Source organism: Vigna unguiculata, chromosome 9 (assembly GCF_004118075.2).
Source record: "Vigna unguiculata cultivar IT97K-499-35 chromosome 9, ASM411807v1, whole genome shotgun sequence".
Taxonomy (NCBI): Eukaryota; Viridiplantae; Streptophyta; class Magnoliopsida; order Fabales; family Fabaceae; genus Vigna; species Vigna unguiculata.
In genome coordinates, this window is record NC_040287.1 from 3153972 (window position 1) to 3225023 (window position 71052).

Genomic DNA, 71052 nt, shown 5'->3' on the forward strand with positions numbered 1-71052 from the left:
TATAATTCTCTTTCTGTTTTAGTTTTTCACCCAAAATCCATCGGTTCATAATTTTTTTCTCCCTCTACTTTAGGATTTTGGATTTTCCACCCCATGTCACTAGAAACTCTTTACATTGTCATTTAGTGTTTACCTTTAGTATTCATATCAATGTGTTGTTTAGGATTATCGTTTACAATTATTATTTTGTACAATGTATTAAAATATTATAGTCCGAGTTATGATGTGAATGCAAGTTTGAGTTATGATATCAGGTAAAAAGAAAGGCAAGAATGAAATAACTAATCATAACTCCATTACTCTGTACAAAATCTCACACTAACAAACAATACATGTATGATATATGTATCTATTTTGAACATTAGAGTCTGATTTTTGGTATAGAAAGCTATGATATATACAAAATCTGTGTCCACCATGAAATGAGGAGCAGATGCTAAGGAGAAAACCCTCATTAGCAGAGACAGTGAAATGGATGAAGCATCAAGATTCCAACATGTTGAAAGAGAATTTTGACAGAAGCTGTGGAACCCCTGATATTATTTGCCCATATGTCTGCAAAATGCAAAGGTAAAGAAGTTAAACTCCAACAATTATCCAAAACCATGTCTGAGGAGCAAAAAATGTCTTGATTTTCTTAGTCTGTACCCTGAGGTTTTCATGAACTTGGCACAATGGAACTGCAAGCAACCTCATGTTCTTGGGTACAATGAACTTCCTACTTGCAGGCAACTTCACAAGGAACACTTTTGTGCACTCCTACACCAGGAACCAAGGCTATGAAACTAGCACATCCCTTATCAGAACTTTTGTATAAACAAGCCAATGAAATTATGTACCTTTGGTTGTTTTACATTTGGTGGCAAGAAAGGGTACAATAATGTTTCAAAATCAGGTCTCCACCACATTCCAAGGCATTCACCAACCTGAACCAAGCAAATTATGGTTCAGCTGCTCTATATGATGATGTGAGGTTTTAATGATAAATGAAAATGCACAAGCACAAGTGTAATACAATACCTCCCATTCTGAACCATCTCCATCTTCATCAACAGAAAGCTTCCTTGTCAGCTTACGCTTCAATCCATCAGTATCTACAGATTCACAAATTTCATCTTCAGTAAAAAAGCATCACAAAAAAATATTCTCAAAGCTTTTCATTTCAGTGTTTGAGCTTCCTCTAGTACCTGATTCGTCTGGCCTTAATCTACCACCGGGAAGTTTATAGATGGAATTTCTTACTTGCAAAAGCAACAAGTGTGGATGTTTGAACAGTTCAACCTGATACAACATCGTGTACTCACTTCAGAATTATATTGAAAAACTCTGACCCATTTGTACCATTTGTTGAAATCAAATGCCCAATAGCTAAGATGAAGATTATCAAACAGGATCTCTTTGGGTAAATAAATGAAAAAATAAAGCACTTCTAATAGTTTATGTATAATTTAAAAAAAAAAATGAATATAAAAAGGCTGATATGAGAACATCTATATTCACAGAAACAGACCCATAAACTAGAATGAAAGCTAAGTGAATCAGGCCTTCCCAAATCTCAATCCTTTAATAAAAAGTTTCAAACTTTACTTGCAAAAGAAAGTTTGGAACAGAATATAGACCTCACATGACAAAGTAAGAATATTCAGAAGAGAATCCACAATATTGCAAAATAATACATCACCAGTTGCTAAATATTCTTAAGAAATTGATAAGAGGAAAGTGATAAAAGGAAGAAGCAACGAACCAGTAAGACAGCCTCCACAGAAGTTCGTAATCCACGAGCAGCATAGCTAATAAAAGAATATAAAAAAAAAATGATAAGAGAAGAGAAGAAAGAGAATGAATGAAAGAAGTAAAAGAGAGAGGGTAAGGGAGAAAGAAGAGGAACTTGGATTGAATCCTGAGAAGGTGATTATGTAGAGAGAGGTCTTTGAAGGGAATTGCGTCTTTGGATCCAAAATAGTAACTACTCAAAGGATAAATGTCGAATTCCATGTTCTGATCTTCGTTTCCACCGTTTTCATTACGCAAATTGGTTACACTCGCCTCTTCCCCCATATTTGCATAAAGTAAAAAAAAGAATGAACAAGAAAAGAGTAGACAGGCACTGAATTAAAGAGGGGCAGAGAGAAGAATTTAGTGTTTTCGAGAGAGAAAGAAGAAGAAGAAAGAGTGTTCTTCTCTGTTCTGTTCTGCTCTGTTCTGAAACGTGGCACACCACAAAGCTCTCTAAGGTGAAATGCTTTTTTGTTTTGGTGGAGTGGATTAAGTTAAACTCACGTAACTGTTTTCTATTTATTAAAGTATTGTTTTCATACAATCTTGGTTTTCGTTAAAAAGTTTACTAGAATACCAACAACAACTCGGTTAGCATGCGATATGGGAAACTCAAGTATGAACCTTTTAGAATCTTGAGAAAAATATTTTAGTAAAAAAAAACCTCCTTTTTTTGTGTTTTATCTCTTCTACAATAACGTTATAGCTAAATCTTATAAGAGTGATAAAAAACCACATATTCAATAATCTTATCCCTAATGTTCTTGATTTTTGAAATCATTAGGTGGTGCCATATGGCATGGAGTGTGTTTAAAAATATATGAGAGCTTGTCTTGATGTCAATGGAAAAACCATTCATCCAATCCAATTTGTTTCTTTTTTAACGCTTTTTAGTGGTAAGACTTGATGATGCCAAATACGAGTCTCCCCTACGTTTTAGACTCTTTAACATCAACATTGAAATTTTCAAAACTGCTTTCTTTTAACATTTTTCTTACTAACTAACCACACTAGTACTATTTTCTAGGTATAATTACTTATCTGATGTCTCAACTTTTTGGATTTGTTCAATTTGATACCTAAACTTTTGAAATGTTCAATTTGATATCCCAATTTTTTAAAGAGATTCATTTTAGTACAATCCGTTAAATACCAGTTAACATAGTTTGTGTTGTATTGAGGTGACACTGTATATCAAAAACGTGGCAGAAATGTGGGTTGTGCACGTGGATTTATTGTAAAAAGAAATTCTGAAGTAAAAAAAAAAGTTATTACAATAATTGGAAAACAAAATTTAAGCAAAGAGAATTTAAATCTGAAGGTGGATTTGGGAATTAGGGTTCGTGGTAAAGAAGGGGACGACAAGTTCGAGACATTGCGGTGGAAATTAGGGTACGTAGTGGAATTAGAAGCACATTTATCAAGTAGATTATATAGGTAGAAGGTGGAAGGTGTGAGGGTCGTTCATTGCAGTGGAAGAAGAAGCTTTCTCTTCCTCTTACTAAAGCTATGACATGAAGCCAAGCTTGGAATGCACCCCTGCACAAATTTAACAACTTCTTCTCTAAGGGATACATGATCACCATTCATTGTTCTTTCACTTCTTTCATTTCACTGTCAAAATTGTTGTTACCATCTTCACTTCGGTTTTCTCTCACAATTTTGTAAAAAAGATCCGATAACCTTTTTTTTGTGTTGTTGGGGATGGTTCAGGAACAGAACCAAGCTCAGAAAAAAGGGGTTTTGTTGAGAAAAATGTGGTGCAATGGAGTGCTGCCATGAGATGGAGTAAACTCTGGATATAAATAAAGGAATAATTTGAAGGAAAAGAGTAAAACATTGAGAAGAGAGAAACTATAGGAATAGGGAAAAGTTTTCAACTTGTCATACAATAAATCATGAACCTTTCATCCATGATAATTTTGTTTCATTCTAATTATTTGATAAATACATGTTTTGGATGGACAATGCCATTTCAACACAACACAATCGGTGTTAATTAGTATTTAATGGAAGGTACTAAAATGAACCCCTTTAAAAAATTGGGATACCAAATTGAACATTTTAAAAGTTCGGGTACCAAATTGAACAAAACAAAAAAATTGGGGTACCAAATCAATAATTATATCTATTTTCTAATATGTGATGAAGTGTTTGCCTTAATAGATATTTTCTTTTATTGAATATTTCTGCTGATGCATTCAAAATGCAAGTACCTCTATTATTATTATTCGTTAGTTTGAATTTTCTGTTAAGTTTTTTATGTTATTATTATGTTGATCCTTCAAAATATTAATAAGCATTGGTTTTTATTTCTTAAAACACATTTTCTTTAATATACAATATCAATGTATTGTGTAAGGCTCAGTAAAGAAATAGTAAAAGAAAAATTCAATAAATAATCTGAACTCGTTACTGATATTAATTTTAAACCATTCTAATTTCTAATTAGTGTTTACATCAATAAAGAAAATATTGTAAAGTTGAAAAAAAAACTATGATCAAATAATCATACACTATAAATTTTTAAATTCATGAAAGTACTTTATTTGAAAATAAATGTTTACTACATTTTAGCTAGTAGCCATGCACTAACTAATTTGATACACAACAAGTTATTTTATAAAAAAGAAAGAAGAAAAAACTTTCTAAATATAACAAAAAGATTTGCCAATTTATATTGAAAATTTGTGTGCAAAGTTAACATATTTGTATCTGTATTGATTATTCATTTCGTTCCTAATATTCGAGGAAAATATGAAATTTATGTTTTATTTTCCTTAACAAAACAAAGGAATACATAAATCAATAACAAAAGAAATGTAGTTTCTCTCTTTAAAATCAGGTACCCCGATAGAAAGAAATTATAATAACAAATGAAATAACCATATTAAAATCAATATAGAAACACTCATATATATATATATATATATATATATATATATATATATATATATATATATATATATATATATATATATATTGTATTGTTAAAAAGTTAGATATGAATCTTATTTCTAACCTACTCCATCAATTTCAATATCTTTTTGTCACAATAAAAACGAATATACTCACAAAAAGTATTTTTCATCTCTATGTATACCTGATTCAATTTCAAAACAAATGCTTGACTTTTGAGACTTCTAAAATATCTTTTCACCAAACACAAATGCAAAGACAAATCACATATTTTTGCTAAAAACAATTATTCAAATGTTTATTGTTATTAAATTATTCATATAAAAACCCGTACCAATATATTGTAAAAAAAATATTCCACCACCTAGCACTGTCCAGAGCTGACCATTGACCAATCAAAAGACACTTTTGTGAAGAATACAAGAGCTGGGTCAATCAAGACTATTAAATAATAGGCAATTACAATTTGGTTCCATTGATTTTTATTTGCAACCAAATAATAGAGATATCTTCTAACAATTTTTAAAAAATATATTCTTTACTATTTACTTAAATTTATTCAAAATTATGAAATTCAGACAAGTTTTTGGGTTTTTTTTTTTCTAAAAATAATCAATACTGAAAATACATATTAAAAAATTGTATGAAAAATGTGTTATTTAGGAGGAAATTAGGCAGAAGAATGTGAAAGCAAGGCAAGGAGGCTGCGTAAATAAACTGTGATGTAGCACAATTGACTATGTGATAAAGACAACTTATATATCACACAAAGAAACACATAACTTTTATTTATTATTCAAATTGGTGCATTAAACTAAGGTTCTTATGATTTAGGAACACAAAGACATTTTCAATTCTCTTCAGCTTCAAGCTGTTTCAACTTTTGTTATGTTCAGATGCGATTATATCACAAAGGAGAAATGGGGTAACACCAATCTTATCATGTTTCAACACCATCTCTTCGATACAAACCAGTTATCTTTTTTCAAATAATTTTCTGTCCCTTTCTCTCTTCTCATCACTGCAACTTCTTGTTGCTCTTTCAAGGCAAGTGTTTCTTTCATCTTCTTCTGTTTTTGGTGTTTGCCCAATTCTGTTTTTTGTTTTTTCTCTTAAAGGGTATTTTTTCTGATGCATAAAAACCTTTTCTTTTCTTTTTTTCTCATCATCATCATCATAATTGATATCTGTTCCTATATGTGTTGTTATATAAAGTATGTGTGGTTTTTGTTCTGATAACTGTTGCAGCACAATGGATGATTAGTTCCTTAATCTGACACTCCAGATTTTAATTCTGTGAAACAGGGATTTTAATTGTTGTTCTGAACAAGCTCAGCAACAACAACAAATGGATAAAGGTACTCAAAAGTCAAAGCTTTTCTTATTAATTTATCAAGAAAATCTTTCCTGTATCAGCAATTGATAAGCATATCAGATGTTGTGATAAGGAAACAGCTTAATGAGACTTGATTATCTATATAGCTTTCCCAGTATTGATCCTTAATGGAAACAGCATATGTTAATGTTGTCTTGTCTTTACTTGGAATGTTCATGTTCTTGTTCTTGATATCTCACTATTAATATATAACTGCATTTGGAACTGAAAGCACTTACATGAAATGTGATTTGGTTTGAAACAGGTTGTGGTATGGAAGAGAGTGTTGATTTGAGAAATGGTGTGGAATTGGCAACTTCTGTCTCTGATAAGCATCTTGATCTTCTAAGGCCATCTGCAAGAAATTATTCAATTTTTAGAGGTATTCACTCATACCTCAGTTAAAGTGGAAAGCAAGAATTATGTGCAGAAATGTGTCTCTTGTGTTCATATTCATCACTAAAACTGTCTAAACAAGTTTGGTCTAACATTAGGTCAAGCAATGGAAGGTGGAGACCCCGAAAAGGGCACCTATACCTTAATTAGAGGGCCTGAGGACTTCCAAACAGGACTTTATGACAGACCCCTTCCATGTTATGGTTGTGGAATTGGATGGTTCTCGTAAGTAACTGATATACTCTCTTCTCAAATTTCTTCTTCTTCTTGTGTTGTGATTTTCTGTGTTTAATTTCAGATTTCTTCTGGGATTTCTATGTCCACCTCTGTGGTACTATGCCACAATCCTTTACTTTGGAAATTATTACAGAAAGGATCCTAGGGAAAGGGCAGGGTTAGGAGCTTCTGCAATTGCTGTAACATTTCTCTGCTTTCTCTATCTCTTGTTTAATTTTCTGTGCTGAAGCTTGCATTTTTCATTGTCAACATAGAGCATTAGAATATCATTAAATATGATTACACTTTTAAGAATTTAAGTGTGAGTCTAAATTCCACATTGACTAAAAATAAGAAAGTAGAATACTATATAAGGATAAAGACCTATACACTTATTATCTTAAGATTTTAAGTTGAAAATGGTATCAATGCCTTATGTGATCGGGCTGAGGTCTCGTTGGTGTTTATTCTCTCGAGTAAAACTCTCTGTGAACCTAACACACACAATTAGTTGGACGAAAATGATTACTTTCATGCCATTGCATTTCTTAAGTATAGAAAGCTAATAAGATTCAAAGTATTATTGTAGTTCACTAGGTATCTTCTTTTTCTGAATGCACTGGTGAAATTGCAGGCACTAATATTCACAGTAGCATTGCTGATCATAGGAACTATTCTTCATTTACGCTCACCCTGATACCAGTTACAGTGATAAAGTTGGAATGGAGAGGTGATTAAAATACATATCAGAAACAATTGCATGTGTATATAACAAGGTATGCAGAAAAAATATGCTTCAAGATGCTGCATACTCTGTGTATCATTAGAGAAGGATGAAAAGTCACCCTTGTTAAATTTGTGTATTAAGAGTATACAAAAAGAAATCTTGTCTTTGTTCTTACGAATTTTACACAGTTTTCACCTTTCATATTATGAGAATTTTGCTTCTGATTTTGCTATGATGTTATTTTGAATAAGAGCACATGTTAAAGAATATCTTTATTATCTCCCAAACACTGTATTCTGGCAGAACCAGGATGTTTGTAAGTGAGGGGCAAATTTTTATGCATTTATTGTTAATTTTTTTATTTTTGTTAACCTTATTTTTTCAAAAATCCTGATTAATTAAACTCGAAAAATCAACTGATTGTATTATTCAGTAAAATAAATTGTTTAAGATAATTGAAAAATAGAAGATAAATCTTGTACTTTCTTTTTAATCGGCATAAATCTTGCATCTTAATCAATGTTACAGCAACTCTATAAACAAATTATAGTAAACATTTTACATCTAATTTATTTTCCTCGTACTTACGTAACATATATACGAGCCTAACTTGTGCATTTAAAACAGAAAATGTAATGAAATTCATAATGACAAAATAAAAACAACACAAGAAAATAAAGAGAATACAAAAAAAGATGGGATAAGTATTCGTTGAAAATTTAAGTTGCCAATTACACATATAATATTTATAAATTTGTAATTCTCAAATCAATATATAAATATTAATAGGGTCACTTTTGAAACAACAATTAATTAGTTATAATATTTGAATAATGATTATAACACTGTAAGAAAATATTTGAAAGCTAAACAAATTATACTCATTTTTATCCAGAAATGATAAAAGAATATTTTTTTTCTATAAAAAAGAAAACTGTAATATTACGTTCAACTAAGTTGTAATTAAATAATATTGTTTATACGTGTGTGGCTTTGAACTGGGCTTTATATGTATTTTATATGTATGCTTTAAACAAGTGAGAAAAGTCACGTATGGACGATAATGGAAATTTCTTCTTGCATCCCATGTTTTCTTTCTACACCTCATCCTTTCTAAAATTTTAATCATATCCTAATGAAATTAATAGAAAAGGATAGTGTACGATGTCTTTTCATGTTTTAATCATAATTCTTAATACAAATTTAGAAGACAACTCGAAAATGTAAATTACATTTTGAATTATATAATTTTGTAACTTTACAATTAAGATCGTACAATTCATAATACAAATTTAATAAATAATATAAAGTGTAAATTATGTTTTAGATCGTACAATTTATAATATAAATTTATATTATGAATTATTCAATCCGTAATATAAATTTAGAAAAAAATTCAGAACAAAAAATACATTTTGAATCATACAATTCATAATACAAATTTATATTTCACCATAATACAAATTTATAAGACAATTGAAAATGCAAAATACATTATAAATTAAATAATTTGTGATATAAATTTATATTTCAAATTATACGATTTCTAATTCAAATTTACATTTCAGACGGTATAATTTGTATGAAACATGGAAGTGAAAGCAATTTCATTATTACTACGAGAATGGAGGGGGAAATCCCGCAATATTAATGTCACACTCAAATATACTTCCAAAAGTTATAAGAAAGAGAAAAAAATCTCAAATCTGAAGTGCAATTTCAATTTCTGTGAATAACCAGCTTACCCATAATCCAATCTAGTAGTTTTTAATGGTCAAAATTTGAATATAAAAGAAAAATATTTTAATAAGAAATTATCACAAGACATAGACATAACAAACATTCAAATAATATATATGTTTTTAGTGAGATCGTTATAATAAAATGTTACATCTGTCCCACAGATAAAAGTATTCTTATTTTATGTCACTTGCGTGGGATTTTATTTTGGTATTATATTAGGTTTGAAATCATGTATTTTATATTTCAAGTCAATATTTTTTAATAGCACGAGGATTAATTTTAATAATCGACCGACCATTATTGTTTCTGAATTGAACACCTGCTTAGAAAACCTTGTAAAACGATATACTATTTATTTATTTATTTATATCAAAGAAAGTCTATATATCCGTGAATTTCTCTTGAGTTCCATACAAGATAGATACACTAGATGAAAATAAAATAAAAATAAATAGAAATATATATTAATCCTATTTTTTATTTAGTGTTTTTTTTTATCTAAGAACGATGGTGAGATTAGATATCGTTGCAGGTAGCATCAATTGTCCTGTAACAATGCCCAAATAGACCGAGTCAAAATTGGATTGTGGCATTTGGTTGGTACACTGTTAAATAAAAATAGATGTACCCTGACTATTGGTTATAGTTTTTTGTCTAGTAGTAAGCGTTCGATCCTAACAGATATTAATAAGTGATTTGATAATTATTAAGATAGATTTTAGTTTGTGATTTTATAATACCATATTGAAAAATAGATTTTAAACCTAATTCAACCATACATAACCAACTTATAAAATAAAGTTTACAATTATTTATATATTATAAATTAATAAGACTTTATTTCTAATTGATACGAGAGTTTTATAAATATATATTTTATCATCTGTATCTCGTCAGAATTAATATAATAAACTAATACAATAGTCAGTTTAATCCAAAAATTAAGATGAAAAATGAGTTTAATAAACTAACACAATAGTCAACTTAGTTAGTTTAATTCAAAAATTAAGATGAAAAATTAGTTTTTTATTTCTTCTTTTGATCCTTAAAATATGTATTGTTTCTTAACTTAAAATTTTGTTACAGTTTTATTTTTGAAAAAGGTTTTAAAAATTTGAAGAAGAAAAGATAGGAGACTACTAAATATACGAAAAAAAAAAGTCATATTATCCTGAGATTTGAAGCATATGGTGAAGGAGTTAAATTCCATTTTAGCATATAGCCATGAAAGAATGGTTTGGTGATGAAAAAGAAAGAATGTAAGATGGGGTGTGAAATGGAAAGTAGGAGTGACAGATGAGAGTGAGAGAGGGTGAGTTTGTAGGTAAGCCTTCCCTTCCAAACCTAAAATTTTAAATAATATCGATATTTTTACTTATTTTTTTTACTATTTTTAATTCATTATTTTAATCATTTTTAAATCATCACATTACACTATTATAAAAAATTAAAATAAAAAGTTAAAATAACAATAGTTGAAGATGAATAGTGGTTGTTTGGATGAGTGGGGGAGAAGATGATGAAAGTGAAATATATAATAATAATGGTGCATGTCAAAATATTATCCCTACCCTATCAACAACATATTTGACAATATGCTATATTTCTATCTGTCATGCACTATCATTTTTCTTTTATATATTTCCATAAAACACTTTAATTACACTCCATTTTATAGCATGTCAGTCAAAATTAATTGTTTCTTCACATTTTTTTTTCATTTATGTTTAAATTAATAGCTGAAATTTGTAAAATAACTTCTTTTATGAATTTAAGAATTTGTAGGTTAGGGTTATTTTATAACATGTATTTCTTTTTCCTTTCAATTTCCTTAGTACGTAACTTGAGTACAAAAGTTAATTTTGGTGTGTTTAAATAAAATTTGCTATTTTAAATAAATTTTTATTATGATCTTAATCAATTAGCAACAAAAAAAAATTAAAATTTATTGAGAATTTATAATTTCACCAAAGAGATGTTTCCAATTCAAGAACTGTGACAAGTATAGATAGGGATTAACTAGTACTTTTTTTCTATTTATATTCATATATATATATATATATATATATATATATATATATATATTATAATATTATATTGTTGTGATAAAGAGATTGGTAGTTAAAAGATTTCTATCCAAAGTGGTGTCCCTTTGTTTAATTCTTAAAATAATATTCTTTTCCTACTTCTGGGCCATCTCTTTTTATTTTATTTATTTATTTGATTAAGATTCAGTCACTCTTCATTGAACCAAGAAAAAGTGAAAAAGAAAAGAAAAACTCGATTTGATGGCAAATTGCATGCATGGTGATTTTACATGTTTTAATTAATATCACGAGTTTCAGCCAAAAAAGAGAACACAATAAAAAGTTAAAAATGTGGTTCAGGCAATAAATATGGATGCAAACGGCACAAAATGCACTTTTTTTTAGAAAGTACAAGAAATAGGACAACCTTTACATAATACAAAATCAAATACTATTTTTTTTTTTCGCAAATTTAAATACTTAATTATATGAAATTCTTTTCGTGGATTAAATTCAAATAGTTTAGCTAAAATGATTTCACGTTCACGATGAGTATAATATAGATTTTATTGAGATAAAACAAGTTCTAAAAAATTAAATTGAAAATGGATATCTTAATGAAACTGAAGAATTTTAATTGACTTGAATTGTTTTTACAGGACAAAAACTACAGTATTTTTTTTTTATTTACAATTCTGTAATAATTTCTTTTAATTATGAAAATGAATTCTAAATATTTAATACATAGACCTAAATTGCAAATAATTTTATCCAACCACATCTATTCAACTAAAATTTGACTGTTAGGAAATTTCTATAAAATTAGTTGTCAAGCAAAGAAGGTTTGAATTATTTGATTGATAATCAAACTCATTTTGAATTACTTAATTGATAATCAAACGCATGTTTATAAAAAATGATATTGTTGTTAGAAAAGTTGAAATAATCAATTTAAGATTGAGACGTGTTCTTTTTTATATATATTTGTGAGATTTTTTTTTTTTTTAGTGTAAAGGGGAGAAGTAAGTGCTTTGTTTTATTTGAATTAAGGAGAATGTGTATTTGTAAAGACATTATAAATAAATGGTATATACGATATTCTTATCAACTTATATTATTCTTAATAAACTCTTTAACTTTTGATTGGTTATCTAAAACTCTTAATAACAATCTAAGCTCTCTTATTAGTACTTAATTAAAATATTAATGTTTTACAAGTTTTATTAGAAATGATTTTGAATATCTTGATATTAATGTTCTCACACTTATCCTAAATAGGAAACAAGTAAGGTAAATCATAAAGAAAAAAAAAAAATATATATATATATATATATATATATAAATTCACATTTAAGATTAATTACTTAAATAATGTTATGATATTAAGCATAAGATTATATAGAAGACACTAATCAATTATTCTTCAGAGTTCATCCACATAAAAATACGTTAAAATATTATAAACAGATTAATATTTATGATACAGATACTATTTAGTATCACTCATTTGTTATACATCCATTACGTGTTATTAATTTCAATTGCAGAAGTATTTTTACATATACATTATCTTATTATATCTTGATTTTTGTTAGCCAACAAAATATTTAGGATAATTATACCACTTCATTCATTTTCAAACAATAATTTTTTATATTATAAGAAGCTCGAGACTCAACAAGAAATTTTCTTTAAAAAACAAGTGTATTTGCTAATTAGAGAATGAAGTATAATCTCAATGAGCCATTAGAAGCTTAACAACAAAAGATTAGGAATATGCATGATATCAAATGTCTACTTCATTACGGTGGAAAGGAAATCAAAGTATAAGCACTAGCACATCTACACCATAAGAATTCTTATATCAACGAACTCATTGTACCTAAGTTCCGTCTTTTATTAAACAATTGCTTTGAACTTGAATTAGTGAACATAATAATGTTGATCAACTCGATTGATAAACAAAAGAAACCTTAGTTTGTAGGACAATTACGAAGGTTTCTAGATTTTTTATTTTCTTTACTAAATAAACAATACTTATACATAAATTGTAAAGAGTTTCGACATCCAAAATATTCTATTAAATATTTTTATCTTCTGCTGATAATATATATATTCAAAATCTCTTGCACCATTGTCATTCCTTGGAGCTTGGTAATGATTAAACCAAACTAGAGTTGACCATAGATCTCGTAACTGTTTGTATCAGTGAATAGGTTTCTTTTTCTTTTTTTTGAAGTGGAGCTAAGAAAGAAGTGTGTTTGGTGAAATGATGTTTTTTTAGACAAAAGTAGAGGCAGATGAGTATTGAGAAGAGAGGACATAAGGCTAGAAAGAAGAATGAATGGATAGGGTGGGTTGGCAACACTTGTGCCAACAATGACTCACACAGTAAAAATTTCGAAGAAAAAATAAAATTAAAGTGTCGTTTGGGTTTTCATCTTTTAAAAAAGTGCGCTCCCGAAAAGCCAGTTTTAGCGTTCTCTTGTTGGAAAGGAAGTGCGTTTCAATCATTGCTTCCACACTCCAATCATTCAGGCGCAACCAACCAAACACGTATCACTACAAATTCATACTACTTCTTTCTCCTCCACGTCACCTTAACTTAACCCTTTTTTTTTTATTTGCGAGAGAAGAAAAAAATACATGAAAAACATAGATTAGGTGACTAGGTACCATGGGTTTGTTTATGGACACAATTGGGACAAAATAAGAGATTGTTGAAACAATGTAAGTTTTGTTTTTTCAATTTCTTTTTGTTTGTCTATATCTCAAATATTTTTATTCTTCCCCTTCTTTGTTACTTTTTTTAATACGTGTAGATTCAATTGGGGGATAAAGACAACGTGGTTTATTTCAAGAATGAACTTAAAAATTGGATTGGGATTGGAACAAGTAAAGGGGTTTGTTTGGTTTATCATGTTATATACGAAATGTCACTAATTGAATTTGCATTTGCTTGGTATCGACATTGTTTGGCCCACAAGTTGCAATGATCGAAAAAAAATTGTATCGTGTTTGGAAAGATGTTTTTTCAACAGATATTTTGAATATTTCTTACAAAGTGATAGTCTTCTTCTTTTTTTCAATGGTAAATTAGTTAATCCTTATGTTAGGATAACTTGTTTACGCCATATATGATGTAAGAATTTTCTTTTATTTCTAACTATTTAATATTTTAATTTGTGATTTCAAATGTTAATAAAAGTATATATTTCTTTTTGGGATCGGACACAATTTTATTTCTTCAAAATTTTCAAAGACTTCTATTGGATTGAGTGATCTTCAACACTTTCAATTCAAGACTTCAACTTGAATAGATCTAGTATACCCTTGTTGTCGAATACTAACTTAAAATATGTTATATTGATGGAACTCGATATATTATTACACACACCAAGGCAGAAGCAATGCATAATTATAACAGGTGCTTCAAATGTTCAAATAAGAGAGAGAAAAAAATAGGACAAAATAATGTTAACTTCAAAAGTTTGGGGCCCAAGTGCCCAACCATGGGAATCTCTTTCATAAGTTGTGTTCTTAATTTAAGATTAATGTCATAAGTAACATCTCAATCATTTTCAAAATTTTCTAAAATATATCCAAACCTATCTTAATGAAACTTGTTAAGTTGAAAAACAGTTAAAAATCCTTGTTATCTACATAATAGCAAGGTAAACTCCTAAGTTCGACATAGATTACAACAAATTAGGAACATCTTCTGTTCTATGTTATTTCTTTTAAGATTTTCAATAATCAACTTTTTCATATTAGTTTAAGATGTGTTGTTATGTCAAGCATAACCCTACAAAGGAATTCGACTTCAACACTTAAGTACCAAAATATAGATGCTTGCTCTTCAAGAAAGCTGAAAATGCGACAAATATAAATAGGCTTAAATACCTTTTTAGTCATCATTTTTGTAGTGTTTGTTGTGGATGGTCCTCATTTTCACAGAATATTTAAAATGGTCCTCATTTTTACCGAATGTTTATAATGGTCCTCATTTTCGCAATTCGTGTTTTATTTGGTCCTTTTCTGTAACGTCGTTTAAATCATTAACGGAGCATTATACATGTGGCACGATTTGTATCAGTGTGTATTACGTGTACTGTACATGTGGCTTAATTAGATATTTGGGGATAAATAAGTGAGCTAGGAAAACCAATATTTGGCCATATGCGACACAATTGTCAACGATATAAGTGAAGCTTTTAATAGTGTCATAGTGGATGCAAGAGGCAAACCCATAATCACCATGCTCGAGGAAATCAGAGTTTATTTAATGGAAAGGTGGGTCACCAAGAGAAAAAAATGTTACAACTTTTGAAGGAAACATTTGTCCAAATGTCCTTGACAGACTACATAAGGAAAAAAGAGTTAACCAAAGATTGGATCTCAAGGTTAGGTTTTTGTCTGTTTTTAACACAATCAACTTATTCGTGTACAGTACACGTAATACACCCTAATACAAATCGTGCCTACAATGATCCGTTAATGATTTAAACGGTGTTACACCAAATAAAACACGAATTGCGAAAATGATGACCATTCTAAACATTGGTAAAAATGAGAAGGAAAAAGGAGTTAACCAAAGATTGGATCTCAAGGTTAGGTTTTTGTCTTTTTTTAACACAATCAACTTATTCGTGTACAGTACACGTAATACACCCTAATACAAATCGTGCCTACAATGCTCCGTTAATGATTTAAACGGTGTTACACCAAATAAAACACGAATTGCAAAAATGATGATCATTCTAAACATTCCGTAAAAATGAGGATCATTTTAAACATTATAGTGAGAATGAGAAACATTTGTAACAAACACTACGAAAATGAGGACCAAAAAGTATTTAAGCCATATAAATATAATAATTGTATTTATATATTTGATTAAAAGTCTTGTATCTTCGTCAACTGAAAATAATAACCATATTATTATTCTAAAATCACAATACAATTACTATAATGTAATCTACACTCCATACATTTTTTCCGACTTCATTGGTCCAATAAAAAAACTTCATTTTATTTGTTTCTGAAAGAATAATTGTTGTAAAATGTGATTAAATAAATGAAGCACAGTAGAAGGAGAGTTTGGGGAGTACCTGTTACTCCAAGTATATTATCTGTCCATGGTGGGAATGAAGAGGTTACAAGTTGTTATGTTACGTTGTCGTTCCACTTTAAGAATTTCAATTCACGTTGTCCCCTACCTGTCAAAATATCCATAAACAGAACAACACTTACCTCACACTGCTTTCTCAACACCCTCATCACCACCACCAACCACCATGCCCCACCGTCGCTCCTGGCACTCATCGCCACCCTTACTCAGCCCTCCACTCATAATCATTCTCTTCCCCATCGTCATTCTCACCATCCTCTTCCTCGCTCTGCCGCCGCTCCTCTCCGCCGCCACGCGCCTCATACGCCCGGCCTCCGTCAAGACCAGCTGGGACTCCCTCAACATCCTCCTCGTCGTTTTCGCAATCCTGTGCGGCGTCTTTGCCAGACGAAACGACGACGAACACACCCCAAGAAATAACCACCACGACGCCGTTCCGGATCGAAACGCTGCGTTTCGACAGGTCTCTTCCGTAGGACAACCTCAGTGGCTTGGGTTCACAGGGGAAAGAAAAGAGTATATTAATGATACTCCTCTGAACCGGTTTCAGTCACCTGCAACCGGTGATACGCGGTTGAGGATGAGAAGAAACAGCAGCTCTTATCCAGATCTGCGCCAGTGGGAAACCGGCGATGACCGGTACAAGTTCCGCTTCTTTGATGATTTTGAAATCGACAAGCAGTTCCGCTCTCCGGCCAGGGACCATTTTCCCGCCGTCGACCACCACAAACGGTTTCCGGAATCACCACCATCACTGTCACCACAGCCACAGCATCAGCATCAACACCACCAACAACAAGAAGATGGAGAAAAGGAAATTCCGGTTGATACCTTCGAAACTCGTCCTCCATCACCGCCGGTGAAATCTACTACGCCAACTCCTCCACCACCACCGCCGCCTCCTCCTCCTCCGCAGCCGGAATCGGCACGTCGCAATGCACGACGGTCGCATCGGAAAACAGAGAGAGTCAGTGAGATAACCGTCGAGCTCGACGAGCGCGAGTTCACGACGATCCGCTCTCCACCTCCGGCTCCTCCGACCCCGCCGCCGCCGTCGGCGAAGGAGCGATCGGAGCGTAAGAGCGAGCGAAAGAAGAGCAATGTGAAGAGAGAGATAGCGATGGTTTGGGCTTCAGTTCTCTCCAACCAGCGAAAGAAAAAGAAGAAGCAAAGAGCAAAAGATAACCACGATCAACATTACGAAGAAAATGCCGACGAATTAACGAACACCACGACAGTGCCACCACCAACGCCGCCACCTCCACCACCTCCTCCGCCACCAACTTCAATGTTCCACAGTCTATTCCGAAAAGGACTAGGCAAGAGCAAGAAAATCCACTCAGTGTCACCGCCACCACCCCCGCCACCTCCTCCGCCGTCGAAGCGGTGGTCAAAGCGCAAGAGCCACATCCCTCCCCCGTCTCCTCCATCTCCGCCGTCTCCTCCACGCCGTCGAAACACGGGGCGACCACCGCTGCCGAGCAGAAGCGCCAATTTCCACGACGAGATTCACGAGTCAGTTAACGTCGGGAACCAGTCGCCGCTGATTCCGGTTCCGCCACCGCCTCCGCCGTTCAAGGTGAAGGCGATGAAGTTCGTTGTCCGCGGAGATTTCGTCAGGATACGCAGCAACCATAGCTCGCGGTGTAGCTCTCCAGAAAGGGAAGAAATTATAATGAATGTATCGGAAAGTACAGTGAGCGAGAGCGTTAGGGATGGTAACGGCGTTTTCTGTCCCAGCCCCGATGTGAACCTTAAGGCTGAATCGTTCATCGCTAAGCGCAGGGGAGAGTGGAAGCTCGAAAAACTCAACTCCTTGAAGGAGAAAAGCAATGTCTCGTTGCCTCGTAGGTTGTAGAAAATGAATGAGTGAAAAAGAAAAAACAACAAAACATGGCTCTAATTATGGTATTTTTTAGTTCAGGTATTAGAGCCTGCTACTGAGGAATGCTTCAGCATCTTGGGTATGGGTTTGAGTTTGTTTTATTTCCCTCACATGCTTTCATTGATTCATGCCATTTTTTTTTATTTAACATATTTGTATAGCAGGGTAACTAGGGCTCTGATTCTGTTTTTGATGTGTTATTGGAGCCTCTGGTGGTTTTTCGACAAACCTTGGTCTTGGGAGCAACATCATTGAATTAGTAAATGTGATTTTTGTGTTTCTGGAACATTTTCGTTGGTGACTTTTTTCTTGTTGTGTTCATCAAGAGTTGAAGATCACAAACAAAAGTGTGAATTTTGAAGCACGTACTTAGCTTTCAGGGCTAAAGAGAAGCACTTTCAGTTCCGTTAAGAATCTTTCCTTTCCTTCCTTCTTTTGGGCACCCAAATACCACCCATCTGTGTCCTAATCCATGCAAACAAAACCTTTTATTCTTAAAAAATTAAGCAAATTTATTCAGACGATAATATTTAAATTGACCCGAGCATAAACTTTTGTTATTCCTTTTAAAAAAGCATGTTGATTATTTTTAAAAAAAAGTAAGAACAGTCCTCTGGTTTTAATGATTAAAAAAATAACTTGTCGTCTATGAATGTGTCAACAAATTAGGTCATAAAAGGATCTAAGTTACATGATTATTATATCCGGAGGACTTAATTTACCAGATTATTTCTCAAATAAACAAAATCTAATAATTACAACACAATACTGGTTTCTTGTATTTTTATATCTTATTTATTGTTGTGGATTTAAGGTATTTTAAATATTTCACATCATTAAAGATATAACTATAAATATAGGTTAGTATAAAATCTCATCTACTAAAGTGAAAAGGTTTTGGAAGGTTGAATAAAGTTTTTAAGATTTTGTATCCACAAGAGCTATAGTTAAATGATAGAATGTAAGTAAGTACAATCTTCATTGTATTAAGTTGATTTTGCAAATTTCACTATGCACTTTTTTTGCTTATCTTAAAGAAAGAAAATAATGTTTAGTATTCCCTAAATTAATATTTCGTTCAACATTCACAGATATGTGTTTTTATCTACTCTAGTAATATGTATTAATTGCAGTAAGTTCACTGGCTGAGTATTTGTTGACATCTTAAACAAATTACCGAACAGTATTGAAACCAAACAATGAATACCAATGTTTGATGTTGAATGTTTTCATCTCTTCTGTTGTCTGAATTAATATAGGTGCCCCTTTCTTGGTCCCTAAAGTGTTCACTCAAATATTCCCTCTCATAAATGTTCAACTATTCAGCAACTAATCCAAAATACACAAGTGTACACATGCTATTTCATTTGAGTTTCATTCGTTCATACATTTATTTATTCAAATTTCAACTACATCTTCAAATACACCATGGAATATCATTTTCTTGCCTTGAATTATGAAATTTGCAGCTTAAATTTGCCCTCCAGAATTAAACGCTTAATGGATTTGATCATTTCATTGTTGATTTTTGAGCAACTTTTGAATGTGACAGACACAAAAATGTGGCAAGGACATGTGTACTAAACTTCATCAGAAAGTCTGTGGTAAGGATCAAAGAAATTGTACTTTTATGACTGTTCTACAAAGTGCCCATCAGAACAAAGGCACACGGAATGTGCATTGGTATATTTCACTTCTACATTTTGAGAACCTTAGATCGGTTACACTGTGAGGTCTTCTTGTAATATACACAGCAAGAGTAATATGGATACATATATCATGAAGAATTGTTGAACTACCTAAAATTTTCTAGCACCATCTATCACTGATGATTTTGATTTGGAACATGTTGCATTTCTGATTTCTTTTTCTCCTTGAGAATCACCTGCCTAGGCATTACATCTATCAGGAAGCTTCCCCCATTCCACACTGAAGCAGAAATCTTCAGTATTTGGAAAACCACAGAGAGTTCATAGGACAAGAATATGGGAACAGTTAGTGCTGTGGTTGCCACAGTGAATATCCCTTGAAGAATGATGAACATCAACAACCGATTTTGATCTCCAAGTAAGCCACTTAAACGCCACCACACATTGTTTGCTTTCTGAGCCTTTTTGGAGAGTTCCCTACGAAACAGTTGAGACAACAAAATCAGAAATTTCAGATACCAAAATGGAGTGAAAGTTTAGGAGTGTTCTTTGATTACCTGTAGGAAGTCATGACTTCAGGATCTCTTAAAAACCGTTGTCTGCGCAAGACATTGACAATGAGAAAGTACAGAACCTGCCACAGAATATAAACTGCTAAGGGAACCAAAAACAGCCACATCCAGAGATATGATTTATCTTGAATATAAGGCCATGAAGCTCTTGCAGCAGTTCCCTCTGGACGCATGGCTTCAAAGGTTGCAGGATTCCACCATCGAATAGAAAAGAAAACTAATCCTGAAAAGAAAAGAAAACAATTGCATTAGAAGCATAATGTTTGACAAGTCTATCACAACTCAAAACCAAAACAGAAGCAGAGTAAGAGACATAAAGTTAAGAAGCCTATATCAGAAGTTCCTTCCAATTGTAGCAGCTCTAATGTTGATGTCTATACAGAAATTCAAGTTGAACATGGATAAACAAGTGTTAAAATAACATTTTTATAATATTCAGAATAAAATATATTAATTGAACATACAGATTTAGGGGCATATTCTTAGATGAAGACTCATAAGTGGTTTTATATCTGGCAGATATCACATAATTCAAGCATGGATCAAGAAATCCTTCATATGCACCTATACAAATTCCTTGATAAGGATACATTCTAGCTATCATAGCCGCTTTTTAAATTTCCTTACAGAATTTAATCATGAATTGAGTTCTGTACAGATAGAATATTAAATATTCTACAAAATTATCCCCCTTTATAATTAAAGTTTGTGGCCTTGAAACCATATTTCTGTTATTTCTCAGAAAAAGCTAGCAAAAGTTGTCTACTACAACTAAACTACTGATTTCCATGTCTAGCATGAAGCTATTGAATATTGATGTTACTTCACGCATCATATTATAAGGATCTATCTAGGTGCAGAAAAACTAGTAGTTAAATTAAACCAACCCCAATGCACAATACTATTCCAGAATCTTTTGAAAATTGAATGGAAAAATCATGAAGATAATAGAATTTGAACGCAAAGCCTGTAAAATACGCATTATCAAGATGTTCCATAAAAATTTACTTAGTGCACGCTATGCAATAACACATACAGACCCTTTTTTTTGCAGTCATTCCCAATATTTGACAATGGAAACTTTTCTTTTTATTGTTTAAAAAAGAGGAGTAATTAAAAAATGAAGTTATAACATTACCAGGTAAAAGATGGATAAGAACACTGACAATCTTGTCAAAAGAACTGAAAACCAAACTGCAGCGCCAAACAATCAAAGCCCACGCTAATGGTCCCTGCCACAGTTCTTGAATAAGTCATAAAGTTGACAAATGAACCATTGTTCTATCAAGATATCAAATTATCAAGGAGAACATGCTTACCTCAGCGAATGAAAAGCAAACCATGAAAAGCTTTTCGTTCGTTGGATAACAAAGGAGGTAAACCAAGAAGATTGTATTGGCATAATAGCAAAAATCCTGAAACATATGAGCAATCACTTACCTGCTTTGTTTTCATACATAGTTTTCTACTACTTAACACATGAAATTAATACCTGTATCCTTATAAAAATAAGAACATTAAGACATTGTTCCAATGATTTTAACCAGTAAAGGTATTGAAACAGGGTCTAGCAGTTTCTAACACACTTTCTAAAATACTCTTTATAAGTGGTTAAAATTAGTTAAAAATTGCAAATCATGAGTAAAGCTTATTAAATAAGTAATGAGATTCACACCAATTTATGATTTTCTAACACATTTCAGTCAATAATGAAGAGTAAATTTAAAACAGTATGTCAAAAAGTTGTGTGGTTAGTAAGCACTTCACTGGTTTCTTTCATAGTTGCAGAGAGAGTATGAGATATCATCATTTACCAGGAGATAGTAATGCCATTTCTTGAACCTGTAATATATCCAACGGAGAGGAACAAACACGACATAGAACAAACAATATACCAAGGGAACAGCTTGTGGCCCTGGTAAAAAAAGAGGGTAATAAGAAATGAAAACCAATAAAGAAGGCATTGAATCTTCTCAAAAGAGAAAGAGAGAAAGGAAAACCACTACACTGTTCTATCTGAATCAACTTACTTGCCCCAAAGAGGAAGCAAAACCCACCGAAGCCAAGAACCCCCAAAAGATGAGTCACCTGAACATTCACAGAAATAAATAAATAAAAAATCAAAGCTTGTTGAATATTAGTAATACCCAAATACCCAAATGGCCTTAGATGATGAAAAAGAAATCCATAGCTGAAAAAACATGAACAGAAATTAAGCAAAACAAACCCACCTTGTTGATGAACCTTTCATGCTCTTCAGCTTGTTTGACTATCTTCACTGCTTGTTTGGACAAGACCTCCTTAATTTTCAGCCGAAACAAAACAAACCCATATCATAAAATTAAAAAAACAGATACAACCACGCACAGAAATCAAATTCAAAAAACAAAAAGCACAAAACTTGTCACGCCAACCAACTACAGTTTTTGTATATTATTCTTCTGTCAGCTACAAAATCAAATTCACCAACAACACCAAAAGAACATGCATCTAAGTTTCATAAAAAACAAAAAAACATATGGATTGAAGGCAACAACGTACCTTGGACCTGTCCCTGAACCTACGCCTTGTCTTTTTAGAAGGTTCGTTGTCTGTGTAGTCTGATACAAGATCTTCGTTATCAGACACAGCCATATGTGTTTGAATTGATTCGGACAAAGAAAGATGGCGGTGTATGCAGAAACAGAAAATTCTGGTAGTGAAATATGGCTTCTTTGTTCTCCTAAATCCATCTATATATAAATACATACACACACGTGTATATATATATACGTGTATATGTACAAAACTCCCACTCATATAAAGAAAATTTGAAAACAAACAAAGCGTATTAAGTAATCGACCAGAAGTGTAACTTAATTGAATGGTCTGACACTATTAAAAAACTATTTTCTTTTATATAATTTTAAATTTAATGTCATTGAAATTAATAGTTTTATAATATATTAGATAAAATATATTTGTAATAAGAGGATTTCTTAACTATAAGAATAATGCTAACAATTATAAATAATTAGTAGAAAGCATGTGTACACTTTAACAACTTGTTCTACTTTTAAATTTTTTTTCATAAAATCATTTAAAAATAAATAAATAAACACGCGAAACCTAATAAAATTTTAGGAAGTAAGGACAGTATAAGATGAATAGTATAGTATTATATTAAATATCTAAAATATTTATATTTTTTAATTAAATTTTTATCATTAATTAGAGTGGCGTAATCATTTAATTTTACAAATTAAAAATATAATATCACAAACTTAGACAAGATAAAAACAAATAAAATCTTCGTTATTTTTATAAAAAAAAATACTAATTCCTTTTTTTTGAATTAAACAATAAACAAAAAATCAAATAATATCGAGACATAAAACAAATGTAACAAATGTCATTTGATAACTTTATTTGATAAGTAACAAGATAAGGACTTGATATAAAAGTTTTAGATATTTAATAAATGAAAAAATTCAACACACACTTAATTAAAAATATTATAATTTTTATGAAAACTTAAAACTTAAATATCTCAACTAATAAAAGTAGAACTTTTAAACAATCAATTAAACTAAAATTTTAAATAAAAATCAATTAAAATGTTTAAATTTATCAATGATTAAAGAAATTTATCTTATTTAAGTAACCTAACCTATACCTAAGCCCAATTCTAAGTCACAACATTAAGAAGGGTAATCTTAAAATGTGTTTTTGAAGATACTAATCGAAATGTAAGAGAATATTAAAAATGGTAAGAAGAAGAAGGTTCATTAAGCATCTTGAAAGAGAAGGACACGTGATGTTGATGTGAGAAGGACACGACACCCAAATTTATTAAGGTTGGTGCCTCTTCACAGATTTGTGGAGGTTTCCAGAACTGTCACTTGGAAAATTATTAGGTTCTTACTTACATATTACAAATAAATATATTCAAAAAATGCTTTAATGGCATTATTTAAAAATTGATATGAAAAGTTGTTTGTGATGTGAGTTATTAAGACGAAATTTTAATTTCAATATACAATAACACCTTTTTCTTTATACCGTACGTAATAAGTGAATTTGAATTTGGATTCTCTTTATTTTTTTATTGTTCTTTTGTAATATATTAATTATTATTGATTTTAATATTTTAAAATATATTAAAGTTATATTTAGAATATTAATATAATGAATTTTTAATGTTCTGTAGAGAACAATAAAAAAAAAGTTAATAAAAAATCGGAACTCGTAATAAACAGATATTTTGAGTATTACTGAATGTTAATTTTATAATCATGAATACTACTTTTTAAATTCTTTTATCAGCTTGGCTTGAAATTTACGCATATAATTAATTCTTAAAATTTAACAGTTATCCACTTTTTTAGTGAACATCTTCTATTTACAATATCATTTTTAGTATATAATTACGCATATCACTTTTTTTTAGAAAGCTCATATATTTTTTGTCAAGTTATTTTCTTTGCATAATAGACTTTTGGATCTAAAATACCTAAAGCCTTGGGAGCAGGAGTTAGTGTAGTATGCAAGTTCAAAACGATCTCATAACATATCGGTCCCACACCTAAACCATTTCGAATTCTATAATAAGATTAACAAACTAATTGAGGATTAAATAAACAAACGAGGTAAATAATACCTAGAGATTACCTATAGGTGATATTGACCTAGGTAATCTAAGCTCATCCAAGGAAAACCTCATAATAATCCTCTATACAATATTACGAGGTAATATTTACGCATTCAATTATACATTTGTTATTGATTTACAGATATATTTGACTTGAGCATCAGAATATCATTATTGTCACTGTCTTAGACTTATAGACACTCAAACTAAAAGAGATATCTCAGATACTCATGCACGGAGACCTGATACAACTTAGATCATAGAATAAATTGTAGAATAATGTAATTCTAATTAACATGTATTATGTATTTAGATCCAAAAAAACATATACTCTTGCAAAAACTATCATTTGTGTTTGATAAATTTTGTTCTTAAAATTTCATTCTAGAAGGTTCATTTAAAATAAATTTCATGTATTTTATAAAGTTTTCCAAATAAAATATTTTTGAAATTCTATTTTAAAAACTTTGTTTAGAAAAAATTATTTTAAAGGTCTTCTTCTGAAAATCATGTTCCAAAAATTTCAAAAGACTTGTTCTTCTTTTTTTGGAATACATAATCTTAAAATCACATCTAAGTAATAAAAACATTTATTTTTAAAAGTTATGGTGGTGCGATTAGAAGTTATGTAAGTGCAGGAAGAAAGTACCTACTTCAAATTGAAAGTAATTTGGGTGGCCCAAGAGCGAGCCTAAACCCCAACACCAACTCTCATTGAAAATAATTTCATTCGTCCCACCAATATGACAAATCCTACTTATAAAAACACAATGTATATTACTAAACTTATAATAAAAAATATATTAAATAATAAATTAAGTAATTGTGAACGATCGGTATTTTTATTGCAACAAAGTTCTCTAATCGCTATTTTGCAACTAAATTGGAGGACAATAATCCAATTGTTCATTCATGCTATATGAACGACAAATAAATCTCTCACTCTGTACAAATCTTAATTTGATACATAAGAAAAACATCGCCTGAATCTATCAAACAACTAAATTTTATAGTTAAATATGAATGGTAGTTATTTAGTTATAAAAATTCTCTCATGAATTTTTCCTCGCAAAGTCACTGTTTTTTTTTATAGTGAAAGTGAATGATTGTTAATTTAAGGATTTAAACCATGTTGGATAAAAGTAGCTGGTAACTTATTATATAACAAAATGTTAGATAAAATTAAATGTGAAAATAGATAACCATATGGTGAATTTTTTTCATCTTGGTCAACAAAAAAAAATGTTTAGAAATTAAAAAAATTTGAATTTGGGATAGGAGTGGTTGGTGAAATGTGGTGCTATGTGTTTGTTGATTTTAGATGTCAATGTCACTCACAAATTCACAATTATTCAACGGAGTTTCCGCGCCACCTCAATTTCAAAATTGCAACCATATTTATAATATAATAACATTATTATAACTTTTTTATGAATAAAAATATATGATCATATATAACAAATTTATTTATAATAACTATTTCAAAAATATTATTGAGACAGTATTTTTATTTGTTGATGGTGTAAAAATTTACGTAAAAATTGAGAAACTATAGTTTATCATTACAATTGAGAGTAATTTTTAAAAAAATAACTATATACACACCATCTTCATAGTATATCGTAAGAGATGATTAAAATCCTATCATGTTAAAAAAAATCGCTTAAAATCAAGGTTACAAATCATTTGTATCATTATTATTTCATACTCATTGTTTTTATTTTTCCAACAACAATATTACAATTACATAAAATATTATTTTACTATAATGCTTCATTTACATTTACATTAATACTAATATTTTAATATAATTCGTAATGAATTTTTTCACAAAAGATCATCATAAAAATTTAATGTCACTTAGAAATGAGTTTAACTCACATAAAGAGATCGATATCACTCTCATCTTAAAACTTTAAGATAATAAATTTATAGATCTTTATATTAAATTTTATTATTTTAAGTCAACGTAAACTCTTGCTAAGATTTCTAACGATTTTTTTTAAGAGTGAGTCATTTTCATATTGATACATTTTTTTCTTAAATGAAAACATTTTAATTTTGAACAATCATTTTATACCATCATTCATCTTAACATGATACGTAAATCATTTGTCAATAAGACTTTAATTATAAAAAATTATTGAGATTGTACTGTATTTGAACGTGTACTTAAACGAGCTAATCACTCGTACTAACCATCAACTTTTATTAATATTATTAAGCTTTTATTAATATTGTTAAAAGAAAATGAAAAGTAGATGTTTCTTTAAATGGTGGGTTACATATATTCACTACTCTTTATAAACATTCCATCTAGGGAGAGTATATTGATAAATATTTTATTTTTTTTTTCTTTCCAATTTTCCTTAATCATTCAACAAAAATGTACCGTTTCTTTTATTATGACACTAATCCAATTCTCATTGTCTTATGTTTGGTTTGATACTTAAAAATGATTTTTTCACAATTCCGATGTAACATTTTCAAACTAGTATATAGTTATAGCTTTCATATCTTAGGCAATTCCAGACAGTATTATTCATTGTCTCTATGTTTGTTTGTTATGCTGCTATGTGGTCCCTATTTTATTTAATCATTCTATATCATGCTTCCTAATTGCTTTCTCAAAACATAATTAATGCCTATACTCATATCAGAGTTTTTTTTTTTTGTTTTTTTTCGAGTTTTAATACTTTTGTAAAAAACGATATATATATATATATATATATATATATATATATATATATATATATATATATATATATTATTCCATTTTAGTCTCAGGAAAATCCATGTTTAAAATTTGGTAACGAAATATTTGAGATTTGTCATTTTCATGGAATAAATTATGTGATGAGGTAATGTCCAACTCAATCTCTTCATACTTTCTTTAGAGAAGCATTTCAAATTTAGAATGATTGAGGTTACAACCAACACTAACACATAATAACTGAAGGACAATTAAGAAATATAATAAAAAATGAAAGAGAATTGCTAAAAATATTAAATTGAATGAATAATGTGCATGAGAAGTATAATCTTGTCATGAATTTATATATTTATAGTTATTATATATATATATATATATATATATATATATATATATATATATATATATATATATATAATATTAATCTTATACACCGGTTAGAGTTATTAAGAGATCGTGGTTTCATTCATAAATATTTTCTAATAATAATATGAGTAATAAGAATATGTTTAAATGATATTTTTATAGACAGTTAAAATCAAAAGAAAAAAAGGGTCATAAATTACATAAATTAAAGATAAAAAGTTTCTTTTTTTTTGCACATTATTAAAAGTAAATAAATTTTAATTGTTTATGAAGAAACTTGTAGAGATTGATGATTGTGTGTATGTACATTGATACTCAGAAATGTAGTGTAGATGCAAAGTTAAGTATATTTGCACATTGTTTACTGAAGAGGGAATATCGTAGTCTCTAACCTTTCACTGTAAGATATTCTCTGCATTTTGCATTTTTTTTTTCATGTACAATTTGCATATTTCTTTATCTTCTTGTCTTTTTTTCTTTTAACTTTAGTGAGATTAATTTCACAATTTTGGCTTTTACTTGTTTGTTTTCTTTTCCTTTGGGGTTAGATAAATTAAAAAAAGAAAGATAAATGATTACTTAACAAAAGTGAATTATTTATTCATTATAGTTATAAACATACAATAATATGTTTATTTTAAGTCTTTTATCTAAATTTATAAAATATAGTTCTTATAAGTATACTTATTATTGGTTGAAAACATTAAAAACGTTACTTAAATTGATCAAATATACTAAAATATCTATGTGGATACTTAATTAAAAAGATAAAAGTTAATTTGTTTGAATACAATTTCTGTAAGACTTGCTGTGACAAAACTTTGTTCTATTTAAGAACTGAAATATGCAGAAATAGAAAACAATACCAAATTTCAAGTAATTGGTTAATTAGTTGATGTTCTTAGTGCACTTCTATGAATGTAAAAAAAGAAAAAAATGGATTGTTTAAACTCACTCCCACAATTTCTTTCTAAGGCACGTGAACAAATATATTGCATTTTTTTTTTGTAAAATATTATACTTTAAATTATAATTTAGATTAATACTAAAACTCGATATTAACAAAACCATTAAAATAACACACATAACAGTTCACAATCAGATTTTGTAAACTTGAAGAGATTAATGATGAATAACAAAGAATGTTTAGTACAAAATAAATGCTTGTAAATTGATTTAGACATCATATAACTAACCATAATACACAAAAACAAAGAAAAACAATGATTATGCAAACTTTAGCTAGTTTATTATATCAAGTCTCAGGAATCGTTATTTCATATGATTTTATACATATGATGAAGCTGAATTTTTTACTAACGAAAAAAATATTATGTTGTTTATGTTGGTGTTAGTATATTAAGTTAATGACATCACTTACGAAATTGTCTTAAACATTCGCTTTTAACAAATTTAGTGTTAAATTAAATAATTATATAGTGTCGTGAGTCATGAAGAAAAAAATTATTCATCACCAAAAATAATAAATAGTATTATTATCAGAGATTTTGACTTCATATTAAATTAATATATATTTTTTTGAATCAAATTTATTATTCCATGTTTAAAATAATATAATTAGAAAATTTGAACAATCAGCGATTACCGTCATAAGTACGAAAAGACACAACTAAGATGCACATGCGAAGAGGTGCAGAATCAGAAAGAAAATTTTATTTTTTGACAGAACAGAAAGAATTAAAATTAGTAAATACTAATAATTGGGATTTTCGGGAAGATACGCGCATGGAAAAAGTAAAATAATATATATTAAAATTATATTATATTATTTTTGTTTCTTCAATTTCAACTACAATTCTTTGGTTTTGAAAGAGGTAGCGGCAATTCATAGAGAGAGAAAGAGACAAGAAAAAGAGGTTGGACATGAGAAGATAACAAGCTCTGCTGACAAATTTTGAAACTTTTCGTATGTTTTTTCTTCTTCTTGTTCTTCATCTTCATCTATGGTTAAGTTTCCCCCTTTTTTCACCCGTGACTGAAAAAATGGATTTTTTTTTTCTGGGTTATAGAGTTTCAGTTTTGAATTTGAGAACAAGGGTAGGTGTCCATGGATTGGGTTTGCTGACCTAACTTTTTTGCGGTTGCTTTGGTTTCATCTCCAACACTACCTGGTACTCAATCTATTCATTCTTTTTGTGATTTTGTTATTAAATTTTGCTACGCGGTTTAATAATTTCCTGTGTTTGATTTATATTTTTTCTATAAGAGATTCTGGTCGGGTTCTGTTTCATTTGAATTCACTTTATTTGTTTTGTGGGGTAGAAGAGGATGTTGTCGAGAATGGAGGCTGGGAAGAGGAGTGGTGGGGGTTCTAGTGCCCCGAAGAAATTGTTAAAGGATGTTGAAACCATTAACAAAGCTTTGTACTTGGATAGAGGGTCTTCAAGGAGTTCAATACCTGGTGCAAATTCTCGATCTAAATTCACTGGGAAACCTCAGTTACCTGATCCCAAATCTAAGTCTAAAACCAGTGTTAATAATAACAATGACGATGGTGTTCAAAAGGATAAGAAGTCTATTTGGAATTGGAGGCCTCTAAGGGCACTTTCCCACATCCGAAACAAGAGGTTTAATTGTAGTTTTTATCTGCAAGTTCACCTGATTGAAGGGTTGCCTCAAAGTTTCGATAATGCTAGTCTTGCTGTGTACTGGAAAAGGCGTGATGGGGTTCTTGTGACTGGTCCTGCCAAGGTGATTCAGTCTGTGGCTGAATTTGAAGAGAAGTTGACCTACACTTGCTCAGTGTATGGCAGTAGGAGTGGACCTCACCATTCTGCTAAGTATGAAGCAAAGCATTTTTTGCTCTATGCTTCGCTTCTGAGTGCCCAGGAGATGGATTTGGGAAAGCACCGGGTGGATCTGACAAGGTTGCTTCCTCTCACTCTGGAGGAGCTTGAGGAGGAGAAGAGCTCGGGGAAGTGGACTACTAGTTTTCGATTATCAGGAGTGGCTAAGGGTGCTGTGATGAATGTCAGTTTTGGCTATACGGTGGTTGGTGATAATGCTGGTACTACCAGAGACAGCCATAATGCTTCTAATGTATTGAGTTCCAGGCAGAATGGTTTTGCTCCGATGAAGCAAGATGTTAAACCCCGACAGTTTGATGGAAGCAGCAGGATGAGGCGAACCACGAGTTTGCAGTTATCACCTCGAGCTTCAGATGAGGTAAAGGATCTTCATGAGGTGTTGCCACTGACTAGGTCTGCACTAGCCAGCTCAATAGACATCTTATATAAGAAATTTGATGAGGAGAAGGCTAGTTCTCTGCTTAGCGATGCAGAACTTGATTCGTTCTCCGAAAATCTTGGGTCAATCAAGCCAGATGCATATGCTTCTGATCTTGGAAAAGAAACATTTGACGAGCATGTGAGTAATGTGAGTAAGGCTGAAGATAAATGTCTAATGCATGAGGAACCTGAACTTTCAGTGTTTCAAGAAAAGCTGGAGATATTTAAACCAGATGACGATCCTTTACCTGATTCCGCAAATGAAAACCCTGAACAGTTTCAAGGTAATGATTTTTTTGTTGTTGATAAGGGGATAGAACTGTCATCAAATGAACCTGTTATAACAGAGGAGTTCACTGTGAAGGCTCCTGAGGATGCTTCTACAGTTGATACTGCCTACACCCTTGGTATATCAGGTATACAACCTTTTGAAGACAGTGTTAAACATGATTTTCTGGATGAGGTTAATGATAGTTATAAGGACCAGGTAGTGATAGAGGAATTTGCTAGCAAAGAGGATGACTGTGACAGTGATACTAATGAGCTGCTCCTGCAAGAACTAGAATCGGCTTTAAATAGTGTATCAAATTTGGAGAGAGTGGCACTAGAATCTCCCAAAACAGCAGAATTTAAATCTGAACATAAGATGACAAAGTCACATAGCTTAGATGATGTTACAGAATCAGTTGCCTCTGAGTTTTTAAGCATGTTAGGCTTAGACCGTAGTCCAATGGCCTTGAGTTCCGAAGGTGAGCCTGAATCTCCAAGAGAGCTACTTTTAAGACAATTTGAGAAGGAGGCTTTGGATGGGGACTTTTCCTCTTTGTTTGATTTTGAAATGAACCATGATAATGAAGAAGATGGTGGCTATGATGGTTCCGCTGCATCTGAGCAGTGGAACTTTTCTGAAGATGTCAGGTCAACATCCCTTTTGCAAGAGCTGCAGGAGGAGCATCTAGCCGAGTCTCGGGATGTGAGAGGCAAGCAGAGGGCTCAGATACTAGAAGACTTGGAAACAGAAGCCTTGATGCGTCAATGGGGTTTGAATGAGGAGGCTTTTCATCGTTCTCCACCAAAAGATTTTACTGGTTTTGGAAGCCCAATTCCTTTGCCACCTGAAGAGCCTCCTATGTTGCCTCCTCTTGATGATGGGTTGGGCCCTTTTCTTCAGACAAAAGACGGGGGTTTCCTACGCTCTATGAATCCCTCACTTTTCAAGAATTCTAAAAGTGGTGGGAGTTTAATCATGCAGGTATCCAACCCTGTCGTGGTACCTGCTGAAATGGGTTCTGGGATAATGGAAGTTTTGCAGTGTTTGGCTTCGGTGGGAATTGAAAAGCTCTCAATGCAGGCCAAGGAGTTAATGCCGCTAGAAGATATCACAGGGAAGACAATGCAACAAGTAGCATGGGAAGCCATGCCTGTCTTAGAAGGAGCAGAGAGGTTAGCCTATATCCTGTTTGTATCACTGGTCTTGGCTGAGTTTTTAATAGTTATTCTTAAATGTTTTACTGAATGAATTTTGCTTTGCTCTATGCAGGCAAAGCCATTTGCAGCATAATCCAATAACAAGGCAAGACAGTGCTCATGTGCAAAGGGACTTGAAAGGAATGCCTTCAGTACAGAAGACTGGCAAGTTTAGTTCAAGAACAGTGGCCAACCAACCAAGCTCAGAGTTTGTTTCAGTTGAAGACCTTGCTCCATTGGCTATGGATAAAATTGAAGCACTTTCAATGGAGGGTTTGAGAATCCAATCTGGGATGTCAGAAGAGGAGGCACCATCAAACATCATTGCACAGTCCATTGGGGATATTTCGGCTCTTCAGGGCAAGGGTGTTGATATTAGTGGATCTCTTGGCCTGGATGGTGCTGCTGGCTTGCAGCTGATGGATGTAAAAGACGGAAGTGGTGGCGGCAGTGATGGTGTTGATGGAATAATGGGCTTATCATTAACTCTTGATGAATGGATGAGGTTGGATTCCGGTGAGATTGATGATATAGATAATATCAGTGAGCATACTTCCAAACTTCTTGCAGCCCATCATGCTAACTCTTTTGACTTCATTCGAGGGAGTTCCAAGGGAGAGAAGAGACGAGGCAAAAGCAGAAGATGTGGTTTGTTAGGAAACAATTTCACAGTAGCATTGATGGTGCAACTCCGTGACCCTCTGAGAAATTACGAACCGGTTGGAACACCAATGCTTGCTCTTATACAAGTTGAGAGAGAGTTCATGCTTCCAAAGCAAAAGATTTACAACAGTGTGTCTTTGATAATGAAAAACAATGACGAGGATGATGATGAGGATAGGGAAATCATAGCGAAGGTGGACATGAAGAACACCAAGAACGAGGAGAATAGTTCCGAAGAGGAAGAGGGCATTCCTCAGTTCAGAATCACAGAAGTCCATGTGGCAGGTCTGAAGCCTGAGCCTCAGAAAAAGAAGCTCTGGGGCTCTTCAAACCAGCAACAATCTGGTTCTCGCTGGTTGGTTGCTAATGGAATGGCGAAGAACAATAATAACAAACTTCCATTGATGAAGTCAAAGGGTTCATCTAAACCTAATGCTCCAGTTACCTCAAAGGTGCAACCTGGTGACTCCTTGTGGAGCATATCATCTCGTCTTTTTGGCAATCGAGGGAAATCACATGTAAGAAACCCCGATGTCGTTATGCCAAATGACACCACAAGACTCAGCTGAAGTCCACAACTTAGATTCTTGTTGTCTTTCGGAGTTGTTAATGTCACTCAGGAACCACCTGTGCTAAGGGCATTGTTTGGTTTTGTTATAGTAGCATCAACGAAATTGGACTCATCCTTTAATAATTGCAAAGTACTACGAGATACATAGAAAAAGGGATTTTGTGTATTTTGCTGTAGGCACAGTTTTGTATTGTAAAGTCAATTGTAACTTGTGCATGTGTCTGTTGTATTTATGTCCTCTAGAAGCAGTGTTTGTATGTTACATGGGGTAAATTATGTTGCAGTCCACAATTAGATGGAGTATTCTTGCAGAAAAATGTTGATTTTATTACAATTGCAAATTTAAGATGAACAGTTGTGGTATTGTCCATTTGAGAAAAACGATTGCTGTTTGGTCCATGATTTTGAAAAAACTTTCTGCGGGTTTGTTTGGTTTTGAAAAACTATCGGTAGTTAGTTTTAAATGTCTTATTTCACCTTTAGAGTCTTTAGAATGTGTGTTACAGAAGGTGAAAAAAAGTCTTCAAAAGGTGTTAATGTATGTTACACAAACTCAGGTCTTTAACACAAGTATATATTCGAAATTAAAAACATCTGATAAGTGTTCTTAACACAAGTATATAGTTTTTTTTTTTTTTTTCAATTCTTGTAAAATATAATTGAATGTAATTTATTGAATAATGTTTTTTCTTCAATTCTTGTAAAATTTTTATCATTAATTGAAAATTTAAAATATTTAAAAACTACTTTTTTATTATTCAATACTGTCAGAAGAAAATAATTTTAAATCTAATTCAATAAAGTCAATATATTAAAAATTCAATTATAATTCAAAAAGTATTTAACATCATATAAATAATTTGAAGTATCAAATTTTTGCTTAAGTATATTACTTACATACTTAGGTGACATTCATCTGTTTCAGTGAAGAAATTTTAAAAATAATAAATATTTTTAATTTCCTAAAATAAATATTTAAAAACAAAATATGCAGATATGCTTCTGGAAAATATACTGTGAAACCACAAGTTTATCAGACCAGCACTGATTATGAGGTCAATGCAATTATACACGCCTTAGAAGCATTTAAATTATTTTTGATAAATAAACCAGAAATAACCATTAGAACTGATTGTGAAGCAATCGTTTCCTATGGGAAAAACCAAATAAATAATGACAAAAAACCTCACAGACGATGGTTACTTTTTAGAGACTACATAAATTCCGGAAAAATTATAAACTTTGAACATATTAAAGGATCTGACAATATGTTTGCTGATATCCTTTCCAGGTACATTATACAAAAGTAAGACTCAAAAGAGTTTTCTATACAGTCACATATATGAATATGTTACACATTGAAGATCCAGAAATCCCTCCTGGATTCCGGGTCAGGGTCAGAATACAAACATTATGGCCACAAGGAATTAGTCCTAATTTTAGTCCTAATCCTGCCATCGAAATATCTAAACTAATAAAAAGGTTTAAGAGAAAGTTAACCAAATTAAGGAGAAGAAGAAATGAATTATTCCCACATAATCCTTTCCAATATGCTTTTACACTTGCCTCTTACAAAGGCAACATCTTGGTTTTGGAACAACATCTACAGAGGCTTACACATTTTATTGCTTAACCTGTTTACTTCTATATTGCAGGTACAAATATTCCAAAATGGAATTTATACAAAACACAAAGAAAGGACCATCAGGTCCTAAATTAGTAAAGTCCCCCTTCGTGGTGGAACAATACACAAAGTATGGCAAACAAGAATTGCCAATACTCACAAATACCTACCATTATCCTGGTAGAGAAAATACAAATGTCAAATTAAATGTTTTAATCGACAACATATGGAATATTCCAAAATACACAGTTCAAAATGAACACCAAGTCACTAAGGTGAAACAAAGCATCATTAGTGCACTATACAATTTCTGCAATGCAGATAACAAAGGAGTTTTGTTAACTTCACCAGCCTCTCCCTCTGGGAAAGGATTTACACATTATGCCCTAATTACAGGGCCAAACAAAGGAGTTTATACTTCCTTCAAAGACCTCTCTGAGGCAAAACAAGACCAATTTTGGTCTACTTACAAAGGCTTTAATTCTTTAGAAGAAGCCCAAATGGCGTTAAGACTAGAAACCATTGATGAAGAAAAAATAAAAACAGGGCTGACATTTGAACCAAAAACCCAAACACATACCTATGCTGCCTCTTGTAGCCTCTCACCACAAATGAACCCAAACATTTTCCTTGCAAAATTTGAAGTCATACAAGAATTCTTGTTTGAAGTTCATTCTGAAACACAAAATTACAACGGATTATTTGTAAAACCTCAGACATATTTCGACACAAAAACACCATGCCAAGAGTCTTCAGACTATTGCAAAACAGTTACCACAAAATGTACATGTCAAATAAAATTTATTTTTAGAAAGGCTTTAATTGATTTAAAAACCTTCAAAAACCAATTATATAGAGACATAGTCATATGTCCATCACTACTATTAGAAGCAGGATGCCTCCAAACACTTCTTATCCCACCTACCGAAAAATTCAGCTCTCTAACCCAAGAGATAAACTCGGTAGTAAACGAAATACAGGCAGAATATATGACTAATATCTGCTTACAGATCACCTCTTCTCCAAAAAGCGCCACAACCCCTGATAGTGTGGCAACACATGTCATAAAATTGTTCACAGAATCAAACCCAGAGCCACATGTCCATCTAGAACATGGGCCCTTGGAAGGATTATCACTCAACAAAGAAAAGTTATACCAGTACCAACTCTGGAAAGCTTACGTTGAAGGGTCAAATTGGAATTTCTCTAGAAAGGATAATATTGAATATATCCTTTTAAAAGAAACCATAAATACCAAGATATACTGGAAGAAATTTATGGGAAACAAATTTCATCCTTTCCCTATGGAAGCCAGTCCTATACTGGTTAAAAGATTCGAAAAAGAAAGAATATACAGAGAAATTTATGAAGAAACAGGAAGCCACGGTCAAGGAACTCCTGGATCTTCTTTCCCTTCTGATAATGAAGACTCAGACCAGATACTTGAGGAAGATCCCGAAGACATGATCTCTACGGTAGTCTCCAAAAGAGGACAGTAAAGTGTTCTTACCTGTGACACAGTAATTTTACTCATAACTGGGTAATAGACTGAAGGGTAAAAACACATAACATCCAAATACAGACACGTCACCAGGTGACCTAGACTATAGGTAACCGGTCATTTAAAAACCGGTGCAACAAGTTACAGGTTTCGAATTTTTCTCTATAAAAGAGTCTTTAAGTCCCTTATGCTGGGCAGAAACTCTAAACCCTCTCTCTCTCTAAAATCCTCACTCCTCTCCACCTCTGCCTTCTCTCTACTTGTACTTCCCCTCTTTCTACTCTTGTATACTTCCAATCATAAATAAACGAGGAATTTCAGATCTCTCCCCACTCCCACTGTAATCTAAGTAAGTGTTTATGGAGTAATTTTTCTTTAGGCATCTACGGATGCCTTGAGTAATATTTATTAAAAGATGCGGTAATCATTTAAAGGCTTAAAAACATTTTATGTACAGAATTTTATCTTTCTGTCTTTATTTTTTCCCCTTGCTTGTAAACTTATGAGAGAATATCTAACCGGCTCTGCCAGATTTATATTCTCATAAGTTTCCAACCCCCCTTTTGCTTGTAAACTTATGAGAGAATATCTAACCGGCTCTGCCAGATTTATATTCTCATAAGTTTCCAACCCCCCTTTTGCTTGTAAACTTATGAGAGAATATCTAACCGGCTCTGCTAGATTTATATTCTCATAAGTTTCCAACCCCCCTTTTTCTATCCTGGTATCAGAGCAAGGCCGCGTGCTCGATTCCTGTCGAGGACGGAAATGGGGCAGCGTGTGGTAAGTCCCCTTGATTTCCCGAAGAGCGGGGGAATCAGAGTCACGGAATCGTGGTGGGACCGAGGGATTAAGTATCAAAGTGTGAACCCTTACTAACAGCTATAGCTTTTGGTCAAGTGGCTAGCGCTGCGTGCTCATCCTTTGGTATCAGAGCGAGAAATCCTTGGATACCTTTTGAATATTTATGTGATGGAAGTGACTTGTATTCGCTAGGATACCCTTTGTAGATCGGGCAGGTTATGGCCAGAAGAGCCAATAGAACCATAAGTCCCATTTGATCTGCCTCTGAGGGTTGAGGAATACTTTGCATATTGCGACACTTTTTACATACATATTTTCTTGATTATATGTGTAAAAAAAAAAAAAAAAAGAGTTTTTGAGCCTTATGATTACTTATATTCTTTTATAAGTATTACTCTACAGTGTATTCCGTAGATTCCTGCCTCTTATCTCTTACTACTGCTTTTCCTCTTTGACTATACTGCTTCTATACTGCTTCTCTGTTTTGCCTACACTGCTTTCTTATTTTTCTGTTTTAATGGATAACATACAGCCATTTCTAGGCTCCGATTACAAATCAGCTCTAACTGCTGTTGAAAAAATTACAAACTCTCCTCCTGTAGGTTATAAAAAACCTACTTCAGAAATAGACCCTGTACACACAGTCCTTATAGGACAAAATAACACTATAATAGCTCTTCTAGAAGAAGTTTCTAGAAAATTGAATCATATGATTGATTCTACTAAAAAGACGAACTTGTCCAAAGACATAGATGGTCTTATAAAGCAAGTATCAAAACTATCTTTAGGGACACATACTCATATAAAAGCAACTTCTAAAAATTCACAGAAATTTATCAAAGTTACAACTAAAAAAGATTCAAAAGCTGCAAGTACCAACGCAACACCTTCTTCAAACAATGAAAATAGTTTGTAATGATGACACAAACCAATACGTCTACACAAACACAAACTGATAGTATTAATATGAATAGTACAACAGAACCTAGTAGCACACAAAGATTCCCTGGAACCCCCAGAAGATTAAGGAAACATCAGACTAGAAGTCAAAATCTTATACAACATCCAGGAATTTTAGATAGATTCTTAAATAGACAAAGAACTACTAACATTAGAAGATTAGAAGATTTAGTAGACATACACCAAAATACAGATATAGGATCTAACTCAAGGATAGATTCTCTAAATCCTAGACAATTATACAACATAGGATGGCTAAGTTCAGAACGAACAAGCCTCTATCGATATAGGAGAATAGAAGATTTTCATCTCCCTGACAATACCTATGAGATAATCCCTCTAATATCTCCACAAACAGGAAGACAATTACAAAATCAACAAGGAAGATATGTCCACATGGGGTTAATTACCATTGGAATAAGATCCTTAGCCAGACATATGATTGGAGCTAGAGCTTTAATAGTTCTACACGATTCAAGATTTCAGAATAATGATTCACAAAGTGTAATAGGGATTTTAGAAGTAGATTTAAATCAACCATTTTCCCTTATTTATCTTGCTCCAAATTTCACATTAACTTTACAAGATTTTATAAATCATATAAACCTAGAAGTACAAACGATAGGTTTTGGACCCAATTGGATTGGTGAAAATCTACATTTAGACATAACCTTCATAGGAAGAATAAGTAACCATATTTCTTCTATGTATAGAATAAACACTAGACCATTAGAAGAAGCCATTAGCTCTTATGGTACACAATTCTTGCCAGCTCAAGCCTTCACAAGAAGAAATGAAGGACATTTATGGCAAACACATTTACCCAGAGAAGAAAATAACCCAATTACAGCCCCTTCATCTGCCATTTTACATAACAGATCTAGAGGACTTAGTCTAAGTTTTGTAGATTACACAAATATACCACGACTTGACTTAGAACAAGATAGGTTAGCCGAAAATAGGCATAGCACTTCAGCCATTCCTGATAACGAACACATTTCCATGATGAATACCATACAATACGAAGATGATGAAATGACTGATGAAGAATGGAATCATCATCAGGCAATTATAGCCATGTATAGACAAGGATCTTTAGATCCCCCTAAAAACACAAATATTGAAGATATTTATGATGAAACAGACAATATCATAAAAAATTTTCTTGATAACCTATATTTAGACAAAGAAGACAGCTCTTCAGTAATATCAGAACCTTTATCTACAATAGGTTTCGTCAATACAAGTGTAGGATCAGTAAACCCCAACAGTTATCAGTTAGAACATGTTGGTACACAAAGCTATTCTACTGGATTCATACCCAGAGAATCCCCAACAAATGTTACTTTTACAGATAATCAATATACAACACAGGGGAAGAGGCTCCCAATAGAACCAAATTTCCCTTTGCCAAATCTTTTATTAAATATAGGAGGAATTGACCCTCAATTATTACCAACATACATTGAACAATGGACTGCTACTGTAATCCGTGATTATGGTATCCATTACGAAAAGGAAGTTCAGTCTTCACAGGACATGATTGCCAAAGGTGAAACCTACTTAGGTGATATAGCCAGAGCATGTTGGGAATCTTTTAAAAAAAATTACCCAACAGAATTAAATACATTAGTAATCGAACCAGGTCCTAACATTTATAATTTTTGCTCTCTAATACAAAGATTACTCACTTCTCAATCTGCAAATGATGGGAATACACTCAGACAACAAATTTATTTAGGACATCTAGAAAGGTTGTCTATAACATATTTTGGAAAAATTAAAGAATTTTTACAAGATTATCTCATGTATGCCTCTATAGCCGGATGTTTTCATGATATAAGTGTTGGAGAAAAGATGTTTCTCAAACTTCCAGGAAAATTAGGCCAGAAAATCAGAGAATCCTGGAAAAACGATGAGGTAACCCCTATGTTAAATAACCTCTCAATAAGAATACAACATATTATGAAAGTAATGGAAGACACTTGTACACATATTGCAATACAAAAACAATTAAAAAATTCTGATTCTGGAATTTGTAAACAAATATACACTCCACAACAATACAATCAAAATAAAAAATACATGCCCAGAAGAAAACCTAGATATAGCCAATCTTATAGTCATAAGTCTCAATCGACTATACAAAGACCAACTAATTCTAGAAAAACTTATACTATAAGATCCTCAAATTCTAGGAAACCAACTCTAAATCCTAACAGACACGTTAGAAAATTTAGAGAAAATAAAAATTACAAACAAACATTAAAATGTTATGCTTGTAGCCAAACTGGACATTTCTCAAGAGATTGTCCAAACATAGCAAATCTTTATACAAAAGAAGCAGAACTCATCAAATCTTGCCATATGAATCTTCTTCCGATCGATGAAGACGTATCTACTAATTCTGAAATATTATCAGTAGTCAGTATAACAGAATTCAATGATGAAATTAATTTAGAAAAACAACCCAAAAATTATGACTTAATAAATGATTTCACAAATAATGAATTTATCCAAATTTACCCTAAAGAATATGATTTCGAATTAAATGACAAATACAATGAATTAGGCAAAATATTAGATGATTTGGGATATTATCTAATGAATATAACTGAAACAAATATATGTCATCATACATTACAATACTTTTCAGGACCAACATCCATTCCCTGCTAGTATTGTGATAGGTATTTTCATAAATCACAAAGGGCCCATTGTCCTTTATGCTACAAAAATTTTTGTATAAAATGTATTACAACACATCTAAAAATACAAGAAATACCAATCTTTTTAGAACAAAAAGAAAACATAAAGGATAAAAACATAATTGATACTAGGACTTCAATTTTAGAAACCAGAGTAAATAACCTTGAAGAAAAAATCCTTCGTCTAGAACAAATAATCCAAGATTCTGAAACAAACACCATCTCAAAAAACATACAAAATAACATGATGGGAACCACAGAATGTATCCCATTAGTTTGCAACGAAAAACAACTAATATCTGTTAAAGTATTAGTAAAATTAAATTTTCCAAAACAAAACAAAAACCCTGCTAAGGAAGAAATCATACAGGCCCTCTTAGACACAGGATGTTCTGAGACAGTCGTCTGCAGAACAAAAGTACCTTCATATATGATTACTAAGAGTAAACATATACAAAAAACAAGAACTATGTCTGGAATAGTAATGATAAATGATGAAGAAATAAACAATATTTCTCTTCAATTCAGTACAAATTGACCTATTTGGCCAAAAAATACATCTTAAAACCATGCGTGTAGAAAATTTAGTCCCTTCAAAACAAAGCATGATTATTGGTTTAGATTTTATATTAGGCCATAATAGAACTATCACTATAAATAAGGATTATGTCATTATTAGTGATAAAACACAAATGTCACCCATAATTAGTGGAGACAGCTATACAAAACCATCCTCTGATGAATGTTCATGTACAAACACCAGATGCTCAGAAAAGTGTGATTGTATGAAAGAAGATTTAGAATCCATAGATTACTGTTCAGATGACACTATGGACTCTTTTTCATCCATAAAAATATCTAAAACAATCACTTTTGATAATATCCAACAGATTTTGGATAGGTTAAATAAAACCAGCATAATAGGAGAAGATCCCACCAAATTTTGGGATCGTGATCCTGTTACTTGTAAATTAAACGTAATCAACCCCGATTTAATTATAAAGACTAAAGATATTCAGTTCAATAATTGGGAACAGGAAGAATGTCGAATGCATATTGACCATCTTCTGAAATTAAAAGTAATAGCTCCAAGTGAAAGTCCTCACAGGAGTCCTGCTTTCATAGTAAATAAATCTTCCGAACAAAAAAGAGGTAAATCTAGAATGGTTTATAATTATAAACGTTTAAACGATAATACAGTTGAAGATGGATATACAATTCCGTCTAAAGAAATTCTTATAAATCGTATTCAAAATGCAAAATGGTTTTCAAAATTTGATCTCAAAAGTGGATTCCATCAAGTAAAAATGGAACCAGAATCTATAAAATGGACAGCCTTCTCCTGTTCTGAAGGATTGTACGAATGGCATGTGATGCCTTTTGGTCTTAAAAATACTCCTGCAATTTTTCAAAGAAAAATGGATAACATTTTCAATGATTTAAAAACCTTTACATGTGTCTATATAGATGACATACTAGTTTTTTCCAAAACAAAAGAAGATCATTATCTCCACCTAAAACAAGTATTATACAAACTTGAAAAATATGGCTTAATTATATCAAAAGGAAAAATGGAAATTTGTAAAAATTTCATAGAATTCCTTGGAACAGAAATAGGTAATGGAACCATAAAACTCCAACCTCACATTTCTAAGAAAATTCAAGACTTTCCTGATAAAATGGAAGACATAAAAACCCTAAGATCTTTTTTAGGACTTTTAAATTATTCCAGGGGTTTTATCCCAGATTTGGGAAAATATATTGCTCCTTTGTACAATAAAACTTCTTTAAAAGGAGAAAGAAAGTTCAATTCTGAAGATATAAAATTGGTTCAAAACATAAAACAAAAGGTAAATAAATTACCTACCCTACAATTACCATTAGATTCAGATTATTTAGTACTTGAATGTGATGAATGCGAATCAGGATAGGGAGCCATCCTAAAAAGGAAGAAAAATAAATACTTGTCAAAAGATAATGAACAAATATGCAGATATGCTTCTGGAAAATATATTGTGAAACCACAAGTTTATCAGACCAGCACTGATTATGAGGTCAATGCAATTATACACGCCTTAGAAGCATTTAAATTATTTCTGGTTATGACGTCACAACTTACAATAAGTAAACAATTTGAAATAAACTGTACCAATTTAATCATGGGCAACTTTCTCGCAAATTTAGTTACACAAAATAAGTCACTTCTTTATATCAAAAGTTTTCTAAAAATAATTTGATTTAAGTTCACATCTTAAACACGAGATAGCCTTAAAATAAACATAATAACGGACTTTTCTTTCTCAAACTTCGTACTTTGTTCTCTCAAGCGCACTGATCATATATTTTAGAATTTTTTTCATCTACAAAATAACAGTATAATCAATCCAAAATAATTTATTTCAGAATATGTATTTGAAAGTATAATTTCGAATGTATTATAAAGTACTATGTCAGGAGTACATTAATCATTTTTATATATTATAGGAGTGGAAGTAGATATAACAAGACTGCAGAAAGAAAATGCCCAGAATCAAGCATACTCTTGCATGTCCCCTTAATTTCGTCGTTCTCGCTGAGCCTGCCTTCCCCTACTGCCATGGTGCCATTGTTGGCCACAGCACTGAGCATCAGACTTCTAATACTAATCCTTAGTGTCTTATTCAGAAGGGTAACAAGATCTGGTGCATTGAAAACATTGTTATGAAGAGGAATCCATTAGTCTGGAACATTTCTTTCATGTCATCTTTCATTTGACAAATTCCACCCTTCATTCTAGTGATAGCAAAAGCACTAAATGCACACCTTAAATTTTGTCTATTAAATTCATAAACTTGGGTAGTTTCTCCGAAGCTGTAGTGGATAATGCTAGCAGATGCAAAAGAAAAATGAAAACACATAACAAGCACAAATGAAGCTGCTGCACATATGTTGTAAGGTAATAAGAACAGACATATCCCAATGAAGGGGAACAGGTTATAGAAGTTCAGAAGCAGAAAACTATCAAATGTTGAATAATTATATCCACATTGAGTTGACTAGAGACCAAACTAGTGAATACCTACGATGCACCAACAGGGTACAATGCAGAATGCCTAAGGAACTAACAAGTTAGCAGTCCAGCATGATTTACAGGGGTCTGATACCTACCCCATAACCCTATTATATATATGATATCAAGGTTTTGCTCTCTTGTTGCTGCATGAGGGGCACTTGTAGTGTTTAATGTGCTCAGCCCGGGCAGGAGTGATCTTCACACACTTGCCATGAAACCACTTCTCGCATATGTCGCAACAAATCCAGAACTCATCGGATGCGTAGTTCTCCCCACAAGCACCACACAAGGTCTCCCCATGTTCCTCGTCTTCTTCTTCGTCCAATACTTCCTCCTCCTTCACTTCTTGCTTTACATACTTCACAGACTCAGATCCTCGCTATTTTTATTTTGATCCATATAGCAGACAATAATGTGAAAATGACAATTTAGAAATTATATTCATATATTATGATAATAAGACATTTACTACTTCTATTCAGACCATAAAGCTCAACAGTGACAAAGTAGTTAAAATAAACAGTGCAATTATGATACTAAAAATGGTCAAGAAAACAGAAAACTCAAACATGAGCAGAAGTAACAGGATATTTTACTTACCTTTGAACCGGACTTTGATTTGCTGCTGTTGCGGTCTGACGACTTCTCCTTTGCCTGTTTCATTGCAGATCCAGTTACGACCTCGAATATAGTAGGCAGATCATTAATCATAGTGAACAGGCGTTTCCTACACAAAGAATTACACGTAATCAATGGTCAGGATACAAATAACAAGTATACTTGCTTTGAATGAATTATGTATTCCAACACATACATGTATTGTATTGCTAACTAGTCACGAGGGGCATATAAACCCATGCATTACATGGGAATTTTATTGCCATCAGCTTGTCATGTAAATCCATGGAAACAATGCAAAGTGCCAAACTCTCTTTTTTCCACAAAGAAAAGTTTAGAATCTTAAAGTCAAATTCTTAATGACATTCTTTCCAGATGAGTGCACACGAAAACATAGGCAGAAAAACACAGAATTGTTCATGCAATAGTTAAATAGCCTAAACCATTTTGGTCCAGTATTATAAGCAAAGGAAAGACAGTAAATGACACAGGGCATAAGAAATGCGTCTTCCTTGAGCTTTTTTAAGCTGCGCTTTTTTGTCGCAATTGCATAAATAAAACATAGCTCTAACCTATAAGCATAAGACAGATATATTAATTTCATGCTGACGATGGTCTGTGTTGACCGAAAATCTTTCCAGATAAACTATTCAGGCATCATATTTTATTAAGTCAAACAAATCATCAGAAAATATTAAATACTGCACAGATAAAAATGAAAAGTCTACGTTGCAATACTTTTCCGCTAACTAAATCTCAACTGAATACATTATGCAGACAAATAAGTCAATAATACTTCCACATAAGCATAAGTTCAGAAGTAAAAGCTACTGGCATGCATTCCAAACATGTTCTAATCCAATATCCGAAATAATTGCATAGAGAATAACGAGATAAAAGATTGGAGAAAAGAACTATTATACCTGTCAGCTTTATCAAAACCAAATCTCGCTCCAAAGTAGAAAGCCACTGACTGTAACCATGCATCACTGTGAACAGCAACTAAAGATAACCAGTCCTTTTCTTGCATCCCATCCCTAGCAAAGTTTATGCCCAATGCAGGCTCGGGAAGTTCTGGAGGAACTTCTTCAGCTGGCAAGTTAACTTCCCATTGTTCATTGGGGAATCCATATAGACATAGGTTCTCCTTTTCTGATGTAAACAGGAAAACAAAAGTAAAGCATCAATAAATTTTACAATTAAGCTTAATAGATAAACCAGAGATTGCAAGTTAGATTTTTCAAACACTTGAAAAGTACTAAATGATAGAATAAAATGAAAAGAAATCCACATTTAATTTTAACTCGAGATGAAAGAGACAACCAAGCTGCAAACGAAGTAAGAAAGAAAACAACAAAAAAATATAATTAGCCATAGCTATTAAAATCAACACATGTTAGGAAATTAGTCTCACTTGTTGAAAGAAAAACAGAAATATAAAATCCAGCTCTTCAGATTTCTCATTATCCCAAAGTAATAAATAGAAGTAAACCAAAATCTTTATTCACTCCATACTCAGATTAACCAATTGTCAAATTCATTAGGTGAATGGATCATGTTTAAATTGATTGTGACTTTGTTTAATAGATTACATATAATGAATTATGTCTAAAGGTTTATGAAACCAATTGAATGATCATGAATAGTTATGAATGTTTAAAATCATTAATGAATGATGGACTAAGTGCTAAAGTGTATTAAATATCCTTGTTCATGTAATTATACCTCTGCCTTGAAATGGACTGCATTTCCAAAACATGTATGAAAGTAAGAATGAACGGAATACTCGATTGTTTCAAGAGAACATAAGTGTCTTCCAATGACAAGTTATCATTCCAAAATGGTGATCCCAAATTAAAGTGTGAATTTTATTAAAAGACTTAATAACTTCAAACAACTTATGCATAGATTTCAAGACCATAGACTAGAGTACATTATGCATGAAATTGATAAAGAAACAACTTTCGTAAGACTTTACGAATGATTACAGAAAGGATCATGCATGTAAAGTTTCAGTCATGTAATTGCTATGATGGAAGAGGCCACATAGGAAGAAGAACGTGCAATGAGAGGAGTGGCTCTGTATTGTGAAATAATTACGGTGACCCTCTGTCTTATACTGTTTGACTAAAGATCTCACAAATCCTGGAAAATTAATCCTATCAAGAGAATTATGTCACTGAAGAAGATATTCTCAAAGCAAAGAATAATTGTAGTCGGTACCAAAGAGATGATTGTAAGGTTTCTTTGGCAAGTGTGGTGATGAAAGATCAGAAAGCCAGCTTGAGAACCACAATAGTAGATACAATTCGTCATTGGTAGGTGAGAGCCCACTCTAGGACCCAGGATAGTACACACTCAAGACAGTCGTTCACTTAAATGAAGTAAGTCCACTAAGTTATGGGAGTTCTGGAAGTCTTAGTAAGAGCGGATCCGAGTTATGATAAGGTAAGAACACAAGCAAATTTGTAAACAATGCGACAAGGAAAAAGGAGAGATTGTGATAACTTTTAGAAATGAATGATATGGTTTGTAAGCATGTGAAAGGTCTTGTGTTTGTGACTTAAGAGTGGGAAACTCTCTCCATACATAACATTTTTCTGTCATATGGTGTATCCACAACCTCGCACGCACACATGGATTAGTGCCTTTGAAGATTGGTGGGCACATGAAGCTTTCATGGATGAAGATCATTTTGTGGGCCACCTTCGATTCCACAATGTGTCAATGTATGATCCTCATGCCCAACCAAGGACTTAAATATTTTATCATACTGACACAGTCAACAACACGATACTACCATACCAATGCATTAGTCGAGATAGTCAACTTATCAGATTCTTCTTCTTCTTCATCATCTACCGAACTCAACTTCTTTCAAAAGAATTCTAGAACTGTACCTCCTACTCAACTTACTCCGAAAACCATGTTATCTATTGTCTGCCCACCATCACATCTAACCTTAGTTGGGGAAAGCACCGGGAGAATGGCTCCACCAACAGTAAACTTGGTGGACAACAACTTAGAGGAGGAGAAATGGGTTGTAATCTTTAAGAAGAATCAAAGATATTAGTCGCAAAATCAGATGATGACACCAACATGAGAGAAGGCTCTCAAGGTGGTCCAGGAGGAGGATCTCACATATTCTTCCCATGGAGCTTTTGAGAGACTCTCCAGCATGTATTTGCTTTTGGTAGATCTAGAATTCAAAAATTTGTATATTTGGTCATCGCCTCTTAATTATTTCAATATTAGACTTACATAGTGATCTTTAGTATGAAGAATGAACTTTGGCCAAGCATAACATGTACAATGTCAATGTGGGAAATCTTGACGTAAGAGTATTTAGCTAAAATGAATGAATATTAAAACAACACAAAAAGTTATTAGAATATATTATAGAATAATAGTGGAGTCCCATTCTTATATGTTATAACTTGCAAGTATTGTAAATCACAATTAGCTTCTTTACTTATTGTATTGATTCATCAAAATGAAACGTTTTATTTTCAGGAAAAAAATTGAAAACCATTGTATGTTATGGAACTTAGTTTCCCATAAGAGTATTTTTGTCACAAAAAAATACAAAAAACGCAAAAGGGCTGTATAAATAATAAAAAAAAAGGAGGGTGTAAATAGAATCTCCTCCCACCCACCCCAGAAAAGCTAATCCAGGCAGTTCAATTAATCAGAATTTAGAACATAAAATTAGCTAATAGTAAAACGTCAGAAGAAACAAAATCATCCAGTTGATTCAGCTTAGTTTTGGGGTCTAGGATGACAAGAACCCCGTCCATAAAAACCAAAGAAAAACGTCTAACAAGTCCACACATCAAAGCCACAATGCACCGCACCCACCAAACAGCAATGTAAAAAAAACATCAAGCACTAAAATTGTGCTTCCTACACGGACATCTTCAAGAAAAAAGAGCCACTTGGATTAAACCAGCAACTCAATTTGACATTTAAGCAAATCGCAAGCTCAAAAAGTTCACACAATCACTTCGTAAAAGCAAAAAGCACAACGGAAACCACTAAAATTTAAAAAGGAAAAAAAATCAGTTTTCATATTCACAGACAATGCAGTTAAACGACCAAGTAACGAACCGTCAAGAAACAACGGACACAGAAGGGTTCGAGAAAGAACGATAAAACAGAACGACAATTGGAGAGTGAAAAACACGCAGAAAGAAGCAAGAAGAGAAGGAGCGTAAGAGAGAAGAAAAGTGTAAACCCTAACCAGGATCGCACTGCTGGTAAAACTCCTCAACATCTGCAAAGACAAAGAAAGACACGGTCAAATACAGTAACTAAGTTCAGTGCTTAGAATTTGAAAAGAGAAAAGAAAATTATAGAGAGTGAGAGAGAGACCAGTGGTAAGGGCTTTGATCATGCCAGACCTGCGGCCCTTGAAGTCCCGGAAAACCTCTTCGACGGTGCGGGGGTTGTAGTGGCCGCCACTGTCCATTGTTCTTGCGCTGCAGAAGAACAATGCAGAGAAGAAAATTTGAGAAGAAGGTAAATAGGGAAAATTTGAAAGGGTGATAAAGGAAGAAGAGGATTAGGATTTGCAGCAACATAAATAAAAGAGAGGGAAATGAAATAAAGCGCGTATATAGGGTGCGGATTTAATATTAGAAAAGAAAAAATAAATTAAATTAAATTAAATTATTGTATGATAGTTTTTTGTTGTGTAAGAAACAGATTTTTTTCTTTCTTTTTTTCTTTTTATCAGCGAACAGAAAATATACTTAACATTACTTTTTGAAAAAAAAATATTTCATTAAAATTTTAAATTATGATTGTCTAAAATTACAAAACAGTCAAATTGAGTTTGTGTAAACTACTGAGGTTTGTTTATTCTGACTTTATATCCTTTCCAACCAAACTTCTTTTATTTTTATATGTATATGTTAAATATTTTTTAAAATTATTAAATTTTGTTTTTAATTTTAATAAATTTCCTTTACCTCAATCGAGTTTTTTTTTTCTTGTCGATAGTATATGGTCTTCATAGCACTTTAAAATAAAACGTTATTGGGAGTAAAAAATTTAAAAATTGTTGGAGACTAAAAATAGAAAATAAATTATCAATTGGGTTTTAACCGATGATAATTAGTTTTGTGAAAATGAAACGTGTAATTTAGTTACATAAATTGCTTTCCAAACTTTAGAATTTAATGTGAAGTTAATCCGTACAGAATATAATTTAGTGTCAAACTTATAATTAAAGCATTTCAATTTTACTTAAAATGAAGCATATTCTTTTAGGTGTTTGGAAAATTCGTGCATATTTTCTTCGTTAAGTTGAAGTGGGTTTATTTCCTAATAGTATGCACCTTAGAAAGTGAACATTTTTTGTTCGTGATCTTCAAATATATAAGTTATTAGTCAAGAAGATTTTTTGTTAGAAATTGGTTATTTCTGAAAACACAAACAAGATTGACTTATTAAAGAGTTAACACTTTATTTAAAAATAAAAATTGTATTCAAATTGTATTTGGAATTGTAAATAAAAATAAAAGTGATAAGTACTTAAGAAAATAAAAATCGTAAAATTGTTTTTGAAATTGTGTTTTTTTAGATAAATTTAAGGTTTAATTAATCGTAAGGTACCCAGTTTGGTACTAGTGTGTCAAATTGGTACCCGCTTTTAAAAAAGAGTCAATTGCATCCTAACTTTTGAAAATTGCTTCAATTAGGTACCTTTCAGACAGAATTGACTAACGTCGTTAGTCAACGTGCCACGTGTCAATCTGTGGTTTTTTTTATTTTATTTTTTTAAAATTTTAATTTTTTTTAATTTTTTAATTTTTTTTAATGTTTTTTTTAAAAAAAATTAAAAATGTCACGTGACATTGTAATGCCACATGTCAGTGTCACTATCAGATGTCATTGTGATGATTTCGATCTAGTCCCCATTTATGTTTTTTCGTTTCAATTTAGTACCTACTTATGTGTATTTGATTCAATTTTGACCTAATAATTTTTAATAATTAAAATATTTTTTAATAAAATTAAAAGTAATTAAGTATAAAAGTTTTAAAAAAATTAAGTATTTGATATTTATATTAAAATTTAGTGGTAAAAGTCATTTTATTAAGTCATTTTTAATAAAAAAAATAGCATAGCATTCATACAAATAATAAATTTGGTCTGAAATTGAGAGAAACATTATAAATATTAGTACTTAATTTTGTAAAAATATTTATACTTAATTATTTTTAATCTTATAAAAATGGATTACAAAATATTTTAATTATTAAAAATAAATTGGGACAAAATTGAATCAGATACACGTACTTAGGTACTAGATTGAAACAAAAAGACATATGTGGAGACTAAATCGAAATCAACACAATGACATCTAATAGTAACACTGACACGTGGCATTACAATGTCACGTGGCACTGACAATGCCACGTGTCACACACAGAGACTTGATACGTGGCATTTTTATTTTATTTTTTTAAATTAAAAAAAAATTAAAAAAAATTAAAAAAACCACAGATTGACACGTGGCACGTTGACTATCGGCGTTAGTCAACTCTGAAAGGGACCTAATTGAAGCAATTTTCAAAAGTTGGGATGCAATTGACACTTTTCTAAAAGCGGGTACCAATTTGACACACTAGTACCAAACTGGGTACCTTACGATTAATTAAACCTAAATTTAAATTAATACTTATTTTAATATATTAAAAAAGGTTAAATATATTTTTGGTACCTTAAATTTTAAAAAAAAGTTGAATTAGTTTATTTTCAAAATTTTGATCCAATCTAGTTGTCAAACTTTATAAATACTTAAATTTAGTCATTTTAATCCAATTTTGTTAAGTTTTTTTTAACGTTTCATGATATTATTTGAATTGTTTATACCATTTGATACACTTTTGTTCTTAATAAAATTTGGTTGAAATAATTATATTCACACGTACATCAAGATAAAGTAGTAAATTGATTCAAATTTAAGAAAAAAGAGACTGATTACATCTTTCACTCAAATTTAAGTAAAAAAAAACATATTCAATCTTATTAAATATATTTCATGGGACATTTTTGCACATTAGAGAAGCATAATATTTTATATAAAAATATAAGTATATTTTATGAAAGTTGTTTACTTTTAACTTTTATTTTGGTCAACGAGATTGAAATGAAAAATTAAAATATTTTACAATTTTTAATATTTGATTACAATGCTCAAGTTTATATATATATATATATATATATATATATATATATATATAAACACCAAGATAATAAATATAAAATCATATTTCAAATTCTATATTCTAGTTTGTGTTTTTGAAAATCATGTGCTCTGCTCTTGTTTCAAACTTCATTACATTAAGATCAAGTGTTCACATAAAATGATGGATTTGCTAAAATATAGAAACTAATATAAATATCAAACTTAAATCTAGAAACTAATTTATGTCATAATATCTATTTAGTTAGAAAAATCGTACATTTTGCTATAAATATGTTTTAAATATTCTATTATTACAAGGTCATCTTATATGTATTTTATTGACTGTGAGGGACTTCTCACTTCTATTTTGATGTTATAAATTTTTACCTATCTAACTCTCAATGTATCAGTAAAGTATGAAATCTCATCAAATTCATTATTGTAATATTCACACAAAAACTATCGACAACTTGTTAATTACTACATGCATGACACGTGTATTTATCATAATATAATATCACTTTATTTATTCTTTAAAAAAATTCAAAACATATTTTATTTTATACAAAATCCATGTAGCACATTATCCATCAATCGCTGAAAAAAAAAAACGTTATCCATATTTACAATAAAGATAAATGTGAGTAAAGGAAAATCAATACTAAACTTATATCAACCAACCATGTATAACTAAAATTCAAGTAATAGAAATTTAAATAAAAAATAAAATAATGCTTGAATTACAAGTATGTTACTTGCGAGAGCAAGACACCGATCAAAATATAATATTTAAATAAATTGTACTAAAATATATAAAGAAACACAAGTTAGCCATATAAATATTGAAGATAATTTTGATATCATCATAGTTGATATTGTTCCCAAGTCATAATTATAGAATATCAACCCTAAAATATTTTATTGATTAAAATTGTATTATAAGTATTATTGCTATAATAACTTTTGACTTTCAACACAAAAATAACTTTTAGCTATCTATTAATCTCTCCATAACATCAAACTAAAGTATTTGATGCCATTTATGGTTAAATAAAAAAAAACATTTGTGAGTATATACAAAAGTTGTTTTAGAGGTTATAAGAAAAACTCTCAATGAGAAAATATATAAATAATTCCTCCTACTTTTTGGAGACTAATTTTGAAATGTGAAAGATTTACAAATAAAACATTCTAATAATCGTATTGTAAATAAACAATTACTAAGAGTAGTAAGAAAATTGTGAAACTCTTTTGCATGTCATGTTCACATGTTCCAACTAACTTATTTACTGATTCATTTAATTGTTTTGCATGAGATATAACTAACACGCAGGTATCAATATTGCATTAGGTATTTCTGTAATTAAGTATTTTTTCAAAAATATATTAAGCAAGAAGATTGAGTGAGTTTCTTTAATTTATTTTTAAGAATAAAACACTTTTTTATGTAAGAACAAAAGGAATAAATGTTTACCACTAACTCCTTTTTAAATATTTGAAAAACAAATTATATAAAACTATACAAATCTGTAAGTGAATAACTAATTTGTAATTTTTTTTATCATCAATATTTAGTTATATAAACAATAACACATCAACGTGATGCATTTTGTGGAAGAACCAATCTTCAGTATTGTGGTGAATTAAAATTCAAATAATAATAATAACAAAATTGTCTATATTTAATATTTGCTATTATCTCAAATAATATCAGCTTAAGAAATACAGCGTAAAAAATAAAAAATATAAAAATGTCATCTCATAATGTAGATTTTTGTTTTCATTCTTTATCATTTTCTCTGGCCCATGACATATTAGAGACCACTTTTCATCGTGTTTTCTTTGTCAGGTCATTTTCTTGTTTTTGTTTTCATTTCATTTTCCAGTCTTAAGTATGGGCTAAGACCAAATCCAAATCAAAAACTTTGCTCTTGCCGATAAAAACATTTCACTGCTGTTGTTAACGGTTAACTTTCTGATTATAATAATATGACAATACAAACTTTAAACCATTACATTACATTTTTCTTATCTCCACACCCGTTCAATTTTAAGTCCGTATTTATAAAAGAAAAATTCTGAAAAATTTTCAAATCAATAATTTTATAATTTTATTTTTAGAAAAAATCACTTAAATTCGTTTACTTTATATTCTATTATATATATAAAAAATATATTATGTTATACATAACTCATATATATATATATATATATATTATATCTCATATTATCATAATTATTCAAAATTATCAACACTCATAATATTGTATACTTTAATTATATTATTTCTAATATTTTATATTGTAATGACTTTTAAAATTTTATAAATCTACATCAAATTCTCAATATCAAAATATAAACTTAAATATACATTTACTGTAATATATGTATTTAAATAATCTAATTTACTAAGTTTAAATATTTATTTACTCACTCTCGAATTCACTTTATAATTTAAACACACACCCTGCAATTAAACCAACATTTAAAAAAACTATTTCTTTTTTAACCCAACCCAAATTCAGTGGATGATTTATTTGTTCAAATCCATCTAGACATTTCTAATTAACATGTTATGTCTTACTTAACTCAGTTCATGTTGTTCAATCAATCCCTTTACTGTTCCATAGTAACATTAAGGTATAAATACATATTTGGTACCCCAACTTTTTCGGAAAGTTCAATTTGATACCCGAACTTTAACAATGTTCAATTTGGTACCCAAACTTTTTAAACGGATTTATTTTGGTACCTTCCGTTAAACACTACATAACGCCGTTTGGCTTCTGTTGAGATTGCAGTGTGCTGGGGATACGTAGCAGAAACAATGGTTCAGATAAAATGAGTTGTAATCCCCCTTTATTTGTAAACTTTAAGTGCCCTATTTTGTGGAGAGTGCCCTAATAGGTGGTTTTCTCTTATTCTGATTTTTCTAGACGTTGAAGAAATATCAAGGGCTCAATCATCTTCCTCTTGCTCTCACAATTCATGGTTAATGCGAATCAAAGCTTGTCATGTAATAGTGGTGGCTGTATAAAAAAAATATATCAGCACTCATTCATCAACTCAAATATAAAAAGCAGGAAAGAAAACTCACCTTCACAACCAAAGATTCTTCTTCCACTGCCAAAGTTCCGTCTTCCACCGCTGAAGCTTCTTCTTTCTTCTTCCCAGCTTCGCCCTCTCCAACGAACGGAAGGAAATCTCCGTCCTTATTCTCCGATCACCGAACACAAATCAACCATCGAACCCTAATTCCTAAATTTTGCTTTTGCCCTACTTTTCCGTTCTGCAAATTTTTCGATTTCACATCCCTAATTTTGCCCCAAATCGACAACAACGGTTTTCTAAAATTTTTACTTTGATTTTTTTTACCACAAAAACCTCGTGCCTAACCATTGTTTCTGCCACGTATGCCCTACACAGTGCCACCTCAACAAAAGCCAAACGGTGTTACGTAGTGTTTAACAAAACGTACCAAAATAAACTCGTTTAAAAAGTTTGGGTACCAAATTAAACATTCCTAAAGTTCGGGTACCAAATTGAACTTTTCGAAAAAGTTGGGTACCAAATCTGTATTTATACCTAACATTAATATGTATTTGATTTTTGATCTGAATTATCTTTTTCTAAACTTATATTTATATCTGTATATAATTTTTTTTCACTATTTGGTATTCACTTTGTCTTCCGGTTACCATTTTATTTAAATTTAATTGAATTTTTAAATAACAATTTTTATTTAATTATTTTTTCAAAATAAATAAATAAAAATTATATATAATTAAAAAAAAATTAGGAATCCCATGTCCCAACAAAAAGCAGATTCCTCTTCTCTCTCTCACTCCAACGACACATATTTTACGCACCCAGGCACAAAAGTCATAAACTAAAGTTACAAAACCAAACACAAAAAGTAACTAAGACAAACACCAACAACGCACAATTTCTCTTCCCCCTCGTACCTGGTCTCTTTCGTCGTCCAAACACTCATTAATCAATTTGCACAATCCAAACACACTCTTAAACCTTTTCTTCTTTCGGTGTTCTCTTCGGAGAATCTCTGACATAACGGTAGCGGAAGGAAGAGCGTACCATCACTTCGCAAACTCCATCAGAAAGAGAAAAATGCTCACGTGCATAGCACGTTCCAAGAAACTCGACTCGGCGAGCGACGATCCGAGTTCGCGGGGCGCCAAATCGCTAACATGTCAGCTGAAGGAGATGGCGCTGAAGGCGTCGGGATCGTACAAGCAGTGCGGTCCGTGCGCGCCGCCGCAGAGTCGACTGAGTCGCGGGGGCGAGTCCGATTCGGAGTCGTCGCGGCGGCGGTGGGGGAAGGAGCTGGAGGCGCGGTTGAAGGGGATTTCGAGCGGCGAGGGGACGCCAAGCTCCAGCGGGAGGAGAACGGTGGTGGTGCTGGAAGAGGAGGCGGAGCCGAAGGAGTGGGTGGCGCAGGTTGAGCCCGGCGTTTTGATCACGTTCGTATCGCTTCCGCGTGGCGGGAACCATCTCAAACGGATTCGGTTCAGGTACGCAATACGCATCTCTTTCAGTTTCACTCTCACTCTCACTCTGTGTCGTTTTGTTGATTTGGGTGCCGTTTAGAGTTTGGACCGAGTCTCTTTGATTCTGGCTAGTGCCCTACTGATTCTGATTCTTATTCTGATTGTGATACTCGCTTCTTATCTTTCGTTATCTCATGCATACCAAAGTTAATTAATGCTTCGATTTAATCCAATTAATACGCATTTTGTTAAAAGTTATTAGAACTTTATATTATATTTTAAACGTAAGAAATTAGTGATTTTAGTTTTTATCTTGTTGGTTATGTACGTTGATTTTTTAACAATATGTAACTGATCATCAGTTTATTTTTTCAACAAAATAGACTGAATTTAGTTTCTTAAAATTTATGCATGGTGCGTTAGCTTTGATCAAATCGATACAAGTCTTGTTTTCTGAACTCTCCACATCCTATGTTTGGAGTGATGCATGATTTTGCATGAGATGAGTGATGATGATCCTCCAAAAACATTTTTTTCCGAAAGCAATCAAAATTTTATAACCAGAGACCGACAATGAAACAAACCCTTTGTCTATTTTGTTTTGGTTAGAAAATGAAACATGGATTGGAACAGGTATCTAGTTTGACCCCTTTATTTCTGATCTGATGATTGTTATTGATTATGCTCACTCATCTCTTCCATATACGTGATTAGTGTAGTAGCATCCAAATCTCGAGTTTTTTCAACGCCATAAGTGATTAAATTGAATGAATCGTTCTCTGTGTATTTGGTGGGTCCATCTTCCCCTGCTATTTCACGCCTTTGCCAAAAGCAATCCTTAAAGTGGGTCCAAAAGTAAAACCTATTGTGGCTTGAGAGTGGACGTGGGTCAGTGTTAATTGTCTTGGGAACCTTTAAAACTGGGTCTTGTCGTTTGGTCGGAGGGAGCTCTTACACGTTAGTTTTAGGAAATTGACAAGGATAAAACGGTAATTTTATTTTTAAAATTTTATAGTCTATTTTTAAGATATGAATATTAAATAATTCTATTTCAAAGTTTTTTTTATATCCAAATAATAAACACAAAGAATGTATATAATCTTGTCTTCTCTCACCTATAACAGTTTTTGTCTTTTGATCTGCAATGCTTCCACATCTTCTTTCACACCATAACTATATACAAGACAAAATGTGAACATCTACTAGGTGGGGACCTAGTAAAGTTGTAGATACTAGAGAGATAGCATAGCTTATAGTGTTGTCCTATTTTTTTTTGCCAAACTTCGTATTTTTGTCTTTTATCACATCGTGAAATAAAAGCATGAAATGGTGACTTGAGGTGCAATCTCAACCAATGTATATAGGCCATAGGGGTGCTGGTGGGTGGGTCAATGTATAAATGATTTTCTCTTTCTCTTTTTGCCCCACGATTTTTAGATGAGAAATTTAATTAAGAGGCATACTTAGATCTTTAATTAATATTTAAACCTACTGAAAACATTTCAATCATTTCTTTGTTTGGTGCGATTAGTGATGTGGTTGAGACTAAAGTTGGGACCCACTGCTTTCGATTGTTTAGACAACTTCTCTGTAAGGTCAATGTTGGCCTTAGAACAACTTTATTTTTCTCACGGAATGATCGGGTTTGCTTTTAATTATTCATCAGAGAATTCTTTGTCAAAAAGCATCTACTCGAGTGACCTAACATAATTGAGAACAGTGTCATACACCACTGTAAATTAAATATTTGGTCAACAAATTAACAAAAACCATAATATATAGCAGCAAATTGCGACTAGTTGGATGCTTCAACCATAGAGTCTCAAGGGCCATTCCTTTCAATGATGCACATGGAACAAAGCATAATCATATTATACGAGTAACATCGCCAAAAAAAAAATGACAATGGAGTTGGCCAAATAAGGACAAAACAATAGAAAATAAGAATGTTCAACTATCGATGTTTTTTCATTATTGTTAGATTAAGATTGCATTGTTAATTTCCAACATTCTGATGCTAAGTGTCATAATGTTTTTCATTCTCAGTTATACTTCATATGATACGACGCCTTAAAAACTGTGTGGTGAACTGAATTATGTTTATTTTTTATGTATAGTCGCGACATTTTTAACAAATGGCAAGCTCAGAGATGGTGGGCAGAGAATTACGACAAGGTGATGGAACTTTACAATGTTCAACGGCTTAACCGGCAAGCTATACCTCTTCCAACTCCACCAAGGTCTGAAGACGAGGTAACGTTTGAATTTATCGTGCTCTTACACATGTTGTAATTGTCTGCATCATGTTACTTCACCCAAATGATTAATTTAGGAAGTTTTCTTTTATAGTTTATACATTAAGAGTTTTAGTACAATGTTAATTTCTGACGTATCTGCATGTGCAAGTGCAATAACTTGAATCACTTGGGTTAGAACTCAGAATCGTTACTGCTCATATCCGTAGATACTGTACTGTAGGTAACATTTATTCATCAGAGTATACATCAAGCATAATCAAGCAGTGAGAGAGAGAGAGAGACAAAAGTGTACTGTAGATCTAATGAGAGAGAAAAAAAACACTGTAGACGAGTGTTCTAAGAGCAGAAACAGAAGGGTGTTCTAATCGTGGGAGTGTCTAAAAATAGTATTCTATCTTGTGTCATATGTCATGCTTGTTTGTTTTGGTTATTTGTTGTGTTGTATGACAGAGTGTGTCCCTGCTGCAGTTAGTCATACGGTTTTGTCATCCTCATCTACATTTTTTCATATTTTACCAAGGCGAAAATTTTGATTACATGTTTAGTGTTGTTGATTCGTTTTGTTGTGTGGGTTGAACGCAGAGTTCAAAGCGTGAATCAATAGAAGAGATTCCTGTGACACCTCCGATGGGCAGGGAAAGGCCACCGTGTAATATATTCCGTGGAGGAGGAGGAGGAGGGGTGGCAATGGGGTACTCATCCTCTGATTCGTTCGATCAGCATTCAATGCAATCACGGCATTACTATGAACCGAGTGGTGTGAACTCAACCCCGAAGGTTTCCACCATTAGTGCTGCTGCCAAGACAGATATCTCATCATCAATGGATGCTGATGCTTCTATCAGAAGTAGCTCATCTAGAGAAGCTGATCGCTCTGGCGATTTATCGATCAGTAATGCCAGTGACCTCGATGCTGAATGGGTTGAGCAGGATGAACCTGGGGTTTACATTACCATCAGAGCTCTCCCTGGCGGCAAAAGGGAGCTCAGACGAGTAAGGTTCAGGTATGCTACCTTCGCACAACTTTTATATGTTTTCGATTATGTCATCGATTAGAGATAAAACAAATTTTAAGTATATAATTTCGTGCAAACTTCACAAGCTGATTTTGTAGGGTTGAATTAGACTTAAAGATTTACTTCTTAATATGATATCATAATCATGAATTTGAGCCTATTTTAATGATGCTTGTTAGGTCTATTATTGTACTCGTTATCAGACCACTCATGATACCTATATACCTCGATTCTTAAGAATCTGCAACTTTGATCTTTGATGATTCAAGTTTACATAAAGGTTTTTCTGATATTTGGTCTAAGGCTCTCTATGTATGACCAATTGCTAATTAATTTCATAAGCATGTTTGAGTTTATTTCTTGGCTGTATTCTGATGTAGAAGTGTAAGAAATTTATATGTTTTGTTGTTTGCTGCAGTCGAGAAAAGTTTGGGGAGGTGTATGCTAGACTGTGGTGGGAAGAGAACCGTGCCAGAATACATGAACAGTACTTGTGAGATTCATTAAAGGGGGTGGTTGTGGAGGTGATCTTTCTTTTTAATTTGCTCAATTGATTTATGTTTTTGCTATATATATGTATGCCATCTATTCCAGTTGTTTTTGTTTAAACCAGAGGGACTAAATGTAGCTTCTGCTAATCAGGTAGCAATTGTTTTGTTCAAGCTCATAAGTAATGAGTGTAAATTACATAGATCTGAAATTGGGCACAAAGAATGAGTCTACTCTTTTAATCTCGCAACATTCAACTTGCAACTTCTACGTTCAGAGCAAACATGTCTGTCATAATAGTTTTCTATAGCATTATTATCACTGTTCAACTGTAATTTGCCTTCAAAGATACAACATCTTAAGGAAAGTTTGAAAAGCTCTTAAAGATAAAAGGTCGGATAGTACTATTAGCAATATTAGAAGAATTGAAGCAGAGCATAAGAAACGAAGTTTAGAAGCTCAATCAAGATATGAACACGAGCAATGAATTAAGTTAGTCCAAAATGATGAAGTGGTCGTAAGTAAAGTTGAATTAGTAACTCAATTCTAATAACTAAGAAGGTCTTAATTTATGTTCTCTTCTCAAGTCTGCGGAATGATATTGTAAGGGTCAATCATTTGTATTTAAGGTCTCGACACTTAAATGATGTGAAAACTATTGAGAGTGTGGTAGGAATATAAGCTCCCAAATCGAGGTCTAAGGAGAATGACAAATCATCTCAATGGAAGACTAAAGGGACTGATGGTTCGTCTTAAAACCTCATCATCGTTCTCACGGTGGACACCAATGTTCTGATCCCAAGTATGTAAAGTGACATCGTAAGGAACAATTGTCATGCATTTGAGGTATTGTTTGCTTTGGAGTCTATGTTCATCATAATTTTGTCCTTAAAAGACATATCAGAGAGTGAAAGGAGGAAAAAAATATTTAAATTATCTTTAACCTGGACTCTAACGATATGAGACTATTGGCCTTTACATGTTTTAGGAATTGTGTCATCGATTTTGATACCCCTACTCTAAATTATTTCTCTAAATAAATTTATATAAATAAGTAACAAACGATAAATATATTAGTATTGTCACAATCGTCCTGAGTCTAACTCGATACTCAAAGATAGATAAAAAGTTCAAAATTTGATTCAAAATCTATGGGTCTAAGTCTTATAATAAGTTTTGGTTTAAGACTATTTCATCCTGCACTCCCACATTTTCTTCTTGCACTGTATAGCCAAATGGAAATGAGCCAACTAACTTTGATTTTAAAATTAGACGATGATAATTTGATAATTAAATTTTAACAACTTTCTTTTACAACATGAAGTGATATTTTACAAGTGATTTTGGAATATAGAAAAATAAGAAAATATAAAAATAGAAAGAGACTTAAAAAATGTCAGATGTACGAGAGAAATTTATCAAAATTTAGTTATCAAATTATCTTTATCCTTTGTGACAATAGAAGCCACCACACCTCCATAGAGTTTCTTCACTTCCATTGCCGCTGCACCTCCAGACTTTTTCCACCTCCATTGGCAAAATGCCTCACCTCTATTGCAGGAAAATTGCAACGCCATGCACCTCCATTGCACCTCCATAACACAAAGCTCTGCACCATCATTGCTTAAAGCTAGTGAAGAAGAAAGGGGTCCTTCATGTTGCATCGTGCGTCGCGTTTGAGAGAAGTAAGTGGCTTTGAATTTTCGTTGTTGGCATGTTGTTGGTGGGTGTATCTATGCCAAGGGGTGTTTGTGACGCGAAACTTTTTTGGATTAGAAATACATGTCAGATTTTCAAATCCGTAATGAATGTAAATTTATGTAACATATGAGATTCTACGGTCTGCAGTGTAATTTCGGATCCGGAAGCATTTAAAAGACTATACAGTTCGGAATATATTTTTACATGTCGAATTGTACAATCCATCGTGGAATTCAAAATCTCGTTATAGACTATAGAGTCCGGTATATTAAATCCAAATGCATTCGGAATTCGAAACACATTCAGTCCAATATCAGCGTTTAGGAACATGACCATGTTTGGATAACGGAAGATGGATTATGGTGACCTCAAACTGTAGCTTCCACGAATCCATTTGACACGATTTCTCTCAAATACGCTTTCTAACTATGTCTTTGTGGGAGAAGAATAGCATAGGTGCATGAATAGTGGCGCAAAGAGTATTAGGGTTATAAATAATTTTTAATGAAGGGTATTAAGGTCATTTGAGTAGAGTCATGGAGGTGCAGAAAGAAAATATGAAGGTGGAGGAAGAAATCTCCTTGATTTAATTAAAAGATATTGTAATTTAGAAAATATTTTAGCATAAAGATAAAAGAATTTATATTTTATTATTATTTTTGTATTTTGTAACTGACATATTCTTTTATCCATATTTTTGTTTTATTATTATTATTATTATTATTATTATTAACATGCATATATGTTTTTTATTTGTATTATAATAACTGAATTTAAATAAATAGTGATTTAAAGTAATAAAATAGTAAAATAATTATTTTAATTTAAAAAGTAATTAAATTTAAATTAACATTCATTTAAAGGGTAAAAATAAAAATTTAATTATTTTAATTTAAAATCACGAGTAAATTAATAAGAAAATGTGTACAAGAAAAAAAATAGCCTAATTTATTATTATTATTATTTTCCTAACAATTTTGTCATGTGTTTTAAACAAAACATTATTTAACTGAATATGTATTTTTTTGCTCTTATCTTACTACTCTAATTTCCTTAAACTTTTTGTGATATCACTTTCACAATACAAAAAATAAAGATGTGATTCATAATTAAACTTGAATTTAGTTTACTTTTTTATGTTCTAACTTCTCATGCATATTTGAATTTTATAATGTATTTTACGAACTTTCAGGCTTTGCTACAACCGATAAGAAGTCATTATTTATTTGAGATTATATTTATTTGATAAGATAGTATTATGATAAAATATGATAACCATTATATTTTCTGTTATACACTTCTAAAAGAATAAAGATAAGAAACTAGAATTAAAGTAAAAACTATTACAAAATATTACAAAATACAGAGAGACAAATTCCGCTGTTTGAAATTCGCCTCTTTCAAAATTGATTTCGCAAAGTTTAGAAGAGAAGTAGCTGGCAATACAGCAGAAAAGTTGTGCGGTTATTTCGTTGAAACTGATTAAACAACAACGCAACTGTGGGTCCCACACCGAGTGCGGCACGTGTGGGAAACGGCGGTGATAATCGTTCGTCGATGATTCCTTCTTTCAACGCTTACCGCGTAAGCAAACTTTGATCAAAAGCATCATCACCCAATCCCAAACCAAGCGCATAACATAACGAGATCGCAGGCTTTTACGTTCTTCTCTCGTCTTTTACATTTTCCATTCGATCTCTGCTGAGGTTGTTCCTTCTTCTCCATAACCATGAGTTTCATCTTCGGAAAGAGAAAAACACCCGCAGGTTTGTTAATCATCGCCTTCTGTGTTCAAAAGACGAAATCTATGATTTTTCCAAATGGGCTTGCTTTATTTTGATTGCAGAGTCATCACTCGTCATCAAAATCTTTACTTTTCTAATACTGTTATGTTCAATTGAACAAAGGAGATACCCCGCAAAACTTGTTCGATCGTTTATGCAAAGTTAAATTCTTTGGATGATTATATTTCGCCCCTTTGCTTTAATTTTTCTTCTTTCTGTTGTGATTGCTGTATTGCGTGTTTAACTTACGATCTGTTGTATTTTTTCGCTCTTGCTATCTTGTCTCCTTCTTTTGATAAGATTCAGAGATTTCCTTAAAATTTGCACTTTATATTCCTTTTCTTTTCAATTTCAATTAGAATTATGCTTTGCAACTATCGGAATTATTATGATTTTAGTGATCCACTAACTGGCACGTTAAGTTGTTTACTTTATTCAAACTTGGTGTCTTTGAGAGGGTTATTGCAAGTTTCCAACATGCGTTAACAGGTCTTTGATTGATTTGGTGTCATTCAGTAACACTGCATATTGATTTTATTGTACCTGAACATATAGTGTATGACTTTCAGAGCTTCTGCGGGAAAATAAGAGGATGCTGGACAAATCAATTAGAGAAATTGAGCGCGAGAGGCAAGGTTTGCAAGCACAAGAGAAGAAATTGATTTTGGAGATAAAGAAAAGTGCTAAACAAGGCCAGATGGTATAGTGATTGTGTCCTAAGTCTATTATTTGTCTAGTTTTTAGTGGTATGTATGGTGAACATGTCTTTTTGTGAATATTTTAGTATAGTTTTTTTATTATGCAAATTTATAACACCTAACCTATGCTGTTTGGTAAAGAATTTGGAATGGAATTTTCTGCTCTTCCCTAGAAGAAAGAAGAGGCATGAGCTGTTGTGATGATACTGTTTTTCTTATTCTGACAACTTGGTCTTTGCCGTGTGTTGTTTGTCATCTGATATGGGGCTTTATCATCAAAGCTGTCTACTGCTCCATTGACGTTTTCACAATCTGTCTCAGTGACCTTGAAGAATTTTCTTCTCTTTAAACAGCAAGTTGAAGCTATCAATGCTTGTATCAATGTGTATTTCATTCAGGAAGTCCACTTTGGAAAAACCAATAAAGCTTACCTGAAACAGGAGCAACAAGATGCTCTCATGCATGCCACAGCTCCCTTAAACCTCAATTGGCACTCAGCTGTGCAAGAACTTTCAGCTCCTTTTGCCAATAGTACTTGGACTTTAGTACCCTTAGACGAAGAAGTTGCATTGTCCAACCTTCAGGATTTGAAGCAGTTAAAACTCTCTTGCTTCCAAAGCATTATTTGGCCTAAAACAGGCCCTACTTGAGAGGTTCGCTAACACGCTACATAGCCTTGTCAGCTGTGCAAATATAACTCATCTCTGTTCATATTAACCACTTTCTGCCACTGTGTTTACATCCCTGTCTGTGTTGATGACATTTTCATTACAGGGAATTATTATATCCTTGTTCAGCACCTGAAGACTGAGCTTAACTCAGTGTTAGCCCTCACACAATTGAGGAATTTGGATTACTTCTTGGGAATTGAAATTAAATATCTCCCCAGTGGTTCCATCTGCTTATCTCAGGTACAATTGTGATCTATTTGCCAAAGCCAACATGTCAACAGAAAAGGGAATTACCTCTTTCAATCAATACATTGGATAATGATTGGGAAGATTCTTAGATGCTTCCAATGTGTGATCAACCATAGGTTATCGTTTCAACCTTCCAATCCCAAGAAAACCTAACTATTGGCCCATTCTATTGGCCTTAGACCCAGACAGCTAAAGATCAACATCCGGGAGCTGCATATTTTACCTTGGCCCGAATCTGATCTCATGGTGATCTAAGAAGCAGACCTTGGTTGCTCACTCATGTAGAGACCAAATGTCTCAGCTTTTCAAACACTACAGCAAAGATCCTATTATTCGGTCTCTTCAAGAACTACAAGTTCCTATTCTAACACTGTTGCCTTCTGTAACCTAACTAGGTACTGTGTCACTGGCTCATAATCCAGTACTTCACTATCGTATCAAACATATTTGGATGTCTCCTTTGTCAGAGAAATGGTTATCGGTATTAGCAGAAGTCTCTGTATGTCATGTATGTACCCTCTAATGATTGGATTCTAATATACTTACCAAGCCATAGACAACACAAGATTCCATGGTGAAGAAGCAAACTCAAAATGGTTGAGTGGATGCTGTAGAGTTGAAACACATGGTTATCTATAGCTTAGGTTCTTCTAGGTAGTTGCAGTAGTCACAGCTGTAAAAGTTAATAAATAATTGACTAATTGCCAGGCTGATTGTTCAGATCAACTAGAATGACGATATCATTCTAATTTGCTGGAGGAACACTTTTATATTCCCTTTCTTTTTCTTGTTTATCCCGGTTTCTATCTACCACAGATGTCTAATAGTATGACATTAATATGGAAATGATAAGCGATTTGATTATTGCAAGATAGTGGAACTGACTTGCTCTTGATGAATTTGGTTTGGTTTCTTTTCAACGTTTTTAACCAATAAATAAGATTAGATATTTACTGTAAATCTAGATTTGTCTGTAATGGCATATATGTATGTCTGTTGTTTATAGTTAACTATTGATTTAACCTTTAAGTTGGGTTGTTCAGGGAGCTGTCAGAGTCATGGCAAAAGATCTAGTTAGAACACGGCATCAGATTGAGAAGTTTTATAAGTTAAAATCTCAGCTCCAAGGTGTATCACTCCGAATTCAGGTATGTCATTGTGGTGACTTTATCTATTGTTCTGTAATTTTTGTTTCTGGCATATATGGTTAATATAGGGTAATGGTTCTTCCCCAAGGTCCATGGCATTTTTTTTTTCTTGATATATGATTAACTGGCCAACAGTCACAAAATTTTGATTAAAAAAGACGTCTTTATGATATTGAAGTGCTAAAAGGTAGTTTCTTTTGTACTTAACTTGTTCAGACTTTGAAATCAACACAAGCAATGGGTGAGGCTATGAAGGGCGTGACAAAGGCCATGGGGCAAATGAATAGGCAGATGAACTTGCCATCTTTGCAGAAAATCATGCAAGAATTTGAGAGACAGAATGAGAAGATGGAATTGACATCTGAGATGATGGGAGATGCAATAGATGATGCTTTGGAAGGAGAAGAAGATGAAGAAGAAACTGAAGATCTAGTGAACCAAGTTCTTGATGAGATTGGAATTGACATCAACCAAGAGGTATATGATTATGGCTTCCCATTCATCATCATCTCTTTTCACCTGAAAGTAAATGAAATGAGTCTGTAGAACAAAGCATGATGATGAGTTGTTTTTGTTTGATTTGCAGCTTGTAAATGCACCATCATCAGCTGTTGCTGCCCCAGCTGCAAAAACCAAGGTACCTCAAGTTGAAACTACTGGGAATGACGATGGAGGGATTGATAGTGACCTACAAGCTAGGTTAGACAATTTGAGAAAAATGTAGTCTATATCCTCTATAGATTGATTATATCATATCAGGGAACTCCAGTTTTTCTGGGAAAAAATTGATGCTCATATGTACCATATAGTATAATTGAGAAGTTGTGCCAGGATTTGATGAACTCATGATTATAAAATGATGGTTTTTAAAGTAAATAAATTTAATTTTGTTGCACCTTTCAATTATTTATTTTAAGCAAATCTAAAAGTAGAATAAAATTCAAAGTTTATTATTCAACCTTAAGCATTCTCTTAGTTTTTTCAAATAAGTTGAATTATCAATCTTCGAGTATTATCTAAATAAATAACTATTAAAGTAAAGATTTTACACTTGCTCGAATTGGTCAAAATCAAATACATAAAACACTGTTTTCAAAGTTTATATTAACATAATCAAGGTTAGTTATACAATTATACATCCATAAATAAACTAATAAACTTTTAAGGTGAACTTATCACATCCAATTTCAATTGTTATAATTTAACTCAACATTCATCACAACTAATGCTATTATCAAGTCATAACTTTCATTACCAACAACAACAATTTTCATAACACACGCATAATTGTTTAATCAATTCAACAAAAGTGCAAAACTAAGTCGAAAGTATCTTATAAAATTTTTTCCTAAATTCTAATTACTCATATCTTAAGTTCAATCTCAACTAATGATATTTATTTTCTTTACTGTAAAGAAAAAGACTAAACTCAAAATGCCACAATGAAAATTTGAGAAAACTGCAAGATTCTAAAGATATAAACAACACAACAAAAAACAATCAAACTTCAGGCAAAACTAAACTAATTGAGATAATCACTTTTCTCAATTATAAAACCAATATTAATATTATAGCCAAAGAGGTAGAAGAATAAAAAAGATTTTTCAGAATTACTATATTTTAACTTTTATTTGGTTAGGAATAATCTTAAGTTAGCCTATCAATAGAGGATGACATTTGATCTTATAAAAATATAAAAAAAAAATAAGGTGAGAATCTTGGAGAGAAAAAAAAAGAGAAAAATTGTAGGTTTAAGAAAAAGAAAGAGGCAGGTTTACATTTTTTTACAGAACCTAATATGTTCTCAAAAGTATTTATATTATTTAGTGTGCTACAATTGTATCACTCATATTTAAGATGAATTAATTCTGTTTTCTCTTCATCAAATTTAAATTATTAAGATAAAATATAAAATTTGCAAATTATAACAAAATACAAAAAAATTACATATAAACTAAGATCAATTTCACAAAAATAAATTAAAAATATCTGAAATTTATTTCATTCTTAATTAGTATATGGATAATATAAGAAGACACCTCTCTCTATATATATCCTTTTTCTGTGTAAATAAAAAGTATGTAAAAGTTTTAAAAGATTCAAGCAGAAAATCGAATTTACGATCTTAATCAAAAGATTCAAATTTCAAATAATGTTTACGTCAATATTTGTTGGTTCTTGGTTCATTTATGCCACTTGGGTGGGTAGTTCAGAAAATTAATAATGACGTAAAGAAATTGAAGCTGCAAATTAATGGAAGACGCATTCTCCGTGACTTCACGTATTCGTTTTCTTTTTGTCATTTTGGATCTTTTGACCAAATGAAATTATAAATAAACAACAAAAATACATATATTTTATTATATTTATAAAATATTTAATTCAAAATTAAATGTTTAGAAAGTTCTTCTGGCTATTGCTTTTTGTTATAAAAGAATATTAGTACATATATCGCAATTATTCACAATGGTAAAGATATTTATTTATATTAAAAATATATATTCATTTACTTTAAGAAAACACATATTTGAAAATTTTTAGAAAATATAATTAGATTCAGTAATATTCTTTTCGTTCTTAAACTCTTAATGTTTAAAATTAGTGTACAACATTTAAAAGCATTTAATTTATTAACGAATGTACATTTGATCCAAAATACACTCATTTAATATATGCAATTTTAATTGTCAAGAATTTGAAATTAAAATTGAGAATTCACAACATAAAAGTTTGATAAAGAGACGAAGTATTATATTGATGACAAAATTATAAAGAAATAATTGTTAGAAGTCTTACGTAAAGATTAAACAAATTTAAAATATATATGTAACGAATCTAAACCATATCTTACAAAATAAGTTTTGTGAGATTGAATTAGATTTAAAATTTACTTCTTAATATTAATTTTTTGCTAAAAATATAAAAGTCAAACATATAATATATTTAAATTTTAAGGATGGTATTTTTATAGAAAATAAGTAGGATGAGAAAAAGAGAGAAAAATAGTATAGTAGATAATGAACAAATTATAAGTAAAACTAATTAATTTAGTATTGAAATATGACTCAATATTAGTTGTATAAATCTTTGTTTAAAGAAAACTATGTTTCAGATGAAAAAGAATATAAAAGGTGTTGAAAGCAAAGTAAATTTAATTTTGTTGAAGAATTATCTTATTTAGACATATAATTAAATTATAATATATATATATATATATATATATATATATATATATATATAAAAGTATGTCTATTCTTATTTTATCAGGTTGATTTAAGTTTAGATTTAATTGTTTCAAAATATCACTAAATAATGACATAAATAAATCTAAATTTTATTTTCTTTAAGTCCATAGAATAAAATTTAGTTAAAGATAAATTTTATTATCATAATAAATAAATTTTCAATGCAAGAAATTAATCCAAATTTAGTACTATTTACCCATTTTCATAATTGACAAGAAAATATATTCTTAAATTTTATATATTATTTATTTGTATCATTTGAATCCACACGTGTCGAAGTTGATAATAATGGTAGCATGAGTTAGGTGTTTGAAAGAAGAAAAAGCAGACTTAGGTGGCGTTTTTGTGACATGAGAGGTTGAAAAGGTGTGTCCATAGTTTCTATGGTGTCATATAGGTGTCTACTATCTACTACACTCTATGTGAAATGTCTTTCCCTGTCTTTGCATTTACCAACGAAACCTAATGTAATACTCACTTCACATGTCTATTATCAAATTTTTCATTCTTTTTCTCTTTTACATTCATTTTCCAAATTTCCGAATCTAGATTAAACCATCGAAATAAACTAAAAAAAAAAGTAAATTAAAATTTAAACAAAATACGTTGTCAAACTTTTCCATCATATTTTGAAGACCTTAACCAACAAACCAACGACAACCCAAAGTATTTCCATTAAAGGTTCCATTCATGTTTCAAACCATTTTTCTATTCATTGTTTTAGATAGAGGAATTAGTGACGAGTCTTT

At 31.7% G+C, this 71052-nt stretch overlaps 8 protein-coding genes across 11 annotated transcripts; 5 read left to right on the top strand and 3 right to left on the bottom strand.

Moving 5' to 3' along the window:
• Window positions 1-261: 261 nt before the first annotated feature.
• On the bottom strand, window positions 262-2266 carry LOC114162490 (pre-mRNA cleavage factor Im 25 kDa subunit 1). Of its 2 annotated transcripts, XM_028046402.1 has the most exons (7): window positions 1889-2263; window positions 1745-1790; window positions 1188-1281; window positions 1021-1094; window positions 840-926; window positions 649-759; window positions 274-555 (listed from the first exon to the last, which is right to left on the bottom strand). In XM_028046402.1, exons 1-7 carry the CDS (start codon window positions 2056-2058, stop codon window positions 484-486), a joined length of 654 nt encoding a protein of 217 aa, XP_027902203.1. In that variant the 5' UTR covers window positions 2059-2263; the 3' UTR covers window positions 274-483. The 2 variants fall into 2 exon arrangements, with proteins under 2 accessions (XP_027902204.1, XP_027902203.1); XM_028046403.1 differs by lacking the exon at window positions 649-759 and having other exon boundaries at window positions 262-555; window positions 1889-2266.
• Window positions 2267-5488: 3222 nt separating this feature from the next.
• Window positions 5489-7676, top strand: LOC114162691. Of its 2 annotated transcripts, none has more exons than XM_028046648.1 (6): window positions 5489-5620; window positions 6001-6053; window positions 6336-6452; window positions 6565-6691; window positions 6765-6882; window positions 7317-7676. In XM_028046648.1, exons 1-6 carry the CDS (start codon window positions 5592-5594, stop codon window positions 7377-7379), a joined length of 507 nt encoding a protein of 168 aa, XP_027902449.1. In that variant the 5' UTR covers window positions 5489-5591; the 3' UTR covers window positions 7380-7676. The 2 variants fall into 2 exon arrangements, with proteins under 2 accessions (XP_027902449.1, XP_027902450.1); XM_028046649.1 differs by having other exon boundaries at window positions 5490-5742.
• An 8800-nt stretch (window positions 7677-16476) lies between these two features.
• LOC114162686 (verprolin) lies at window positions 16477-18168 on the top strand. Its single transcript, XM_028046643.1, has one exon. The coding sequence runs from the start codon at window positions 16477-16479 to the stop codon at window positions 18166-18168; it is 1692 nt and encodes a 563-aa protein (XP_027902444.1).
• Window positions 18169-19756: 1588 nt separating this feature from the next.
• On the bottom strand, window positions 19757-23157 carry LOC114196097 (uncharacterized membrane protein C776.05-like). The gene is made up of 8 exons (XM_028086622.1): window positions 22958-23157; window positions 22648-22716; window positions 22447-22504; window positions 22231-22331; window positions 21736-21831; window positions 21555-21648; window positions 20402-20639; window positions 19757-20321 (listed from the first exon to the last, which is right to left on the bottom strand). Exons 1-8 carry the CDS (start codon window positions 23048-23050, stop codon window positions 20018-20020), a joined length of 1053 nt encoding a protein of 350 aa, XP_027942423.1. The 5' UTR covers window positions 23051-23157; the 3' UTR covers window positions 19757-20017.
• Window positions 23158-29919: 6762 nt separating this feature from the next.
• LOC114162475 (protein PLASTID MOVEMENT IMPAIRED 1-RELATED 1) lies at window positions 29920-34408 on the top strand. Of its 2 annotated transcripts, none has more exons than XM_028046387.1 (4): window positions 29920-30052; window positions 30156-30257; window positions 30409-32816; window positions 32914-34408. In XM_028046387.1, exons 3-4 carry the CDS (start codon window positions 30415-30417, stop codon window positions 34070-34072), a joined length of 3561 nt encoding a protein of 1186 aa, XP_027902188.1. In that variant the 5' UTR covers window positions 29920-30052; window positions 30156-30257; window positions 30409-30414; the 3' UTR covers window positions 34073-34408. The 2 variants fall into 2 exon arrangements, with proteins under 2 accessions (XP_027902188.1, XP_027902189.1); XM_028046388.1 differs by having other exon boundaries at window positions 29921-30052; window positions 30412-32816.
• Window positions 34409-44572: 10164 nt separating this feature from the next.
• Window positions 44573-49924, bottom strand: LOC114196275 (PHD finger protein ALFIN-LIKE 4-like). Its single transcript, XM_028086868.1, has 5 exons — window positions 49713-49924; window positions 49582-49614; window positions 46265-46493; window positions 45324-45450; window positions 44573-45102 (listed from the first exon to the last, which is right to left on the bottom strand). Exons 1-5 carry the CDS (start codon window positions 49807-49809, stop codon window positions 44845-44847), a joined length of 744 nt encoding a protein of 247 aa, XP_027942669.1. The 5' UTR covers window positions 49810-49924; the 3' UTR covers window positions 44573-44844.
• Window positions 49925-56389: 6465 nt separating this feature from the next.
• LOC114162249 (protein Brevis radix-like 4) lies at window positions 56390-61040 on the top strand. The gene is made up of 4 exons (XM_028046076.1): window positions 56390-57068; window positions 59162-59297; window positions 59885-60306; window positions 60737-61040. Exons 1-4 carry the CDS (start codon window positions 56665-56667, stop codon window positions 60813-60815), a joined length of 1041 nt encoding a protein of 346 aa, XP_027901877.1. The 5' UTR covers window positions 56390-56664; the 3' UTR covers window positions 60816-61040.
• A 2936-nt stretch (window positions 61041-63976) lies between these two features.
• LOC114163386 (vacuolar protein sorting-associated protein 2 homolog 1) lies at window positions 63977-67953 on the top strand. Its single transcript, XM_028047694.1, has 5 exons — window positions 63977-64274; window positions 64862-64992; window positions 66954-67058; window positions 67275-67535; window positions 67645-67953. Exons 1-5 carry the CDS (start codon window positions 64238-64240, stop codon window positions 67780-67782), a joined length of 672 nt encoding a protein of 223 aa, XP_027903495.1. The 5' UTR covers window positions 63977-64237; the 3' UTR covers window positions 67783-67953.
• Window positions 67954-71052: the final 3099 nt, after the last annotated feature.

What these genes read in the sequence shown, in the direction of transcription:
- LOC114162490 (XM_028046402.1), bottom strand. Translation starts at nt 2,058, where the DNA reads ATGGGGGAAGAGGCGAGTGTAACCAATTTGCGTAATGAAAACGGTGGA. An exon ending in CTGTGGAGGCTGTCTTACTG is followed by an intron (nt 1,282 to 1,744) that starts GTTCGTTGCTTC and finishes ATGTTGTATCAG; the next exon opens with GTTGAACTGTTCAAACATCC. An exon ending in ATTAAGGCCAGACGAATCAG is followed by an intron (nt 1,095 to 1,187) that starts GTACTAGAGGAA and finishes GTGAATCTGTAG; the next exon opens with ATACTGATGGATTGAAGCGT.
- LOC114162691 (XM_028046648.1), top strand. Translation starts at nt 5,592, where the DNA reads ATGCGATTATATCACAAAGGAGAAATGGG. An exon ending in TGTGGAATTGGATGGTTCTC is followed by an intron (nt 6,692 to 6,764) that starts GTAAGTAACTGA and finishes GTTTAATTTCAG; the next exon opens with ATTTCTTCTGGGATTTCTAT. An exon ending in TAGGAGCTTCTGCAATTGCT is followed by an intron (nt 6,883 to 7,316) that starts GTAACATTTCTC and finishes GTGAAATTGCAG; the next exon opens with GCACTAATATTCACAGTAGC.
- LOC114162686 (XM_028046643.1), top strand. Translation starts at nt 16,477, where the DNA reads ATGCCCCACCGTCGCTCCTGGCACTCATCGCCACCCTTACTCAGCCCT.
- LOC114196097 (XM_028086622.1), bottom strand. Translation starts at nt 23,050, where the DNA reads ATGGCTGTGTCTGATAACGAAGATCTTGTATCAGACTACACAGACAAC. An exon ending in TCTTATCCATCTTTTACCTG is followed by an intron (nt 20,640 to 21,554) that starts GTAATGTTATAA and finishes TTTTCTTTTCAG; the next exon opens with GATTAGTTTTCTTTTCTATT. An exon ending in GAAGTCATGACTTCCTACAG is followed by an intron (nt 20,322 to 20,401) that starts GTAATCAAAGAA and finishes ACTGTTTCGTAG; the next exon opens with GGAACTCTCCAAAAAGGCTC.
- LOC114162475 (XM_028046387.1), top strand. Translation starts at nt 30,415, where the DNA reads ATGTTGTCGAGAATGGAGGCTGGGAAGAGGAGTGGTGGGGGTTCTAGT. An exon ending in GTCTTAGAAGGAGCAGAGAG is followed by an intron (nt 32,817 to 32,913) that starts GTTAGCCTATAT and finishes TGCTCTATGCAG; the next exon opens with GCAAAGCCATTTGCAGCATA.
- LOC114196275 (XM_028086868.1), bottom strand. Translation starts at nt 49,809, where the DNA reads ATGGACAGTGGCGGCCACTACAACCCCCGCACCGTCGAAGAGGTTTTC. An exon ending in GATCAAAGCCCTTACCACTG is followed by an intron (nt 49,615 to 49,712) that starts GTCTCTCTCTCA and finishes TTGTCTTTGCAG; the next exon opens with ATGTTGAGGAGTTTTACCAG. An exon ending in GGTTTTGATAAAGCTGACAG is followed by an intron (nt 45,451 to 46,264) that starts GTATAATAGTTC and finishes TTCTTTGTGTAG; the next exon opens with GAAACGCCTGTTCACTATGA.
- LOC114162249 (XM_028046076.1), top strand. Translation starts at nt 56,665, where the DNA reads ATGCTCACGTGCATAGCACGTTCCAAGAAACTCGACTCGGCGAGCGAC. An exon ending in CTCAAACGGATTCGGTTCAG is followed by an intron (nt 57,069 to 59,161) that starts GTACGCAATACG and finishes TTTTATGTATAG; the next exon opens with TCGCGACATTTTTAACAAAT. An exon ending in CTCAGACGAGTAAGGTTCAG is followed by an intron (nt 60,307 to 60,736) that starts GTATGCTACCTT and finishes TGTTTGCTGCAG; the next exon opens with TCGAGAAAAGTTTGGGGAGG.
- LOC114163386 (XM_028047694.1), top strand. Translation starts at nt 64,238, where the DNA reads ATGAGTTTCATCTTCGGAAAGAGAAAAACACCCGCAG. An exon ending in AAAGAGAAAAACACCCGCAG is followed by an intron (nt 64,275 to 64,861) that starts GTTTGTTAATCA and finishes TATGACTTTCAG; the next exon opens with AGCTTCTGCGGGAAAATAAG. An exon ending in GTGTATCACTCCGAATTCAG is followed by an intron (nt 67,059 to 67,274) that starts GTATGTCATTGT and finishes TAACTTGTTCAG; the next exon opens with ACTTTGAAATCAACACAAGC.